This window comes from Eleutherodactylus coqui, chromosome 1 (genome assembly GCF_035609145.1).
Source record: "Eleutherodactylus coqui strain aEleCoq1 chromosome 1, aEleCoq1.hap1, whole genome shotgun sequence".
Lineage (NCBI taxonomy): Eukaryota > Metazoa > Chordata > Amphibia > Anura > Eleutherodactylidae > Eleutherodactylus > Eleutherodactylus coqui.
Window position 1 is genome coordinate 356,143,197 of NC_089837.1, and position 72,089 is coordinate 356,215,285.

The 72,089-nt window shown below is 45.3% G+C and overlaps 1 protein-coding gene across 1 annotated transcript; it reads left to right on the plus strand.

Annotated features, from left to right (window-relative positions):
• The first annotated feature begins 15,562 nt into the window (after positions 1-15,562).
• Positions 15,563-38,183, plus strand: XK (X-linked Kx blood group antigen, Kell and VPS13A binding protein). The gene is made up of 3 exons (XM_066577313.1): positions 15,563-15,852; positions 33,792-34,054; positions 36,928-38,183. Exons 1-3 carry the CDS (start codon positions 15,608-15,610, stop codon positions 37,749-37,751), a joined length of 1,332 nt encoding a protein of 443 aa, XP_066433410.1. The 5' UTR covers positions 15,563-15,607; the 3' UTR covers positions 37,752-38,183.
• Positions 38,184-72,089: the final 33,906 nt, after the last annotated feature.

Here is a 72,089-nt window from a genome sequence, read left to right on the forward strand (position 1 = left end):
AAAGAGGCCTACATCTTCTGCCATAGCACTATTCATCATGCAGTATGTAGGTCACACATGTTTTTGTATAAAAGCAGCCTTTTTGCTTCACCCATAAATTTTTCTTTTAATCTTGCACACACTGTGTGGAAATCTGCTGTCTTGAGGTGGTCCCTGCATCGCACTGAGTCACCCTGTCATCCGACAAACTTAGCCTCTCTTCCTGCTTACCACCTTCCTCTGCATCTTGACGTCGTCATTTCTAGCGCTCAAAACTCCCACCTGCATCTGTGCACCCATTCAGACATTATGGGCCCCTGGTGCATATACACTGAAGCCGCCATGCCATTGCCCCTTCCCTCCCCCTTGCAGGCTCAAGTCCTCTCTCCTCCCTTCTGGCTGTCTGCAATGGGAGGGGGTGGGGCGGAGTTAAGCTCCCACCCCTCCCCTTAGCCAGCAATGAGGAGGCGGGACGGCACTTAAACTCTCTCCCACCTCCCTTCTCCATCCGCGGTCATTGACTCCCATAGGAGCCCATGCAGTGGCCAACATATTCCAGCTGAAAAGATAGTTCCAGGACTATCTTTTGGGCCCAACATATAAGTGCCCGGCATTATATTGGCCCGGCCGGGCGCTTTTACGTCGTGGGATTATGGCCTTGTGATCTGATGCATTGGAATCTAATGCATCAGACTGTAGCGTATATCGGCTGATTGTGAAAACTGCGGCCGATATACGCTCATGTGAAAGAGCCATAAATCCATCCTTAAAGTCCAAATAACAGAGTCAGGACTAGAACCACAGGTCCGAAGATGAAATATCAGAAGGATTCAAGCAAATCTCTCTGCAGCTTTATTTTGCCTTCTCTGAGAGGACTACAGGTAATAGTCTACAATATTTATGAGTAGCAAGAAAACCCCGCTTACCCTCCAGCTGCTGATTGACAGCTGTCTGCCTATTACTGTGCATAGAGAGACTGCTGTCAATCAATGGCTGTGGTGGGTGGACCTAACCTGCAGCTCATGACCATCCTGGACTGATTCCTGTAGTTCTTTGTCTGTGCTGCTACTGACAAAATGTAAGTTCTGAAAAATTGATTCCCAGATACATCAGACAGACATCGCTGCAAACAGTGTGCCTGTAACAACCTTATACTCAGAGAGGACTGCAAAAACATGGTAGCAGATTCCTTTTAAGCAAGTGCATGGTCAGGAGCAAGCAGAAGTCAGAATCCAGGAGAACAACAGGTAATAGCAGACAAATCCGAGGAGCAAGGTAAGAAGCAGAGCGGGGTTCAAAACCAGGTAAGCAGCTGCCCACACAGCAATCAAGAACAAGCAGCACAGCTCACACCAGAGTCCTGATTTTACACCAAATAACTGACACGAACACATACTGAGGATTCGTATAGATTGTCCCGCTGCTCTGACTGGCCAGAGCAGAAGAGTACTCTGATTGGATGGCTGTGTGTTCAGATTTGTCACGGTAGCAATGTAACCTGTTACGGTGTTATTGTATCGACGCCACCGGAAGCTAGGGGTTTGACAGGAGTAACACCCCTAACTCCCGCTAGGATCAAGGCTGGAAGGTCCTAGCAGCACAGTGTGCCACCACTGCAGCCTTAGGCCTCATGTCCACGGGCAAAATATGATTTAGGATCCGCAGCGGATCTCCCGCGTGCGGATCCGCATCCCATAGGGATGCATTGACCACCCGCGGGTAGATAAATACCCGCGGATCGTCAATAAAAGGGATTTTAAAAAAAATGGAGCATGGAAAAATCCGGACCATGCTCCATTTTCGTGCGGGTCTCCCGCGGGGACGGCTCCCGCGGGCTTCTATTGAAGCCTATGGAAGCCGTCCGGATCCGCGGGAGACCTAAAATAGGAATTTAAAGTATTTACCATCCGGCGCGGGCGGGGAAGGTCAGCTGTTCCTCACGGCCGCATCTTCCTTGCTTCGGCTCGGCGGATGTGCCCGGCGCATGCGCGCGGCACGTCGGCGACGTGCCGGCGACGTGCCGCCGGCGTCAGGAATTCATCCGCCGGCCGAAGATGAAGATCCGGCCGTGAGGAACAGCTGATGTTCTCCGCCCGCGCCGGATGGTAAATACTTTTAAATTCTTATTTTCGGCGCTCATGTCCGCGGGGCAGGAGGGACCCGCTGCAGATTCTACATGTAGAATCTGTAGCGGATCTGATTTTCCCCGTGGACATGAGGCCTTAGGCTCCCTGCAGACGGGCGGAAATTCCGCGACGGGATTTCCCGCAGAATTTCCTTCAATGCCCGGTGCCATAGGATTGTATTAGATAATGCAATCCTAAGCAGATGGCCGCAATTTGTCTGCGTAAAAACATGCGCGAAAAACAAATCGCGGCATGTGCTATTTCTGTGCGGGTCTCTCAGAGGCAAGCACAGGAATGTCACTGGTGATGGGCCGGCTCCGCTCTGCGCATGCGCTGGCTGGGCAGCAGTCGGCACATAGTGCAGAGAGAAGACGCTGGAAGCGGGTGAGCCGCAGGGCTGTGCAGGGGTACGGGTCCGCATCATTCTTTGTCTCAGCAGTTGAGGAGGGGGGGGGGGAAGGCTGGGGAGACGGCCAAGATAGATATACTTTCAGTCTTACTGTATAGCAATGTAATTTAACCGTAGAGAGGCTGCACTGGAACTTTACATTGGGCTAATGTTATAGCACACATCTTTCACCATGCCATTGTCCAGCAATTACCATAATGAAATTATGCGACCATTAGCCTCTACAGAGTTAAATCACTACAGCTGCATAATACATCTAGTTTATACAAATCAATAGACATTTTATGCTAATTAATCATCATTTCTACTACAATACCTGTTACAAGTTTGTGTTTACATGATGCTGCTCACATTAATGCTGCAAGCAGTGGTCCCCAACCAGTGGCTCAGGAGACCCATGTGGCTCACCATAAAAGTGTGAACTTTTAGCCCTTTAGTACAGTCCCTTTAAAAATGGCTATAAAGGGAGGGGCTGAAAAGCAGCTGTGTTCTGTTCTCCATACAGAACAATGCATATGGATGAAAAGCAGGGCAGTGCTTTTCTATCCAGTGTAAAAGACCAAAAAGGTCTACATCTCATATAATCTTGACTATGGTGCTGTGCAGGTTCTGTCCCCATGCAGTTTTTTTGCATGCAGGACAGAACCAGCGTTGGCTTTCAAAATCTATGCAAAAAGAGACCTATGTGTTCACACATAGCTGCGGACTTTGGTGAAGATCTCCAGCAGATCTCACCTATTAAATTTGAATTCAGTTGAAAGGGTGTAGATCTGCTGCAGATCCACACCAAACTCTGAGACAAAATCTGCATCAAATCAGCTACGTGTGAATGCACCCTGACCGTTTGTTTACATGTGGCAGAAAACCCCCCACAGCAAATCCGCAATATTTCGTATGGATTTTGATGCGCATCTGCAGCAGATCTTAGCCCTTCAACTGAAGGGGTTAAATTTACTGCTGATACACAGCTAAATCCACACAAAATGGTGCAGATTTGTGTAGATTTTTTTCTGCTGCAGAAGATTCGCAGCACATCTGCCACGTATGAACATACTCTAAGGGCTCCTAGCCACTTGCATTTTTTTAACGCTTGCGATATCGCTGTATTTTTTTAATGCGATTGTCAATGGGACTTTCAAATGTTAAAAACGCATCGCACAAAAATCACAAACCACAAACTTGTGATGCGTTATTAACATTAGAAAGTCCCATTGACAATTGCGTTAAAAAAACACAGCAATATCGCAGCGTTAAAAAAACGCAAGTGGGTAGGAGCCCTAAGGCTAACTTTCCACGGGTTAGTGTGATATCAGGCTGTGATTCACGGCCCGATATCGTGATTGCCAGCATGTGAGTTCCCTACGGATGCAAGCTATTTTTATGTCTAAACAGCCTCTCATCACTTCAGGGATGTACAGATCCCTCCCTGCAGCTTCAGCCGCAGCGGGGGATCACATAGTTTCTCCCATTGTTTTCAATGGGAGAACTTGCATCGTGTGCACTTTGCATGTGGTGTGATGCTACCACCGAGCCCATTGAAAACAATGGGCGCTGTGATGCGAGAGCATGCACAAGATAGAACATGCAGCGATTTGTTTCCTGCATCGCATCACAGTGCCATGCAGGAAAACATCGCTCGTTTATGTCCCCATTCAAAAAATAGGGCTCATATTCTTGCGAGATTTGTGTCTCTCACCACACACAAATCTCGCATGATTTTCTTAACCGTATGAAGGCAACCTAAGGCTAGTCTCACACGGGCGATCGCGATTTTGAAAGTTAATGGTACTTTCTAACGTTAAAATCACATCGCAATATATGTTTGTTGCATCACGATGCGATAAAACACAGGCTCACTAGGGATACATAGGAGATCAAAAGAAATAAAAATCGCACATCAAAGAAAGATAGAGCATGCTGCGTTCTTTTTATCTCTCAACATCACATCAGTGAAAACATCGCAGGTAGGAAGGAAACCATTGTAAATCACTGGTTTAATAATCAGCTTCTTAACGCAACAGGTGAAAATTGCACAATTTTGTCACTCGTGTGAAACCACCCTAAGGATTCTGCAAAGATCCTTTTATCCTCCTGTACTATTAATTAATGCAAAATTTAAGTGACAGTGACCATTTAACCCCTTCCCGCTCCATGACGCACCGGTACGTCATGTAGTGGCGGGGTATGTATGAAGAGAGGTTGCGTGGCAAGACTATGGTTATAATAATATTATAGAGGATAGATATTTTCTTAAAGAGTTCACCTGTCACACTTTCTAGGCTACATTCACATTCCCGATATCCCGCTTGTCAAACGGCGTTTTACCCGCGGATGTGAGGCATTTTTCATGCAAAAACTCCTTGCATCACTTGAGTTAAAACTGTGTTCTTCCGCATGCGATGCATTTGACTGGCCCATTGAAAACAATGGACGATGTGTTACAAAAAAGAGGACATGCAGCGATATTCTTTTTTTACCTTGCAGCATCGCTCTGAGGGGGGAAAAAACCGCTGCATGTGTGATTCCATTCAAAAGAATGGTGTTCATATTCACATGACTTTTCTGCGTCTCCTAATGCACAAATCTTGCTCATGTGAATGTAAGTTCAGTCTGAGATTGAATAGCATATGAAATATTAAAATGTATCTGTCTCACGCAACAAAACCAGCGCCAAGTTATTTTGTCTATTGGAGCAATTTATATGACAGGCAAGCATGTCTTCCATCTGTGTGCTTCACCCTCCGTGCTGGCACACTGGATGCATCGTGCGATAAATAAGTTATCTGCGCTGCCTTGATAAATGAAATTGAAGTTGAATCTAAGAATTGTCTCAAAAGGCACTTGTCTGATGTGTTCAGTGAGAAGGCAGAAACATGCCACTTAGCATTGCTGCTGTCCGTATCGCGGTGTTCAGCGGTTCCTTAAATACAACACTGTTCCAAATTATTATGCACATGCCATTTTTGTTTGTTTTTTCTATCCTCCACAGTTATATTAGGTCTTATGCACACGGCCGTGATGGGGTCCGCAAGCGGAATACCGCAGTGGAGTCAGTCATGGCGCCCCCCAAAAAGAGCCCATACTTATTTCCGCATCCGCTGCACGAAGTCCCACATGATGCTCCGGCGCGCATGCGCAGTACAGCACATGACGCACCGGCAGTGTCATATGACGCAGTAGGCGGGGCGCGTATTCACGCTTTACTTCCGCTGTGCTACAGCGGAAGTTTAGCGTGACGGGCGGCTTCCATTGACTACAATGGAAGCCATCCGCGTGTATACCTGCGGCAAATAGGACATGCTGCGGGTAATTTAATGCTGCGGAATTCTACAGCATGTACATTAAGCTATTAGGTTCAATAGAATCAAATCCGGCCGTTGGCATTAGGCCTTATAATGTGGATGTTATTACAGGTGGAAGTACTGATAACGGCAATGGCTTTATTTATATTTTAAAATAAACACAAAATATGTTGTTCCAAATTAGGGTGACTACCCACTAGCGCACAGGTGTCAAACACAAGGCCCGTGGGCCGAATACGGCTCGCTGCCTCGTGTTATGTTCTCCGCTGGTAATCACGCTGTTACCGCTGATCCCGGCACACACTGACATCAGTATGCAGCCAGGATCCTCCTCCCCTGAGTGCCCTGCTCATCAGTTCTGCAGGAGAGAACTCGAGAGGAAGTGTGCCGGGCTACACACTGACGTCAGTGTGCATCGGGCTCAGCATGCGCAGAGGGGGAGCAGCGCTGACAGGAAGGAAGAGGTAAGTATATAGGTTGGGGGGGTCTTATTACTGGGGGAGGGGGCTTACTACTGAGGGGGGCTAATATTGTTACTGAGGGGAGGCTTATTACTGAGGGGGCTTATTATTACTGGGGGGGCTGCTTATTACTGAGGGGTGGGGGCTGCTTATTACTGAGGGGGGCTGCTTATTACTGGGGACTTCTTATTACTGGGGGGCTGCTTATTACTGAGGGGTGGGGGCTGCTTATTACTGAGGGAAGGGGCTGCTTATTACTGGGCGGGGGAGGCTGCTTATTACTGAGGCGGGGCTGCTTATTACTGAGGGGTGGGGGCTGCTTATTACTGGGGGGAGCTGCTTATTACTGGGTGGGGGGCGCTTATTACTGGGGGGAGGGGCTGCTTATAACTGGGGGGGGGAGGGGCTGCTTATTACTAGGGGTGGGGTATTATTGGGTGGGGGGCTGCTTATTACTTGGGGGGTGGCTGCTTATTACTAGGGGGTGGGGCTGCTTATTACTGGGGGGTGTTGCTTATTACTGGGGGGGCTGCTTATTATTATTACTGAGGTGGGGGCTTATTATTATTACTGAGATAGGGGCTTATTACTGAGGGGGCTTATTATTATTCCTGAGGGGGGCTTATTACTGAGGGGGCTTATTTTTATTACTGAGGGGGGAGCTTATCACTGGGGGGTGGGCTTATAATTATAACGTTGCTATAGGGGTTAATGTTACTAATTGGGCCACTGTGAGGTCGTTATTTTTACTGGGGCCACTATCAGGGTCACTATTAGGGCTCATTCACACGGGTGTAATTGTATTTCGGTCACACAAATATGCTGCGTATTTGCGCAATCGAAAATCGCTTATGCCTGTATATTTGCGTACTTAAATAGGAACGCAGGTGGGCCCATTGAAATGGTGCACAAATATGCAGTGAATACATAGGTTTCCTGTGCATTTACTACAGATTGGCACGGCCCATTCACTTCAATGGCCTATCGTGGTGCGCAGTACGCAACAAAATAGGTCATGCTGTGTGAAAATATACATCGTGATTAAACTCACTGAAATCAATGGCTTCTATTCACTGCATATTATGTACGCAAATACGCTTGTGTGAACAAGCCCTTACTATACAGTCTTAAGCCCCCTGCACACGGGCGGAAATTCCGTGGCGGGATTTCCCACAGAATTTCCGCCTGTGGAAGCTGCCATAGAATTGCGTTAGAAAACGCAATCCTATGCAGATGGCTGCAATTTGTCTGCGCAAAATCTCGCACGGAGAACAAATCGCGGCATGCTCTATTACTGTGCGGGGCAGCCGGCACATCACAGAGCCGGAGCCGCGGGAGAGGTGAGTGCCGCGCTGGTTCCTGCAGGGGCTCGGGTTGGGTCCCGCTGCGAGAATTCTCACAGCGGGATCCAACCCGGCCTTACAATCGTCCCTTTGAAGTTCACCATAAGCCTGATGTGGCCCTTGGTGAAAATGAGTTTGACACCCCTGCACTAGCGTTTGCAAATTTGCTGCGTTTTTTTTTCCAGGTGTCTATGGGACTTTCTAATATTAAAAACGCATCGCGGCAAAATCGCAATTTACTGCGAAATCGCGATTTTGCGCGATGCGATTTTTAACATTAACCCTTTCCAATCCACTGTCTGACCTCTGAAGACATTATGATTTATGGCTGCACAGCTCCGATGTTGGAAGCCGTCCGTCGGGGTTCTCTTACTGTATATTGCCAGGCTCTCTGCTGTCGGAGCCTATCCAACGTGTCACCTCATGCAGTACTGGCTTTAGCCAGCATATAGCGCCATTGTATAACGGCAGAAAAAGAGTAAGCCCACCTAGGAAAACCAGGATACAAATTACATTGGAAAGGGTTAACAAGTCCCATAGACCCCTGGAGAAAAAAGCCGCTACGAATTTTGCTGTGAAAAAGAACTGTAGTGGGTAGTCACCCTTATTATACTGAATCCAGTTTTTGAACACGTAATGACATTCATATAATTTCCAACATAAATCGGTTATTTGCTACATAAATCCAAAAGTTCATATTTCCAGTGCCTATTATTGATATATGAGCCTGTCTTTGATATGACTTGAACAACTCTCTTATCCATTAGACCTATACGGCTGCTTTGACATCTGCAATGTTGGTTCTGTTTTCCTGCTCCATTATGAAAGCAGGAAAGGGGAATCCCCTGGCTGAACGGACCCTTCTTATGACGGAACCGAATAGCACCGAACGGACGCCGTTGACTATAATGGGGTCTGTTTAGTTTACACTCAGCTGCCCGGCCTTTTTGCCAGTCGAAACAGGATTTTTTTTCTTCCAGTATTTTGTGCCAGATCTGCGGCAGAACCTCTGAACGGAGATTCCAGCGCAGTTGTGAAAGCAGCCCAAGGGTGACTACCCACTAGCGGCTTTTTCCGCTGTCTAAGGGGCTTTCTAATGTTAAAATCGCAACGCACCAAAAACGCAAAAACAACAACTTGCGTTTTTGGTGTGTTGCAATTTTATTATTAAGCCCCATAGACATCTGGAGAAAAAAAACGCAGCGAATTCGCAGCAAAAAAAATGCTTAGGGCTCCTTCACACCGACTATCACGATTTTGGCATGAGAAAATCGTGGCAAAATCACAATTGTGTTCATGCAATTTTTGAGTGTCGTTGATGCTTTTTCTTGAAAAAAATTGCACATCCCTACCGTCCACGATCAAATTGCATGATTTTTTTGTGCGAAAGTCAAACGCATTGCATCGCACGAAAATCGCAAATGTGTGTTGCAATGCGATACAAAGGAGGCTCCATAGGGAAACATGGGTGATTTTAAAAAAAAGACCGCAAAATGCAGAAAGATAGAGCATGATGCTATTTTTTTCAATTGCAATATCGCATGAGTGAAAACATCAAAAATGGGAATGAAACCATTGAAAATCATTGGTTGCATAATTTTGCGTTTTCACTCGCTCTCGCACCGCGCAAAAATCATGCAATTTTATCGCAAGTGTGAAGGCAGCCTTATATATCTTTTTTTTAAATACCGTTTCACACGGGCAGAAAAGATCCGCGGGCAGCAGCGGAATGTGCGCTTTAGAATTCTGCATCAAATTCCGCACGTCTAATGGATTGTAGTGCACAATTGCAAGCTAATTTATGACATTTTCCTTCCTGCATCAAAATCCACATGGAGCATGCAGATTCTAATATGGAATTATTCACGGATTACGGTGCAAAATGTGGAAAACTAAACCCATGTGAAAGGTCCCTGGAGATGCTCCACAGGTTCTCAATAGGATTAAGGCCAAGCGATGGGTGGTCGAACTACAGCTTCATGCACAACTGCCAGGCTCTGTGGGATCCTAAACTGAGAGGTTCCTGAAACTCCAGAGACACCAACAATAAAGTTGAGCGAACGTACTCTGCCGAGCTTGATGCTCGTTCGAGCATTTGCGTACTCAATGGTGCTGGTTACTCGAGCGAGCATCACGCCGTGTTTGACCCCGCCCCAGTTTTTGGCTCCTCCCCACTGTGACATGCCTATTTTGGCCCCTCCCTGCCGCAGCACGCGTCAATGGCACGAACCCAGGGGAAAAAAAAAAAAGCTCAGGACCCGGCATCCCACATACAAAAATGCTCGAGTCTCCCATTGTAGTCAATGGGGTTTGTTACTCGAGTAGAGCTCTCGAATTTTACGAAAAGCTTGACTCGAATAACGCGGACCCGAGCATTTGGGTGCTCATCTCTAACCAGCACCATGAAATACCTGTTTGCTGCTCATCTATACAGCTGTCCTTTTAATAGGATTAATTTGTAGGCAGAAACTGTCCTTATTTAGCCTTTAACAGGTCATATTTGCCTGTGCTGTAAATTACTCACATCTCTTCACAATCTGATGTTCTCTCTTCGGTTTTTGTGAAATATTAATTGTTTTCATGCCTTTTGCAAAACATTGGACTATTTCACACTTGTCAACTTCAGAAAGGTCTTTTTTCCTTCCTATAATGCATGAGAGCTGTGACTTGCTTAATAAATGGAGAAAGAAATAAAAAGGTGCTCCATAGTGTAGAACGGCATCAAATAAAGTAGAATTGTAGTAGAAAAATGGTATCTGGGAACACATAATCATGGCGGCATTGCAGGGTCCAAGAGTAGCAAACTGCCCCTGAAACATGTGGCCGATGTACCACTGACTCTCCAGGTCTCCTTCGCTCATCATACACCCAAGATTTTCCCTTATCTATACTGCTTAAAAATGTGGAACATTCTCTCTGGGACCTTTCACAAAGGATGGAATCAGTACGCGTGGACATTTCTGCTGTAAAATGTTATCCCTATGGGGTTTGAATTCCACACCTGTTAACCCTTTCCAATCCATTTATTTTTTCTCATCCATTCTCCCCAGCTCCAAATAAATTGGAGCTGGGGAGAATGGATGAGAAAAAATAAATTTTCCCTTCACCCTTCTGATCTGACAGAGTTCAGGAGGGTGCAGGTGCTCACTACACCGTGGGGGGAATGCGGAAGTATTACTTCCGCATTCTCCCTTCAGCTTCCCAGTTCGGCGTTCATGTGACAGCTGGGGGTCAAGTGACACCGGCGGTCACATGATCGCCGTCCGGAATCTCTGTACATTACATAGCGCTAATTGAGCGCTATGTAATGTGTAAAGGAGAAGGCAGAAAGGGTTAAAAACCCTTTCTGCCTTCTCCTCGGGGGTCCTTGATGAGGATCAGTGCAGGAGTGTATCTGTACCCCATGTGTCTGATGATCGGGCGCAGATGCACTCCTGCACTGCAGTGTCGGGCCTGTGGAGGGAAATGATGATGTCGGGGCAGGCCCGACATTGGATTGGAAAGGGTTAAAATCCACGTATCTACTTCAAAACCACAGGATTAAATTCCACATCAGAAAAGCTTAATATTTAGAACATCTTGCAGATTTGTTGTTGCGGATTTCTTCCTTACAGAAGATGTAATTCTGCAATTAAAAAAAATGCAAAAAAACAAGCTCCTTCACACTGGTGAGTGCGATGTCGGGCCGTGAGTCGCATCCTGATATTGCACTTGCTACCATGTGAAAGCCCCATGGATGCAAGGCATTTTCATGTGAAAACCGCCTCACATCACTGCAGGGATGAAGGGAATCCCCGCCGTGGCTGTCACAGCAGTGGCAGAGGATCGCGGAGTCCTCCCATTCCATTGGGACCAGTGCTGCTGCCCTCGGCCCTGTTCCAGACCATGAGCAATATCAATTTGTTTCCTTCTTAATTGACAAAATCCGCATTTGTGCTGTGTCCTGTGGACAAGTCCGTCTCATGTGAAAGGTCCCTTTAAGTAATGTTGCCCTTAAACAAGATCACCTGGCAATCTAACAAACCTTTCTACACTGACAACACACATCTAAAAGGAGATGAGAAATAAACACTTTATTTTAAACAAAAGCCTAAATGTTCATTATACTGAAACCCTATTAATATTTAAAGGGGTTTTCCAGGGAGAATACTATTGATGACCTACCCTTAGGATAGGTCATCAATAGTTGATCGGCTGGGTTCCGTCGCTCGGGACCCCAACCAATCAGCTGATTGTGCGCCCGCTGACAGTGCCTCAATCACACAGTGGTCAGAGCGGAAGTCTCTGCTCCGGCTCTGTGAAGTGGCCGGCACTTGTAACAGCAGGCACGGCTCCCATCGATTTGAATGAGCGCTGCACTTGTCAGTGCCCAAACTAACCTGGATTCATCGCTAAAGACAGCCCGGTTCCACTCCGTAGCACTCCAGTTTCATCATTCACAACACAACTGCAAATGAAGCCGATGATGGGTGTCAAAGACAGTATACGTAATGGACGCCGCATGACCAAATGTCCTAAAGCCAAATGCCTGGTAATGGTTCCATCAGACACAGGGGGTCTACAATGATGTGCCACCTGTCTCTGGACGGTAAACAATAAAACAGTTGGAGTTGCTCATGCTTGTTGGTTTATCAGAAGGTCCTCTCTACTGGTGGTCTGTTGAGGGCGTCCTAAGCCCGGTCACCTTGTTTGTGCCTTCATAATTCGTCTATATGACTACAGATAGTCCCCAACTTGCGAACATTCGACTTACGAATTTTGCTAGATGCGAACTATCTGTTCGGCACAGTATGATGTAATGCTATGGCATTACATCATACTGTGCAGGGACCGGGCAGGCTTCTATCAAGGCTGATAGAAGCCTGTCCGGTCAGATCGCGGGACACTGCGGTTGCTAGGCAGCCGGGGGCCTTCTGAAAGGCCCTAGGGCAGTCTATGCAGAGCGCCTATCAAGCCGTGCGCTTGATGGGCACTCTGCATAGGCAGCCCTGGGGCCTTTCAGGAGGTCCCCGGCTGCCTAGCAACCGCACAGCGTCCCGCGATCTTATCGTGACACGCTGTACTCGCCCCCTGAACGTCGGGTGCCGGCTGTTTCTTACAGCGGGCACCCGGCGGCAGCAGTTCCGACGAGCCGCGCCGCGAGTCAGAACTGTTAACACTCTAAATACCGCTGTCAGAGCGGTATTTAAAGTGTTAACAGTTCTGACAAGCGGCGCGGCTCGTCGGAACTGCTGCCGCCGGGTGCCCGCTGTAAGAAACAGCCTGCACCCGACGTTGTATGGAGCGGGATCCACCCGCGATCCCCTCCATACTACCATTTGTTCGGACTTGCGAACAAAATGGACTTGCGAACGGGCTCCCGGAACGGAACCTGTTCGCAAGTCGGGGACTACCTGCATCCAGCTTTTCGCATTCCAGTAATTCGCCCCCTCTCGTACTCTGTTAACTCAGTGAAATCTCTTCGAATGCATAACAGAGACATGTCTAGAGGTCAACAAGCTCTATACAAGCAGAAAAAGAGGTCATTACACACAAGGAGCTTCTGAGAGCCTTTTTATAGGCCAAGGGTAGAACCTCTTTTAGGGCGTCCGGTGGTAAGACTGTTCATCTACCGTGTTTCCCTGATAATAAGCCCTGCCCTGATTTTGGTGTGTGTATGTGTGTGTGACGGGCTGGGGGTTGAGAGGGGGAAGTTGAAATATACGCCCTCCCCCCAAAATAAGCCCTAGATACACTACATAAAAAAAAACCAATACTCACCTAGTAGCCGGCGTTCAGGTCTCTCGCACTGGGCTGCAGCGCTGCGGCAGACTTCCGTGTACTCCTTGGCGGTGACACAGCATTTCTTGCTGGTAGCGGAGCTTGAATACCCCACCTCCAGCAAGTGGTTTTTCTAATTGTTTCATTGAGCGCCGGGTCAGCGCTCGATAAACCAATCATAGACATTCAATGATGTCCTTCAATGAATGGCTGTGATTGGGTAATCGAGCGCTGTCTCTGATTGGCTGACGCGGCGCTCGATGAACCAATCCGAGCAATCACTTACTGCAGGCAGGGTATTCAAGCCCCGCTACCATGAAGAAATGCTCTGTCACCGCCGAAGACTACACGGAAGCCTGCAGCAGTGTCGGAGATCAGCGAGAGGGACCCCAACGCCGGCTACTAGTTGAGTATTACAAGACACTCCCCAAAAATAAGACACTGTGCCTCTTTTGGGGGCAAAAATTAATATAAGACAGTGTCTTATTTTCAGTAATCACATCACAACTCTAATCATTTGCATATCTGCCTGAAATGTAACTGTATGCCGAGTTTTACAGCAAAACTACAACTTTTTCTAGGTGCTGGATTTCTTCTGTATCTATAAAGATGTGTAACAAAGGCTGTAGTGGCTTGATCGTGTGGGATACTTGAATACTGCGAACATACGTCACACGTGGGCCACCTAAAAGAATCTAGCCAATTATATTTGCAGAACGCTCAATATCTGTTTGCTGTCTCTGATGTAACCTGCTGTTCTCTGTATCAGCGGCTGTAAGAGGGAATCTGCCCACTCACATACATTCCCATTTAATGATCTCATTAAATCGATCTGCAGCTGAACCAGCCGGTCACTTATTGTAACCTGTACCCCTACCTTGGAAGCGCGGAGACACTTTTTTTTCCGCATACTTGGATTGCTTCTATCAAGGCCCTGAGAACACAGAGGTGTTGCATACTCCAGGATGCTCCATCAGTACCCTGGACACCGGACAGCAAAGATTATTTCTACAAGCAAACTTGGATACAAGGTGCAGGTGGGCTCCCCAAGCGGGAATCCCCAGTCCGCACCAGGTGAGTGTTCAGCATTTACTCATGCGTTTCTCTAACACTCCCTATGATAGCGGCTGCAGCGCTGTTCGAAATATCTATTATATAGGAAACCGTGGGTTGTTTTAGATGCATCAAAATGATTAGAGATGAGCGAGCATACTCGTTAAGGCGATTTACTCGAGAGAGCATCGCCTTTTTCGAATACCTGCTGGCTCGTCCCTGAAGATTCGGGGGGGGGGGGGGGGGGGGTGGAAGGGGGCTGCGGGGGGCGGCGTGGGGTGGAGAGTGAGAGAGATCTCTCTCTCTCCCTCCAGATCCCCTCCGCAACCCCCGAATCTTCAGGGACGAGCCAGCAGGTATTCGAAAAAGGCGATGCTCTCTCTCGAGTAAATCGCCTTAACGAGTATGCTCACTCATCTCTAAAAACGATGCTTGTGTGAAAGAGGCCTTAGGCCGGCTGCACACGGGCAAATTTGCATTGTGGAGTCCGGAGCGGGCGTCCGGCTCCGGATTCCGCAGTAAATACTGCCCATAGACATGCTATTGAAAATCGCTCTTCCATGTCCATGAGCGGAAATCAATTGCGATTTTCCGCTCGCTGAGGCAAAATCGCAGCATGTTCTATTTCAGCACGTATGGCTTCCTTGTAGTCAACAGAAGCCGTCCGATTGCGGACGGGCTGCGGGATCTGAGTCATCCCCTGGCGACGGCGCGGCATCATCTGTACTGTGCATGTGCGCTGGCGTGATGGCCGGCACATCCGCAGCACAAAGGGAGGGAAATTCAGACAGGTACGCAGGGGTCACCGGTCGGATTCCGCTGCGGGATCTGACCCGCTGTACGCATTCGATGTGTGGACTTCTATACTAGTACATTCCGGTACGTGTGTAAGCCCCACGCCGTCAGCCATCGCCTACAGTCTCCGGTAGACGGATGGTGAAGCTTTGTCTCTTGCAGTGGCAGTGCATTAGTCATGAGTGGAGCAGCCCCCTCCACAGTGAGTGCCGGGGCCGCAGGGACACCGGATAACGTGTGAGGAGCAGCCTGGGACACCCGAGCCGCAGCCTGGCACCAGACGGCTGCTATCCACCTCATGCAGCATCACTGCAGTGTGCGGAGGGACCAGCCACTAGTGGGGGAGGGCACGGCCGGGTGTGTCCGGCAGGCAGGCAGCATGAAGTTCCCGGGCTCCGTGCTGGTGTCCGTCGTCCTGTTTGTGGCCGAGACGGTGACCGCAGTGTACATAAGCAGCACGTACAGCTCGGCCGGGGACCGGACCTGGCACAGCCTCACCCTGCTCTTCTGCCTGCTGCCCTGTGTGCTGGTGCAGCTCAGCCTCATCTTCATCCACAGGGACCTCAGCAAGGACCGGCCGCTGGTGCTGCTGCTGCACCTCCTGCAGCTGGGACCCCTGGTCAGGTGAGGATGGGTGAGGGGGGCTTGTGGCTTGGCACATAACACAGGTGGCCGTGCCCACCCTGCACCTGTCATGGCAGCACCACCACCCTGTAATGGGGGCTGCAGTAACCCCATGTATCTCCAGTGATGCTATGTCACCAATGGGGCTTACAGGTAAGGCCTCTATCACACGGGCGGCAGCGAGAAAATCGCCGCAAAATCCAGTTTTTTTCCTGTGATTTTTTTATCGGCCGCTTGCAATAAAATCGTGCGTTAGATTTTTTAGCGCTAAAGTCAATATGAGAAAACGCAACGCAAGTTCATGCCATGCGATAAACAAGGGGGCTTCATAGGGTAACATGGGCTACAAAAAATCGCGTCAAGATGGAGCATGCCGCGATTTTTTTGTCTTCAAGATAGCATCAGAGAAAACATGGCTAATGTGAAGGAACCCATGGGAAACCATGGGCTTCACATACATGTGATTTCTTGCACTGTCGCATTGCGGCAAAATCGCGTAATTTTGTCACCCGTGTGAAAGCGGCCTATGCCTGTGTTGCATGTCCATATTTGCACACAGAAAAAAATTTGTAAGCGCAATACGCAGAGATTAAAACCCATTGATTTCAGTGAGTTCGTTCATATGCATGTATTCTGCGTGCGCAATTCGGTTGCGCCAAAAAACATGTAGCATGCTCTATTGTCCCGCGCTTTTGTGCAGGGAAAGAATCCATCTGGAACTCATTAAACTAATTGGCCATTTCAATGGTTGGAAGCTTCAGTGCGCATTTTTTTGCTCATGACATGTGTGCGCAAAAGGTGCTGCAAAAAATGTTGAGCCTGCAAATACAAAAATGTCCACTCAGCAAAAATGCAGTGAAATCCGCATACGCTCGTGTGACACCGGCATTTACACCCCATCGAGGGTTGTGTTTCTGCATGCACCTCTTATTGTACTTTTTGCGCGTGCACAAAAAACACCCAACCACGGTCCCAGCCAATGAAATGGCCAGTTAGTGTAATGAACACCGTATGTTCTCTCTGCCTGCACAAATGTGAAGGAAAATAGAACATGATGCATATTTTTTGCGTGACCAAAATGGGTGCGCCAAATACTCGCATGTGAACAAACCCATTAAAATCAATGGGCTCTATTTTCTGCGTCTTGTGCGCTCAAATACGCTCGTGGGCATCAGAAAAATCGTAGGATGACTTATTTTTTGGGCACCCATTATCCTCGCCCATTACTTTGTAGGGGAGCAAAAAAAAAAAAATAGCCAGAGTGATGCGATTTTAAAAAATCACAACAACATGTGATTTTTCACTGTATGAAAAACACGTACAAATGGCGTCTGCAGCGATGGAACGTGTTTTACTTGCAAAACACATTGTAATCGCAGGGACAATCACGGGTTTACAAGTGCGATATCAGTTCGAGAAACTCGCTCGTCCGTGTAAATGCGGCCTCTTCTCAGTCGCCTGGCTCCATCTTTGGAACCAAACAACAGGGAAGAGGGATTTGTATAACGTTCATTCCGCAGTCATTCCATGTATTTACACGTAACTCCCCGTGGCCCCCCTTCTGCCCTCCGGCCCTTACATAGCCCCCTTTTTAACCCATGAAATCAGATTGCGTTAATAAACTTACCACAAACCATCTAACTGTAAGGGAGACCCCAACATGCATATTAGTCCGTCATGGGCACTGTCCAATGATGTAGTGCTAATATTTAAATTAGAAGCATTCATGTATGCACATATAGATGGAACAATGTATCCACTGCACAGTGAACCATAAGGCCACTCACTCACACACACACACCGCTTTTTACCGTCCCGAGTGTCGCACTAACCGCGGTACAACGCTCCTATTGATTTTAATGGGTCTTCTCAGACCTGCGCTCGAACGCAGTGTTTGTAACACTGCAATTTTCTTGCGCTGTCTGTTCTAATTTTTAGCGTTTTCACGTCTTTTAACGCACCCCATCACCCAGCTAGCTGGACCGTGCAAGGAGTGCTCAGCGGGATATCGCTGATACTGATGTTTCAGCTCGTATCCCGCTGGGAGGACATAGCAGGAGTATGCAGAAGACAGTGCTCCTGCTATCTTCTGTATACCCCGCTCAGAGCGCTCAGCTGTTTATCAGCTGAGTGCTCTGTGAACACAGCAGGAGTATGCAGAAGACAGCGCTCCAGCTGTGTTCTGCATACCCCACTCAGAGTGCTCAGTTATATACCAGCTGAGTGTTCCGAGAATACAGCAGGAGTATGCAGAAGACAACTTTCCAGCTGTCTTCTGTTTACCCCGCTCGGAGCGCTCAGCTGTATACCAGTTGAGAGCTCTGAGAAGACAGCAGGAGTATGCAGAAGACAGCTCTCTAGCTGTCTTTTGTATACCCCGCTCGGAGTGCTCAGCGGGAAAGCAGCTGAGCGCTCCGAGAACACAGCAGTTCTTGGAGCGCGTAAATGCACACAACGATTATCGCTCAAAAGATTGCCTTTGAGCGAATTTTGAGCAATAATCATTGTGTCTGAATGGGCCTTACCAGTGCAAACAGTTGGGAGGTATGTTTACACGAAGGTGAATTCTTGAATCACTGAGCTCTGTTATTGGCTGCAGCATGTGCGGCTTCATGTAAACCGAGCGGGACTGCAGCCTGTAAATGAACACAAAAGAGTCTGGGCAGAGTCCGGGGGACACAGCAGGGCAGGGAGAGGGGGGTATATATCTATATAATAGAATTATAGGGAAACACAGAATTTTACTGAAATTTTACTCGGACCACCTCTTTAAGGTCCAGCCTATTATTGGCCTTCGGAACTGAGTGATTTTTATTTACTGCTTTTTCATTGTCAATTGAGTTTTTAACTTTCTGGGGATGTAAGGCTACATGCACACGAGCGCTAAACTCGTGCAAATATGAGCTTCATGCTTTTGAACGTAGTCACACACATAAACAATGTTTTCTCTCACAGCAATGCTGCGAGGTAAAAAATCTGGGCTTTCAATTCCCAGTCATTGTTACAAGGCTTGTATAAAGAGTCTAACATTGACTTGCAGGAATACTGCCTTCCAATAGGTGGCGCCGCAGAGGTATTGTTCCATCTCCCTAAAGATCAATGCAAACGGACAGATTTTTGCTGCGGAAATCGCGGCCAGATACCCACCTCGAATTCCGCAGCAATGTCCGTCCATAGCATGCAATGTAAAATGATTCCGCAGCAATGTCCGTCCATAGCATGCAATGTAAAATGATTATTTCACGCGCACGAGCAGAAATCACTTGCGATTTCCGCTCGCGCAGGAAGAATGGCAGTATGCTCTATTTTTGTGCGAGACTTGCACGGATAGCTTCCATTGTAGTCAATGAAAGCCGTCCATCCCTCAGCAATTCCGAAATGTAAATTTAAAAAACGCAGCAGATCCGCATCATCACTGGCGCGTCATTCTCTGCACTGCGCACGTGCGGCGACGCAGTAGCCGACAAATCAGTGCATCCGAGACAAGTATGCAGGGGTCACTGGCCAGCAAAAGGATGAGTTTCGCTACGATATCTCACAGTCGAAATTCTACTCGCCCGTGGACATGAGGCTGCGGTAGAGAAATGAAGATATCCTCTGCTGCATCTGTCACAGATGTGGCAGATGTAGCAGCAGGGAATTTTTTTTACTAGCGGAGATGAAGGAAAGATCTGCCGCATGCGGCAGATGTGTTCATTCCCCCGGGGACACGGCAGCGGCAGAGGGTAAGTTTATTTTTTATTTCTTTTTTTACATTAAAATTTTTCTTTTTCAGGGAAGGGCTTATATGTAAAACCCTTCCCTGAAAAACAATGCAGGGGTGCCGGCAGAGCATTGTTTTCAATGGGTGAAGCCACCCTAAATGAGAACTGAATGATCGGTGTTTAAACTGATATATTGTCATTCATCATTTAATCATTGGCCATGTTTACACTGAACAATTATTGTTCAAATTCGAAGGATCTAGCAATTTTTGAACAACAGTTGTTCCATGTAAGAGCAGATTAAGTGAATATAGAGGGCTGCACAACAGTGCTGGGGAATGGTGAAGGTGATCAGAACAGACAGCAGAGAAAGCTACTATTACAGAGGGCTGTAATTTACTCTGGGTGTTTTTTCTGCTCTTATCAGCAGTGACGGGGAACGATCAGCAGCAGAGGTGTAACGTGAAGCTCCTGGCTGGTCCCAATGCAAAACCTGTAACAGGGCCCCCAACTATGATTCTTTATTCATAGTACTGGGTTCCCTATATAGAGAAGAGAGGCCTTATGGGTCCCCTAAGGCTCCTGGGCCTGGGTGCAACCGCATCCCCTATAGTTACGCCATTGACCAGCAGATACTCTGAGAGAGGAAGAGAGACAGCTGTGTAGTACTGAATGAGTGTGGTTATGCTACACAGCCTCTGGAAAAGAGAAAGAGGATATGGAGATGAGCTGAGCCCGAAACTTGAATGTAGGAGAGCTTGTACATCAAGTATGAGGCTTTCTAAATACATGAGAAGGAAAACTCAATAAAAAAAAACCAGATAAGTGCATCATTTTTTCAGCAGTACAAAGTTTTCCATAGTCTTAAATTTCTATAAATTTCTGGGGGGAGGAAAATAGAAACAATAAATTCAAACATTGCTTTTTTGTCATATTTTCTGACATTGTAATACTAAACATATGCTGATATAAAATATTTTGTAAATTGAAAGGGGTTATCCAGGCTTTAAAAATCGAGGATAGGGCTCATTGACTTCACTACATGTTAGTACCATTGGGGCAATTCTATAGCACTATATAGATTTATCAGCTACTATTTTTTTTACAGGAAAATAATTTTCAATAAAGACAAGAGTTTATTTGACTTTTCTTGTTTAATTAAACTTTATTTAAAATGATTTAAGTTCTATTAGGTAACTTGAAGCCATGAGCACTTGATCCCATCAGATTAATCTGTCACCGAATGCAATCAATCACCATTGTACAAAGGAAATAACCAGCAGGGAATTGATAATATTGTTTATGTGACATTTTATTTCAAAGCCAGCGAATGGCGACATGTATGAGAAGGTTCAAGAGCATTGCATGACATATCTGTAAGCCTCTGTTCAAACAGTTGTCGTGTTTCCTTCAAGGCTTGTCCTGCTATAGAATGTACCGCTGCACTACTGGCCTCCACATACAAACCGTTGAATAGACTGCCATGTGTTTCAAGCAGGACATGTCAAGTTTACTAGTGCGATATCGGGCCGTGATTTACAGCCCACTATCGCATTCGCCACTGTGAAGTTAGCCTAAGGGCGCTTTCACGTGACAGTTTTTATGTTTTTTGTGAGCCAAAAATACAGAAATCATGCAAATCGATCCATTATACTTTCTCTCCACTCCTGGTTTTGGCTCACAAAAAACATAAAAACTGTTGTATGAAAGCGCCCTTAGGCTGCATTCAGACGACCGTATATCAGCTCGGTTTTCACGCCGAGCCGATATACGTTGGCTCTCTCTGCAGGGGGGGGGGGGATGGGAAAGCCAGGAGCAGGAACTGAGCTCCCGTCCCCTCTCTGCCTCCTCTCCACCCCTCTGCACTATTTGCAATGAGGAGAGGCGGGACGGGGGCGGGGCTAATTCGCGACACTTAGCCCCACCCACCCCGCCTCCTTTCAGTGCAAATAGTGCAGAGGGGCGGAGAGGGGGTGGAGAGGAGGCAGAGAGGGGGCGGGAGCTCAGTTCCTGCTCCTGCCTCTTTTAGGCCCCCCCCCCCTGCAGAGAGAGCCGACGTATATCGGCTCGGCGTGAAAACCGAGCCGATATACGTTCGTGGGAATGCACCCTTAGGCCAGTACTTATGTCTGATGAGCTATAACAGGTGAGATCAGTATTAGCTCCAATAACAAACTTTTAACCTATTACATGTCGCAGTCAATGCAGCAGCTGCATTTAAGATTCTGACAGAGGGAGGGGACGCAATGTGATTGTGGGGTGCCGATGGGTTACTATGGCACCAGAGCCTTGATATTGGCCTGTGGATCTGCCATCTACAGTGGCCTATTAGACTCTGCTAGAGGATCTAATAGGACATTCTAATACATTGCAATACTGAAGTATTGCAATGTGACCTATGATTGGTCACAGCGCTCAGCCAATCAAAGGCAGCACTCAGCCATTCATTGAATTCAATAAAATTTCTTTCTACATCAAGGGATGATTTTTAGGGAAGGGCTTTTATTTAACCCCCTAATGACATGGCCTATTTTGGGCTTAAGAACGCACCGATTTTTGGGGGATTTTCTTCTCCATTTTTCAAAAGTCATAACTTTTTTATTTCTCTGTCGACGCGGCCGTATAAGGGCTTGTTTTTTGCGTGGCGAACTGTCGTTTTCATCAGTGCCACTTTTGGGTACATTTGACTATATTGTAAAACTTTTTTTTTTATGATAGCAGGGAGAGAAAACGCATCAATTCTGCCATAGGTTATTTTTTTTTTTTGCAGCGTTAATCATCCAGCATAAATGACACAATCCATTTTTTCTGCGGGTCGATACGGTTACAGCGATACCAAAATTCTTACAATTTTTTAGGTTTTTCCACTTTTCTGCAATAAATACCTTTTTTTAGGAAATCTCTGCATTCAAAGTCCTGTAACTTTTTTATTTTTTTATGTACGGAGCTCTATGAGGGCTTATTTTTTGCGAGGCGAGCTGTAGTTTTTCTTGGTACCATTTTGGGGTACATACAGTTTTTTTGATCACTTTTATTGCGTTTTTAAGGAGGCAATTTGCCTCAGTTTTTTTAGCGTTTTCTTTAACGCTTTTTTCCGTGCACAGTCAAAAGCATGTGCAACTTATTGTGTGCGTCATTATGGATGCAACAATACCAAATATGTGGGGTTTCAGGTTTTTTTTAACCTTTTTTTATGGTTATATGAGAAAAAGCATAAAAAAGTTTTTTTTACATTTTTTTTACATTTTACTTTTTTATTCATTTTTTTAAATCTTTTTTTTTTTTTTACACAATTTGAGTCCCTCTGAGGGCTTGCAGCACAGCACTGATGATCGCTGTGATAAGGCATGGCAGGGCTACTGCCCTGCCATGCCTTATCACTTATACAGCAATCATAGGCTATGGCACTACAGGACGCCAGTGTCTGGCGTCCTGTTGCCATGGCAACAGACGGGCTCTCTGCGATCATATCGCGAGAGCCCGTCAACTTCACAGAGGGAGCGCACTCCCTCTGTGAACCCTTCCCATGCCGCGATCTACATAAATCGTTGCAACAGCGAGGGGAGCATCTCTGATGACTGACAGCCGGCTCCCGCTGCGGGATAGCGCAAGATCATAAGTGATCTCGCGCTATCCCCAGGACGTAAGTTTACGCCCTGTTGGGGGAAGTACCCCGCTGCCAGGACGTAAACCTACGCCCTGGAGCGGGTAAGGGTTAAAGCCCTTCCCCGAAAATCACTGCGGGGGTTGCCTGCATTCTATTGCTTTCAATGGGACCAGCAGCAGCACTGGCCCATTGAATGCAATAGGCATGGAGCTATGATCCTGCGCATTTTGCTGATGCGTGGAGCGCTTTTATTTTTTGCGCACATAGGTACTTAAGAAAATCGCTCGCCTGACTGAGCCCTTAGTTTGTAAAAAAAATTCTAATAAAAAAAATCGCAAAAATGGTATTGCTGCATTCATAACTACCCATTATAAAAAATTTTGCACAATATTTAACCCGTATAGTGAGCGCTGTGAAAAAAAATATAGAAATGTAGCCTGGTGGAGGCTGATGGCTGTACAGAAGTGCGCTGAGCCATCCTTTATCCCACATGTGTCAAACACAAGGCCCGCGGGCCGAATCCGGCCCGCTGCCTTGTGTTATGTGGCCCGCGGCGTGCCGACGGCCGCTCACCACTGTAGTGATTACCAGCTGGGGTGCCGCAGCTCCCCGCTGGTAATCACACTGACAGCGCTGATCCCTTCTCCCCTGAGTCCCCTGCTCTTCAGTTCCGCAGGAGAGGACTCAGGGAGGAAGCGTGCCGTGCTGCTCACTGATGTCAGTGCACACCCGGACGCATATGAACTTTTCCCACAAGACTTCTGCACTTGTCAGCAATTCCAGCAATCTGATTGGGGAATCAGCCAACCCAGAGAACCAAACAACCAATCAGGTTGCTGGAATTGCTCAATAGTGCAGAAGTCTTGTGGGAAAAGTTCATATGCCACCCGGGCTCAGCACGATCCGAGGAGGAACGGTGCTGACAGCAAGGAGGAGGTAAGCATATGGCTGGGGAAGGGGGAAGTTAATATTGCTGCTGGGGGGTGAGGGTTAATATTGTTGTTGCTGGGAGAAGGTTAATAATGCTGATTGCTGCCGGGGCTGAGGGAGTTAATATTGCTGGTGTGTTGGGGGGGGAGTGGTTTAAATTGTTGCTGGCAGGGGGTTAATATTGCTGCGGGGGTCGGGTGGGGTGGTAATATTGCTGGTGGGGGTTAATATTGCTGCTGGGAGGGGGTTAATATTGTTGCTGGCAGGGGGTTCATATTGCTGCCGGGTTGGGAAGGGGAGGAGGGGGGGGGGGGTGTTAATATTGCTGCTGGGTGGGTGGGGGTTAATACTGTTGCTGGGAGGGGGTTAATATTGGTGTAGGGGGGAGGGGTTAATATTGCTGGTGGGGGTTAATGTTGCTGTGTGGGGGGGTTAATATTGTTGCTGGGAGTGGGTAATATTACTGTAGGGGTCGCTATTACTACTGGGGCCACTGTGGGGATCGCTATTACTAACTGGTCTACTGTGGGGGTCAATATTTTTACTAGAGCAACTATGAGAGTCACTATTATTACTGCGACCACTATAGGGGTCACTATTTTTACTGAGGCCACTATCAGAGTCACTATTACTACTGCGACCACTATGGGGGTCACTATTAGGGCTCGTTCACACGGGCGTAATTGCATTTCGGTCGCACAAATACGCTACGTATTTGCGCAATCGAAAATCGCTTATGCCTGCGTATTTGGGCACGCAGAAAAGAACGCAGATGGGCCCCTGAGATGGTGCGCAAATATGCAGTGAATACATAGGCTTCCTGCGCATTCACCACATATTTGCGCGGCCCATTCACTTCAATCGCCTATTGGGGTGCGTAGTTTGAAACAATATAGGTCATGCTGTGTGAGAATATACATCATGTGAATGAAATCATTGAAATCAATGGCTTCTGTTCTCTGCATATTATGTACGCAAATACGCTGGTGTGAACGAGCCCTTACTGTACTGTCTTACAATCGGCCCTTTGAAGTTCACCAAAAACCTGATGTGGCCCCCGGTGAAAATGAGTTTGACACCCCTGCTTTATCCCTTGATAAAACTTATTATAACAAATATTCTTCCTTTTTTGTATTTTCTTTACATTTATCTTATATCGCCCATTTTCTAATGCTGTTGATTGCAGATGTCATTTCCCCTTCCTTTTTTTCTTTCTGTAACCCTTCCCCTGTTTTTACAAAATGTGTAAGTAAAGAATATAAGAAAAAGTGTCAAAAATTGCTAATTTTGTAGATTTCACCTCACAAAAAAAAGAATTAGGGCTCCTTCCCACAGACAGATTTCCGTCGCGTAATACGCGGCGAAAATCCGCTGCGTTGCCCGCAGCCATTAAGTTCTATTGAACCTAATAGCTCAGGGCTCACGGTGCGGAATTCCACCGCGGAATTCTGCCTCGTGAATCCTCCCTTCCTCACCCGCGGCATGCTCTATTTGCCGCGGGTGTAAGCGCAGACGGCTTCCATTGCAGTCAATGGAAGCCATCTGTCACGCTATCTTCCGCTGTAGCATAGCGGAAGATAGCGTGAAACCGCTTCCCCGCCCACCGCCAGCCGCGGCATGTGACGCGGCCGGCGCGTCACATGACGCTGCGGCGCGTCACACGCTCTATTGCGCATGTGCGCCGAAGCGTCATGCGGGACAGAAGACGCCGGATCCGGAGGTAAGTATTGGGGTCTCTGGGGGGCGCCGTGACAGGCTCCGCCGCGGAATTCCGCAGCGGAGCCCGTCACGGCCGTGGGAAGCCGGCCTTATACGGTGATCAAAAAGTCATGACTTACTAAATGATACCATTAACCCCTTAAGGACATGGCCTATTTTGGCTATGAGAACGGAACGATTCTTGGGTATTTTCATCTCCACTTTTCAAAAGCCATAAATTTTTAAATTTTCTGTCGACATGGTGTGGCAAACTGATGTTTTTTTTTTTTTGCGCAGCTATTCATCTGCTAAAGAAATCGCTTGTCTGACCGAGGTTTGAGGGCTTCATTTTTTTTTTGATGAGCTGTAGTGCCTTATCGTCGCAATAGCCATCATAGGCAACGACAAGCCGGGCCGCCAGTAACAGTCGGCTCCCGCTGCGGTTGGCGTGGGCTCAGCTTCTCATCCTGCGCCATCCACATTACTTACGTTTATGTCCTGTTGCTTTAAGCACCCCACAGCCAGGACGTAAACTTACATCCTCTGGCGTTAGGGGGTTAAAAGGTACAGCTTGTCCTGAAAATAAAGCCCTCACATCTGTACTGTTGACAGAAAAAAAATACAATGATATAAAAAATACGGCCTTATTTTAAAAAGTATGTAAAAGAAGCATAACATAAAAAAATGAATAAATTTAGTACAGATGTAATCATACTGATTCAGAGGATGTTATTTATTCTGCACTACTTTTTTTCTCAATCTCTCTTAGAAAAAAATGGATTAAACTAGTACAATGCATTATATGTACCCCAAAATGATATAATTAAAATATCTAACTTGTCCTGTAAAAAACAAGGATGTTTGGTTGGTCATTAGGATCTAAAATGGTTAAAACGTATGGAGAAAAGCACCAGAAAAAAAATCACAATACCTAGAGCATGCTGCATTATCGAAAGAAAATGCCACAGATGGCTAAAATGGCATAAACCATAACACTTTGGCCAACTGGGTCGGATCCCGCTGCGAGAAGTCTCTCAGCGGGATGCGAGCCGTACCCCTGCAGTGATTCGCGGCTCACCTGCTCCCGGCGTCTCGCTCCACTCTGCTATGTGACAGCTGCTGTCTAGCCAAAGCAGAGGCCGCGCATCACCAGTGAAATTAATAGGACACGCCACTATTTGTTTACCGTGCGAGTTTTCATGCGGGCACATTGCAGCTGTCTGCATAGGATTGCATTATCTAATGCAATCCTATGGCAGCGTGCACGGTCGGAAATTCTGCAGGAAATCCCACCGCTGAATTTCCGCCTATGTGCATTCAGCCTTTATAGGTAGTGCATTCTCTATTTTACTATCGACTTTACAGTAACCTGTGGCCACAGTGTTTGACCAGAACCAAAATCACAGTTAAAAACACCATTAAAATTAGGCAAAAATGATTGCAAAACAGTGTGTGAATCCAGTCTTGCATGAACAAGCACTAGTTACTTTGGTATTCCAAGGAATAACATTCAGGCCACGATCATATAGATTCTCTGGACACTCCGTTCATATGCTGTGAGACACTGCACATTACGTGTCCCATTCTCTTGTGAGAATTGCAAGAAAATAGAGCATGCAGCCATTTTTTAAACTTGTACCATCCGTCCAAGTGAAAAATCACTCATATGAATGAACCATTTCAGATAAATGGGTTAATTTTCTGTGTGAGTTCTGTTCGGGTCGGACCTGGACAGAAGTCGCTCGAGATTATTAACCGCATGAGTTCAGGGAAACATCGCTTGTCTGTATGACTCCGTTCAAAAGGATGGGGTTCATATTCGTCCGATTTGCGCAATTTTCTCGGCCATGTGAAACCGGCCTTACACAATTAACTGAGTGATGGAGACACAACACTAACAGTGCTTCAAGACAACCTATCACTAGCCTCAAACAGCTCAAACCATGGGCAGCATGAAGTCCAGACAGGCACCCACATTACAAAGAGGCGGCGTTTCAAAAAGAAATACACTTTATAGCACAGCTGTAAACAAGTCACAGAAGCTGTTCAGACTGGTTAGATTAACAGGTTTTTCCCTATATACCAATAGAAGGGGACCTAACTAGTCGAACCAGTCAAGGAGAAATTGTTGGGTAGCTGCCCCCGTGACTCTTCTCCCCGTTGCCCACTACACATTAAAGTTGTTTTTTCTGAAACTTCGCAGCATTTCAGAATAAAGCATACCTTTGTGTAATGTGGGTACCAAGGTTTAGGCATGAAGTAACAGGAACTAGCAGTCATGGGAAACTAACATGCTACAGAAGAAGGAACAACCCACATAATGGGTATAGAGTAGGATACATGGCAGAGGAATTATAAAATAGTCAACAGGAGCGATTCACTTACTGACCACAAAAGGCAAATCTCCAGATCCTCTTCCCGGTAGCAAAAATTACAAAATCTCCCTGGGGTTTTGGCACAGCATCAGCTTCCTTGTCATATAGGATATACATAAAAGTCTCCGAAATTAATGGATCTTCTTCCAGTACATCTCAGGGGTGCTTGCTGAGTCAGGAGGCAACTTGTCCCTTGTAATACTGATCTGTACTTAGTGTAAATTGATTCCACTTTCTGGACTCAGCGTCAGCAACATTTAAAGAAATCTCCAGAAATAGAGATAAATGGCTGCCGCCCATACAGCCTGTGACAAAAATGCCCTAGAATGGGTTGAATGCAGCTCTAGAATGGGCAATGGGTGGGGGAAATTAATGTACCACCGTTCCATTAGCCTTAGACTGACAAGAACGAATGGTGTAGCATTAGACTCTGCCTCTTCCCCTCCGGTCAAGAGATGCGTTCAACCTGTCGTAGTTACGCTGTATGATGGGTTTCGCACTGGTTACACAGACAGCTGACATTTTTCAATTGACTACGTGATGAACTTCAGCAACGTTTGTTCTTGTACCCAGTAGCAAATCTGAACACACAAACCTGCGATGTAAAGTATGAGGGAAAGCAGCCTGAGACAATGTCAAGAGGTATAAGTCGGACTACCTAAGACTTCCTTTACAACTTAAGGTGCCCATGCACTTTACCGTAGATGAAAGTCAACCAAACTCTACTGGAACTGGCTGATTTTCTAATGTGTATGGGGGTCTGCTCAGCCTCCCTGACAGCGGATGAGGGGGTTAAGCCACTGCCAGTCAATTGATACACGTCCAAAAATCTTGTGCGAGTTTCGTGCATTACGAGAGGCACAAAACTTGCAAAAACATGAACCCCATTCTTTTGAATGGAGTCATATACATGAGCGATGTAGTGAGGGAAACAATTACAGCGCTACCTATCTTTTCGCATTCCTTGGAATGCATCGCCCATTATTTTCAATGGGAGTGTAAAACGCACACAAGTGTGATGCAAGGTTTGCCATTGAAAACAATGGGGAACACTTGCCAATCCTCTAGAGCACCTGCAAGCCACGTCAGAGGATTGCTACTTAACAGACGTGATGGGAGGCGTTTTTGCCAGAAAAACGCCTTGCATTGATGTGAAAACGCAAGTTGGCAAGCATGATATCAGGCCAAGTTTCTCTGCCCAATATAGCGCTCGGCCATGTGTAGGAAGCCTAAATCAGTTTATCAGTCTGTGTGTCACTATTACGTGCACCTATCACAGAACCAGTGTAGAGGGAAACAGAAGAACCTGCCTAGAAGGGAACACAGATGCTCCTGTCGGTTACAGTTATAATAGAGGAGATCACAGCTCAGCCTCATGACTGTATACGTATATTCTATATCCTATTTAGGCGAACATAGAGGGTAATTTCTGCCTGCTGTCCATCCAGCAGGCAGAAATGGTATAGCTTCTAGGTAATGCTGCGCTAATGCATCGTAGGATTGATGTGAAACTGAAAGTAAAAAATCTCAGTCTCAGGATGGTGCCTGATAAGTATCTAACAGAGGCTGCACTGCATAGAAGTGACTGCAATATACAGAAGAGACCTACATAGTGTGAAAGGCAATCAGGTGAGTGGTGCATGGATGGAAAAATGTGTTTTCAGAGAAGTGGCCCTTTAATATTTTCTTGCATTGCAGTAACTTTTTTCCTTGTGAACAGAAGTAAATATATAGGAGAAATGTATAAATTATAACAAGACAGATTGTATAATATGGATGGGCAAAAACCAGAATTGTTATATTCCCTGTGGCTTTCCTGTCAGCTCCTAAGCATAGTCGGCATAGGTGTAGTCTGCTGACAGATTTGTAGAACCATGAAATTGAATGTTCCAATTCCCTCCAAGCCTGTATCCTATTATCACAAGGCTCCCAATACATTACTAAACATACATTTTGAGTCGAACTACAATGTCATCTGCTGTCCGACTGTGAGGTAAGTTACTGCTCATTTAAGACATATAGCCACTTTCTTATCACCTTCACACCTTCTTTTACCTTTCTGCAAACCACAATGGGATGCATTCAGCACTTTCCTTCCAGTCATTGCTGTTGCTAAGCAATAAGCATACAACCTGTGACTTCTCTGTCTGCCGCACTTCTGATTAACGAGCTTAAAAGAAAACTGCGAGCTTTGAAATGCTAAATTTCAGACAAATAAAAAAGATGAAGAGACCGTATCATGGAAATGTTGGTTAGCTTGTAATTTAAAGGTACCTTTACACGGGATGATTATTGCCCAAATTATCACTGGAAACCGCAAATCCGGGTAATAATTGTCCTGTGTACAAGTGGCCACTGACAACGCTGAGCGACAAATTGCCTACTTGGCAAGCTGTGCAAACAGGCAGTTGTTTAACGATGAAGCACTGCCTGTTTACTGGGAATGGAGGTGGGCGGTTGGAAGAGATCTCCGGGCCGCCCCACTTCCATTTACAGAATAAGGAAAGACAACCATCAGTGAAAAAGTCTTGCACTCCTGGAATAAGTAACAGTGGTGCCAAAGATCAAGTTGGTAGAAGGGTAAAAAAGCGTCACTTACTGTGAAGGACGGGGGTATGAATGACAGAAGCCCCCTCCAGGACGTGTCGACTCCAAAAAGACAAAATGATGATCCAGTCTTTGCCACTAGGGATTAATTCATGAAGATCAAATCAATCCTCCATGCCCGGTGTGCTCCTTCACTGATGGTTGTCTTTCATTTTTCTGTTTGAGGGTGCTTTTCTCTTTAGAAAACGCTTCTGTGTCTCTGCAGCTTTCCCCTTCTTGAGGATGGGATTTGTTTGGTGTGTGACCGCTTGAAGAACTCTAAGACGCTCTCTATACATTTGTTGATCTTATTTCATACACAGAATGACTGTCAGTTGTCGGGCGATAGTCCATAGGATTACTGTTGGTTGCTTATGTATCCGACAGTTGTCTCATGTAAAGGTACCTTAGGGGCTCCTGTCCACGGGTGAATTTTTACTGCGCTCCCCGCTGCGATAATCCGGCTGCGGGGAACGCAGTGAACGGTTTCCATAGCATTGTTATGGAATCCGCAGCCCCCTTGTCCACGAGCGGAGAATCCTAGCGATTCTCAGCTCACGGACGGCAAATCGCAGCATGCTGCGAATTGCCGCGATTCTCCGCAGTGAGCCTATCTGTCAGATAGGATCACCGTGGAGATCCGTCAGCTGGCTCCTGCTCCCTGGCGGCGGCTCCTGTGGCGGAGATCCGCCGTGAGATATTGCAACGCCTGTGGACAGGCAGCCTTGCAAAGGACCTATCACTTAAAAATCCCCAAAATAAATGTTTTACTAATTGAGACTTCTTTATAAATAATTTTTAAAAATGCTCTGTACCAGTCTATAATTCACCTGACTCCCCCGGAGGAGTTGGGCACACACTTCTGGTGTTGGCCGTGTCTACCTGGTATCAGTCTTGGAATGCCAGATCTCACAAGGAATCATGCAAAAATGCCTTGCTTCTGTGAAATTCGGATCCTCATGTGCAATAGAGGATTGCAAGTGTTTCCCATTGAGTGTCATGTGTTGTCTTTAAGGTCCTATTAAACACAAAAATATAGGACATGCAGCAATTTTTTACCTCGCAGCATCACTCTGAAGGAAAAAATCGCTCATGTGTATGACTCGATTCATGGGTATGCTGTTCATATTCGCAAGGGTTTTGTGCGTGTCGCAACGCACAAAACACGCACGAGTTTCACACTTGTGGACTGCATAGACATACAGAACTTGACACTGTTCACACCATATATCCCCTACAGGGCTATCCACACCTAATGTCTGGCCACTTGCCAAACACTGGACACCAGTCACAAAGCAAGCTGCAACAGAGAAGTAACATGACTGCTCACCCTGGACACCAGACAGACACTGAATAGAAGCTGGGTTTATATGTGAGCAAAGACCCGGGGGATTGGCTAGCAGGAGATCACTACACCCAGCTATCACAATCATTCACCACCTGTGGGCTGTGCTGCTAGAAACCCTAGTACTACAGGTCCCAGCAGAAAAACGTAACACTTACCCTCTGAGAAAGAGTTAATAAATGTTAATCAATAAGTTATATGTACCCCAAAATGGTACCATTAAAAAAAACATCCCACAAAAAACCCTCATTGAACTGCATTAGAAAAATATAAATGTTATGACTTTCTGAATGTGGTGACGCCAAACAAAAAAATCCTCTGATCCTTAGAAGCTGGGCCAAAATATGCTTAGTCCTTAAAAGGAACCTGTCACCAGATATGAGCACCATGAACTAAGTTATGGTGCTCACAAGGCAGGTTCACTGGAATCCCGAAGTATGTCTTGTACTTGCCCAGCTCCTCGAACCAGTACTGTCACCGGCAAAAGAATGCTGTGCATGCATCCCCCCATAGTAATCAATGGTTTGCGCTTAGTTTATATCACTCATACATGGTGACAGATTCCCTTTAAGGGGTAATATCTCAGCCTTCCCTTTGTCCTCTATATTCCTAGGGTCTTCTTTCAGAGGGTCGATATTACCAAATTACTTTCAAAAATAGAAAGTAATTTCTGGCTTGGTTCCCTATTCCCAATCATTGTTTAGACTTGTTAGAAAGTCACAATGATTTGAAGGAATGCTGCCATCCAATACGTGACGCTGCAAAGGTATTTATTAGAAATGAGCGAGTATACTCGCTAAGGCTAACCAATCGAGCGAGTAGTGCCTTAGCCGAGTATCCTCCCGCTCGTCTCTAAAGATTTGGGGGGGGGGGGGAGAGGGGGGAGGAACGGAGGGGAGATCTCCCTCTCCCTTTCTCCCCCCCACTCCGCCCTGCTCACCGCCGCAACTCAACTGTCACCTGCATCGGCAGCCGAATCTTTACAGAGGAGCGGGAGGATACTCGGCTAAGGTACTACTCGCTGGAGTAGTTGGCCTTAGCGAGTATACTCGCTCATCTCTAGTATTTATCCATCTTCCTTATTTGACTATATTTTTCTAAGTAAGAGAAACCTAGTAATCTTGCAGATATGATACCTCTTAATAGCTAGCAAAAATACATGATGTTATGCCTGAAGAAGAACCCTAAGTAGGTTTGAAAGCTCACAATAACATCATGTATTTTTGTTAGCCATTAAAAGGTATCATATCTACAAGATTACTTGGTTTCTCTTGCTGAGAACAATTACATTTTTTTATGTAATCCCACACAGACTCAATGATGTTGAGATCAGGGCTCTGCGGGGGTCATATCACTTTCCGGACTCCTTGTTCTTCTTTACGCTGATGATAGTTCATAATGACATTGGCTGTAAGTTGGGAGTCATTCTATTTTTGAACAACAATTCTTACATTGCAGCATTTCTTCCACACCTACCTAAAACGTTTACACAGTAATGTCATTACTAATTTGTTTTTTTTTTCTTGTGGCTCACTTTGCTAGCTTGATTTCATTATCACATTTCCTGTTGACATCCTTGTAAGCCTGGAATGCTTTATTTCTGATCCATCAGACTTCAATGTTTCAAATGTTCTTTTACTGGATAGAAAATGTATCTCACTAAAATAAATGTTATTTTCTTGGTTATTGCGTAGGTGTATTGAGGTCTTCTATATCTATTGTAATGCCGGTAAAGTGGAAGAACCTTATGTTAGCATCACCAGAAAGAGACAGTTGCCCAAAGGAGGCTGTACAGATGAAGTGGAAAAGGAAGTGGGTCAAGCTGAAAGAAAACTCTTCACACACAGGTCTGCTTTCAGCCGGGCGTCAGTTATCCAGGCTTTCCTTGGATCGGCACCTCAACTGACCCTTCAGTTATACATATCTGTATTACAACGAAATGTTTCAGTATCAATGCGTAAGTAACCGGCTCATAGTGAGACCATCCCTTCTAAAATCAATGTTTGTGATCAGATTCAATCCACAATATTGTATCAACAGATTAGGAATAATCTGGAAGCTATGAACATTGCTTTCCTTTTGTGGAGCCTTTTACTCATATTGAGTTTGTTTCTGGCCAAAAGCAGCATTCATATGAATAGAACTGATTTAGGCTAACGTCACACGGACGAGTGCTATATCGGGACGTGAATCATGGCCTGATATCGCGCTCTCTAACATACGATTTCCTTATGGATGCGAGATGTTTTTATATCGAAACAGTCTTGCATCACTTTGGGGGAGTAGAGATCCTCCACCACGGCGGAGGATTGCAGAGTGTCTCCCAGTGTTTTCATTCGGGAGACCTCGAATCGCACTCGCGTGCACCGAGCATGCAGTGTGATGCTGCCATCCACCCTATTGAAAGTAGTGGGCGATGTGAGGGCACGCCCAAAGATAGGACGTACCGCAATTCTTTTCCTGCATTGCGGTGTGATTCGGGAAAAAAATTGCTCATGTGTATGACCCCATTCAAAAGAATGGGGTTCATATTCGTGTAAGATGTGTACATCTCGCCCGGGTGAAGGCGGCCTTATAGTTACACAAATTTTTATAAAATTCTGCTGTATGGGAATATACCCTTATGTCCTAGGCACACAGTAAAGCTACAACCCTAGACAACTCTCTACTCACATGCTGTCTGAGATTGTTAATTGGTATCTGTAATTATTCCTACTTAGTCAAGATTTATATATGTATAGAAAATCAAATAAAAGAAAACAGATGACAAAGAGTATTTTTGTAAGCCAAAGTCTATATTTAGTCAGCTGTCTGGCCACACATTTGTGTGGGCGAAGGGTAATCACAGCTTTCCTTCTTTTAGGCCTTATAATCTTCTGATTGTCCTAGTCATATGAATATGTGTCAAGTAAGTTACAGAAAATGGAGTGAGGAACATGATGGTGTTCAAACAATATGGTTTCTCTCACATGGACATCCAGGTGCACATTCATGGCTTACCTGGAGAAGAGATGGCACCAGGGTACACTGTGGAAAGAATGCAAGCCAACGGAGGCTGTGTGGTGCTCTGGATAATGTTCTGCTGGGAAACCTTAGGTCCTGACATTCATATATTCAAGTTACTTGGGGAACTAGAAGCACTGGATTCCATGCCATTTGGTACTTATTGCTGCTTTAGTGTTCTTCTGTTTAATGCCTCCTTTTTGCCCAATTGTCATTTATTGGCCCTCTAATGCCTTTTTGTTCATTCTTCTTGAGCATTAATGGGGCAATAAATTGCAAACGGGCATTAATCAGGCACTGAATCCTGTGTCCCTATTTTTCATTTATTGCTCTTTTTAGGTTGCTTCAGTGCCCAAGTGTCCCAATTTAATCAATGCCCACAGTCAGTGCTGCTTGTTGGGATTTGTACTTGCTAAAGCAATGCTTAGTTGGGCTGTACAAACTCTCTGCTGTGCTGCTGCCAGAGATTCGCTGAGGAAGAGCAGACCTTCTGCGTAGTTCCCCGCCCCATCATGCATCCTGACTTGCAATACATGCTGCCATGATGACATCATTGCACTGGTCAGTTGCAAGAAAGAAAGCTGTACGAAGGTGCAGAAGACCGCCTTCTCCCTCAGTGAATCCTTGGTGGCCATGGAGCAGCGAGCAGTGCATGTAGTAAGCTGCACTCAACCCACTATTGCGCCCCTTCAATCTGGCAACCGGCTCCTTCATAGCCAAGGCCGACCATGGCCACACATTATGTTCAGCTTCTTTTGGAAAGGGTGCTGCTCATCAATCTATCAATTTCCTTTGAAATCTATGGGAGATTTCACAAACACAAACATACCATAGTGAGTGGGCTAGCTACTTTATATATCCTGTTGCACATAGTAAAGGATAACCATGCATATTTGGCCAACTCTCTCCTATAAACATGATACACAGGATCCCTGTTCTATGCATACAGTATGTGTGGGTCTCATGAATTGAACTCCCACCAATCATCTACAATAATTATGTATAAGAGGAAAACCCCTTTAGAATAACACCACAAAACAATCAGAGCATTAACAAAGTTACTTTCTGCGGGCTGACACAAAGTACAGACTATACACAGACACGGTGGTATTGTGCTGGTATCTGCTACCCTGTCTTACTGTGTACTGTACTCATCTTATAGTACACAGATGGAAGAGGGGAGCTTAGAGAATCAGGAGAAGCAGCCTGACGTAACTTGGTACTAATGGGTTTTAACCCTTTGCAATCCAGTTTTGGATTCAGGGTTTCCTAGGGGGCTTTCTCTTTCTGCCGTTATACAATGGCGCCATCTGCTGGCTAGAGCAAGTACTGCAGTATGTGACATGCCAGAGAGGCCCCCTACAACAGAGCAGTCAGAAATCTACAGTAAGAATACCCTGCTGGATGTCTTCCGACATCGGAGCTGTACAGCCTTCAATCAGAATGTCTTCAGACGTCAGACAGTGGATTGGAAAGGGTTAACAATTAAAGTGGTTTTATCAACTGGGTAACTATCGATGCACAAGAGTCTTATGGAATAGAATAGTAAAATAACAGATGTTTTCAATATATTGTACTTAGTGATTCTCTACTATTCCTGTGCTGCAGCTGGCTACCACAATTGCATGATATGGTATTACATATACTTCCAAACACTAGATGATAAAGGAGACTGATGATGGAGTAAGGGCTGAGAATCAATAAGGTCAAAAAAGGACATTATTTTGCTATTTTATGAATATCTTAAACTAACTGCACAGTCTGCTTTATAAAACTCCCAAACTAAACACTTTATTTTCACCTTAATGACAAATCTTCTAATTGCAGGTATCTTCATGTGCATTTCTTTGCTGTCCATTGTGTATGGGGCAATGCGGTGCAACATCTTGGCCATTAAGATCAAGTATGACGACTATGATATAAGTGTTAGACCGGCTGCCTATCTGTGCATATTCCTGTGGAGGAGCTTTGAGATTGCCACTAGAGTCGTTGTACTGGTCCTCTTCAGCTCGGTGCTACAGATATGGACCCTGCCGGTAGTGCTAGCAAACTTCTTTGTGTTTTTCTTTTATCCATGGATTCTTTTTTGGCGTAGCAAATCTCCTTTTCCTGAAAACATAGAAAAGGCATTGTCAAGGGTTGGCACTACCATAGTTCTCTGTTTCCTCACCTTTCTTTATGCTGGCATCAACATATTTTGTTGGTCTGCTGTTCAACTCCAGCTAAATGACTCGGATTTAATCAACAAATCTCAAAACTGGTACCGCATGGCTGTATACTATATGGTAAGATTTATCGAAAATGCTGCCCTCTTACTGCTGTGGTATATGTACAGAACAGATGTCTACATGTACGTATGTGCACCCTTGCTCGTGCTGCAGCTGCTGATTGTTTACTGTATGGCTGTGCTGTTCATGCTTGTGTTCTACCAGTTTTTCCATCCTTGCAAGAAACTTTTCTCTTCGAGTATTTCACAAGGACTATTATCCTGCTTCAAATTCCTGTGCTACCTCTGCATACCATCCAAAGCTCCGAACAAAGGGGATAAATTCGGGGCCAAGTTATCAAATAGTTCTGACATCAGTGAACACATGAAAGCTGTGGATTCTCAGAACGGCAATACACATTCGGACGTATCTGCCAAAGCATAAGAGTGGACCTTCTTGCGATATACTTCTTATAATCTTGCCTTACTACCGCATATTGGACTATTGTATTTTATCTATCGGCTTCCAAGCATGTAACGTACTTTATGGAGTTAAGCTCATATAATAGGCATCATTTGGCTTTACGGGTGATACATAATATTATGATGAAAATATGCAAAACTAATAATTATGAACTAATAATAATAATGCTTCCGGAGTAAATAAGTGTTTAGAAATTATTTGTATATATTGATGAGTCTTGTCTGTGACTGATTTTCATTTGGTAATAAAATATTTGGTTCAAAGAGTCAAACAGCAACATGAAAAATGAGAATTTAACTTTTTTTGAGGGCTTATTCACATGTCCATATATTGGCCGGGTTTTCACGTCCGGCCGATATACAGTGTCCCTTTCTGCAGGGGGAGGAGGCGGGCCGGGAGCACTGCACTGAGCTCCCACCCCCTCTCCGCCCCTCGCCACTGTTTGCAATGGAGGGATGGGGCGGAGCTAAGTTCCACCTCCTCCCCCTGCAGAAAGGGACACTGTATATCGGCCAGGGCGTGAAAACCTGGCCGATATATAGGGACGTGTGAATAAGCCCTGATGAAGATATGACTTGTTTCTGTATGATAATTAGCTTCCGACATCAGAATGTGATGTTTATACAAATATTACTTGCAGGCATGTCAGATAAAAAAGCTTCTATGGTATTTATTATAAAAAGGTAGCTGATTTTTATATGTGTTGTCTTTGTTTTTCAGGAATAAATTATGATCCTTTATAATTTAATGTATGCTTTACTATCAACTTTACTTTAAAGTCCTAAACATTAGAATGACAGTACAATGCAAGTATTTTTTGAGCATTACACTGGGATGCATAGTCTTGTTAATGGGATTCTATGGGATGAATCAGCTAGTTTATGTGCTGTAAAGCTGCCTTCACACACAGCGTAAATGCAGGATTCTAAATCCGTGGCAGATCTGCAACAAAAACCGCGGCAGATTTTGCAACTGCGGTTTTGTGGCAAACTGCCTGCAGGTCTTCTGCTGCAGAATGCCTCCAGCGAATACGCCAAGTGTGAACGTGGCCTAAGGGCGCTCTCATACAAGTCGTTTTGATGCAACCTTTTAATACAGTTTGTGAAGTCCAAACAGAAGTGGATAGTAGAAAGGAGCGAATTATATAGGAAAGATTTTACTTTTCTATTTTTTAATCCATTTCTAGTTGCCTTCAATAACTGCATCACAACAGCACATTTACAATAGGATCATGATAATACAGTTACACATTTTCCTCAAAAACATCAGAATTGAATGTGTTTTTGACGCAGGGTTTCACAAGCCTCTTCATACATTAGGAATCCTTTACACATAGGCTATAAGGATATCTCTTTTTCGAACATATCATCAAGTTAGTGAAGTTCATGACGTATCCATTAAGCGGATGCTTTTGACGCATACCATACAGAGGCCTCCGTCACTGATAGACTATTATAGTTTCTGTTGAGCGGACATGTTTTTTTTGCAGAATATGTCTGGATGAAATGGTATCCATGATGTATGCTGACCAGAGGCCAAAGGGGCTTCTCTCTAGTGAATGGGGGCCTGTGAATTCAGTTGATATGTCAAATGAATCTAAAAAATGTGTAAAAGTAGCCTTATAAAGGAGAGTTGCAGAGTCTATTTTTATCTTTTACTTTCTTAGTTCACTTGCTTGTCATTTAACCCCTTGACTGGCACGCCCGGAAATTTTCCGGGACGAGCTCCATTGCTCATAGCGATATAGCCCGGAAGATTTCCGGGCTATGTATCACTATGGGAGCTGCAGAGCACAATGCCACAAGATGTGGCATTGTGCTCTGCCTGCACAGACCCACAGAGAACAAAGCAGGACATTGAGAAGCAGGAAGATATTGCCGATATGCCAGCAATCTCCTGCTTCTAATGTCCTGCTTTGTTTACAGGTTGCTATAGAGACCATCGGCTTGTCAGAAGCAAGCCGATGGTCTCTGTTGCAGAGAGAGCTGGTGCTTAGCTGTCAGAGGACAGCTAGGTACCAGCTCTTACAGCAGACATCAGAGAAAACCTCTGATCTCCTCTGCTGTGTTAACGCTTTACATGCTGCAGTCTATGTGACTGCAGCATGTAAAGGGCTGTCACCATCGGACCCCCGGAATGTGATCAGGGAGTTCTGATGGGTCTCTGTGGAAGTCCCCTAAAGGGACAAAAATTTTAAAAAAGTTTAAAAAAAAGTTAAAAAATTATTGAAAAAAAATAAATAAATAAAATTAAAAACACTTGTCTCCCTTTACTTTGGGAAAAATTAAAAATAAAATTACACATGTGGTATCCCTGCGTAATAATGACCCAGAGAAGGAAGTTAGTACATTATTTAACCCCTTAATGACACGGTCCCTTTTTTTCTTCTTTCCCCATTTCTTTTTTTCCTCCCCGTTTAAAAAATCATAACTCCTTTATTTATCCATCAACGTCACTGTATGTAGGCTTGTTTTTTGCGGAATGAGTTATATTTTTCAATGGTGCCATTTAAAGTACCATATAATGTACTGAAAAACTTTTACAAAAATCTAAGTGGAGTAAAATGAAAGAAAAATGACATTCCACCATCCTTCAGTGCGTTTTCTTTCTACGGCGCACAAACGGCAACAAAAATGACCTGATAACTTTATTCTATCGGTCAGTATGATTACTACGATACCAAATGTGTATCCTTTTTTTGCTATAGTACTTGTATTTTTTTTCAAAGACATTTAATTTTTTAAAATTATTTTCTGCTGCATCTTCTGCGCAATAACTTTTTAATTTTTCCATCGATGTACTTGAGCAAGGGCTCATTTTTTGCGGGACGTCCTGTAGTTAACATTGGTATCATTTTGGAATACATATGACTTTTTGATCGCTTTTTATTGCATTTTTTCTGGGAGACAGGGTGACTGAAAAAGTGCATTTCTGCCGTTCTTTATTTTTTTTTCGGACTACGTTTACCGTGGAGGGTAAATAATGCACTATTTTGATAGATCAGACATTTACGGACGCGGCGATACCAAATATGTATTTTTCTTTTATGATTTAGATTTTTTTATTATAGATATGGCAAAAGGAGGGTGATTTAAACTTTTATTACTTTTTTTTCCCTAATCTCCCTACAAATTTTTTCACAAAAGTTATGCAATACATTATATATACCCAAAAATGATGCCATCAAAAAGTACAACTTCTCCAGCAAAGAACAAGCCCTCGTATGGCCGTGTCAATGGAAAAATGAAAAAGTTATGGTTCTTGGAACGCGACTGCAAAATTAGTTGAAATTAAATGATTGGCCCATTTAAAAAACCTGCCCTGATGGGCACGACAGGGGGGTAAGAAACCCACCACTCAAGGGGTTAAAGGGCCACTGTAGTGATTTTTTATGTTCATTAATTATGTAGCTATTCTCCCAGTATATATAATTGAGCTAGTGTTAGGGCGCCCACCCACTGGCGATTTTTTCCCCTGCGAAATTCGCAGCATTTTTTTCTCTGCAGGGGTCTATGGGACTTGTAATGTTAAAATCGCAATCGCGCAAAATCGCGATTTCGCGGTAAATTGCGATTTTGCGCGATCGCGATTTTAACATTACAAGTCCCATAGACCCCTGCAGAGAAAAAAATGCTGCGAATTTCGCAGGGAAAAAAATCGCCAGTGGGTGGGCGCCCTTAAGCCCGATTTACATGCAAAGACAGTCTTTCAAACAATTGAAAGAGTGACAGTTTTAGCGATCGTTTTACATAAAGTGTTGATGGACACTAATGTCCATTAACTCTTTATTAACTTCATTTGCGTGTAAATGAGCCTGCACAGGATCAGGTACACAACATTGGAGGTGGAACATGTGAATGTCCCTGGGATCTTATGGTCCTGCTGTGTGTTGGAGATTTGTATCCTGTCCGTGGTCAGTACATGTGAGCAGGTCTTACAGCTCCTTACCTTACAGAGATAAGTTCCTTTTTGTGTGTCAAAGGGTAATGCACTCCTGATTATAAAGCTCATCACATTTGGAAGTTGCCTGTAACACAAAAGGGGATGGGGGCGGGGGGGGGGGGGGGGTCCGGGAATATGATTTTCAGACGGTCATCCTTCTGTAGGGTATGATGGGGTTTCCTTGCAGTTTTCCTTAGTACATCTAGCTGTGAATTGTAGGTCACTACATGATAGTTTCCTTCCTTCTCTGTGTATCGGAGTAGTTGATTCCTGGGTATCCTGGTGGCTCTGGTGATTTGTTCATCAATTGTGGTGGGATGGTAGCATTGGTTTAAAAATGTCCTTTTAGGCCGCCTGCAGACGAGCGGGTCGGATCCGGCAGCGAGAAATCTCGCCGCGCGATCCGACCCCAGAGCCTGCAGGGACGAGCGCGTACTCACCCGCGCCTGGCGGCCCCGGCTCTTTGATGTGCCGGCTGCCGCGCAGCCGGCGCATGCGCAGACCGGAGCCGGCGGCCAGGTGAGTGCGTGCCCCGCAGAAAATTAGAACATGCCGCGGTTTGTTTGCCGCGCGAGATTTCGCGTGGCCAAACCGCGGCCGTCTGCATAGGAGTGCGTATTGTAATGCACTCCTATGCAGACTTTCAGCGGCGGAAATCCCGCGGGAAATTCCGCGGCGGGATTTCCGCTCGTCTGCAGGCGGCCTTAAGATGGTATAAATGTTCCTCCCTGTCTGTTGGGTTGGAGCAGATCTGGTTGTATCTGATGGCCTGGCTGTAGCCGATGAACGTTTTCATGTGTTTAGGATGGGAACTGTCCCATCTGAGGTATGTGGGCTGATCAATAAGTTTTCGGTACAGGGATGTTTGTATTGAGTTTGACATTTCTATGGTGGTGTGCAAAAAGTTGATTTCAGTATATGAGTAGCTTAATGTGAGCTTTATGGTGGGGTGAAATGCATTAACCCCTTTAGTGGCAGGCCTGGAAAATTTCCAGGGCTTGCTGCACTGAAATGTGGTGAAGACTACCTAAACCTGCCACTGAAGGGGTTAAATCTCTCCTCCAACACTGGAAAATGATGACATCATAATCATCTGGACCAACAATGAAAAAGAACTGAAATCAACTTTTTGGACACCACCATAATAATTTCAAAGAACTCAATACAGATATTCCTGTAGTAGTGATAAACAATCCACAGCTAGAGGTACTAAGGAAAACCACAAAGAAACTCCATTACACCGTACACATGGATGACCATCTGAAAACCATATTCCCAGACCCTCCCCTTCTGTGTTACAGGCATCCTTCAAATTTGAAGAACTTTATAGTCAGGGGGACATTGCCCTCTGACACACTAAAAGGAACTTATGCCTGTAATGTAAGAAGCTGCAAGATCTGCTCACATGTACTGACCGCGGACAGGATATAAATCCCCAACATGCAGCATCCCTGGGACATTCACATATTCCATAACCAATAGTGTGTACTTGATGCTGTGCAGTAAATGTCCAATTTAGAAACCATAAAGCTTTCAAATCCTTATCAGTGGACTCCTCTGTTTAACCAGTTCTAGTATTGTTTGTAAATGCAAATTAATCACACCCTGTCTGTGCCTTTTCACATGTATGTGTGTGTGTATATATATATATATATATAATTTCTTCGGATATATTCCATTACGCCTGAAGAAGAACCCTAAGTAGGTTAGAAAGCTCGCTGTAACATCATGTATTTTTGTTAGTCATTAAAAGGTATCCTATCTACAAGATTATGTGGTTTCTCTCACTGAGAACAATCACATTTTGTGTCATGCTATTACATGGATCTACCACTGCAGCTGCTTGCAGGGGGCATAGTCATTCCTGTCACAGTTACTGATGATAATCATTAGAGATGAGCGAGCACCAAAATGCTCGGGTGCTCGTTACTCGGGATGAACTTTTCGCGATGCTCGAGGGTTCGTTTCAAGTAACGAACCCCATTGAAGTCAATGGGCGACCCGAGCATTTTTGTATTTCGCCGATGCTCGCTAAGGTTTCCTTGTGTGAAAATCTGGGCAATTCAAGAAAGTGATGGGAACGACACAGCAACGGATAGGGCAGGCGAGGGGCTACATGTTGGGCTGCATCTCAAGTTTACAGGTCCCACTATTAAGCCACAATAGCGGCAAGAGTGGGCCCCCCCCCTCCCAAAAACTTTTACTTCTGAAAAGCCCTCATTAGCATGGCATACCTTTGCTAAGCACCACACTACCTCCAACAAAGCACAATCACTGCCTGCATGACACTCCGCTGCCACTTCTCCTGGGTTACATGCTGATGGGGAGCCATAAAGCTGGCCAGGCCCTTAAAGACTGTTGCACTGCCTGGGCTGTACATGCTGCTCGATCTACGCACCTCCCCTGCTACCTGGCCCTCGGAACTGCGCCTTCTGCCACTAGCGCTGTCGGATGGGAATTTTACCATCAGCTTGTCCGCCAGGGTCCTGTGGTATAGCAACACTCTCGAACCCCTTTCCTCTTCGGGAATGAGAGTGGGAAGGTTCTCCTTATAGCGTGGGTCGTGCAGTGTGTACACCCAGTAATCCGTAGTGGCCAGAATGCGTTGAATGCGAGGGTCACGAGAAAGGCATCCTAACATGAAGTCAGCCATGTGTGCCAGGGTACCTGTACGCAACACATGGCTGTCCGCACTAGGAAGATCACTTTCAGGATCCTCCTCCTCCTCCTCCTCAGGCCATACACGCTGAAATGATGACAGGCAAGCAGCATGGGTACCGTCAGCAGTGGGCCAAGCTGTCTCTTCCCCCTCCTCCTCATCCTCCTCATGCTCCTCCTCCTCCTCCTGAACGCGCTGAGATATAGACAGGAGGGTGCTCTGACTATCCAGCGACATACTGTCTTCCCCCGGCTCGGTTTCCGAGCGCAAAGCGGCTGCCTTTATGGTTTGCAGGGAACTTCTCAAGATGCATAGCAGAGGAATGGTGACGCTAATGATTGCAGCATCGCCGCTCACCACCTGGGTAGACTGCTCAAAGTTTCGAAGGACCTGGCAGATGTCTGCCAACCAGGCCCACTCTTCTGAAAAGAATTGAGGAGGCTGACTCCCACTGCGCCGCCCATGTTGGAGTTGGTATTCCACTATAGCTCTACGCTGCTCATAGAGCCTAGCCAACATGTGGAGCGTAGAGTTCCACCGTGTGGGCACGTCGCACAGCAGTCGGTGCACTGGCAGATTAAACCGATGTTGCAGGGTGCGCAGGGTGGCAGCGTCCGTGTGGGACTTGCGGAAATGTGCGCAGAGCTGGCGCACCTTTACGAGCAGGTCTGACAAGCGTGGGTAGCTTTTCAGAAAGCGCTGAACCACCAAATTAAAGACGTGGGCCAGGCATGGCACGTGCGTGAGGCTGCCGAGCTGCAGAGCCGCCACCAGGTTACGGCCGTTGTCACACACGACCATGCCCGGTTGGAGGCTCAGCGGCGCAAGCCAACGGTCGGTCTGCTCTGTCAGACCCTGCAGCAGTTCGTGGGCCGTGTGCCTCCTATCTCCTAAGCTGAGTAGTTTCGGCCTGCTGACGCTTGCCCACCGCTGTGCTGCCACGCCGCGCGACACCGACTGCTGGCGACGTCCTGCTGCTGCTGACACATCTAGATTGCGAGACAGAGGTTGAGGAGGAGGAGCAGGAGGGTGCTTTAGTGGAAGAAGTATACACCGCCGAACATACCACCACCGAGCTGGGGCCCGCAATTCTGGGGGTGGGTAGGACGTGAGCGGTCCCAGGCTCTGACTCTGTCCCAGCCTCCACTAAATTCACCCAATGTGCCGTCAGGGAGATGTAGTGGCCCTGCCCGCCTGTGCTTGTCCACGTGTCCGTAGTTAAGTGGACCTTGCCACTAACCGCATTGGTGAGGGCGCGTACAATGTTGCGGGAGACGTGGTCGTGCAGGGCTGGGACGGCACATCGAGAAAAGTAGTGGCGACTGGGAACTGAGTAGCGCGGGGCCGCCGCCGCCATCATAGCTTTGAAGGACTCCGTTTCCACAACCCTATACGGCAGCATATCAAGGCTGATAAATTTGGCTATGTGGACGGTTAACGATTGAGCGTGCGGGTGCGTGGCGGCGTACTTGCGCTTGCGCTCCAACAGTTGCGCTAGCGACGGCTGGACTGTGCGGTGCGAGACATTGGTGGATGGGGTCGAGGACAGCGGAGGTGAGGGTGTGGGTGCAGGCCATGAGACGGTCGTGCCTGTGTCCTGAGAGCGGGGTTGGATCTCAGTGGCAGGTTGGGGCACAGGGGGAGAGGCAGCGGTGCAAACCGGAGGCGGTGAACGGCCTTCGTCCCACCTTGTGGGGTGCTTGGCCATCATATGTCTGCGCATGCTGGTGGTGGTTAGGCTGTTGGTGGTGGCTCCCCGGCTGATCTTGGCGCGACAAAGGTTGCACACCACTGTTCGTCGGTCGTCAGGCGTCTCGGTGAAAAACTGCCAGACCTTAGAGCACCTCGGCCTCTGCAGGGTGGCATGGCGCGAGGGGGCGCTTTGGGAAACAGTTGGTGGATTATTCGGTCTGGCCCTGCCTCTACCCCTGGCCACCGCACTGCCTCTTACAACCTGCCCTGCTGCTGCCCGTGCCTCCCCCTCTGAAGACCTGTCCTGTGTAGGCGTTGCACACCAGGTGGGGTCAGTCACCTCATCGTCCTGCTGCTCTTCCTCCGAATCCTCTTCGGACTTACTGCCCTTACTACTACCTCACTGCAAGACAACTGTGTCTCATCGTCGTCGTCCTCCTCACCCACTGAAAGGTCTTGAGACAGTTGCCGGAAGTCCCCAGCCTCATCCCCCGGACCCCGGGAACTTTCCAATGGTTGGGCATCAGTGACGATAAACTCCTCTGGTGGTAGAGGAACCACTGCTGCCCAATCTGAGCAGGGGCCCGAGAAAAGTTCCTGGGAGTGTTTAATAACTGTGGTGTGGCCCTGAAAAAGTGTCACACAACTTTAGTGTAGCAGAGTTATTAACTCTGGCAGAGCAGGTATTTGCCAGTCAGGAAAGAAAATGGCGCAAGCCTGCAGTAAACCGTAGCTGGTTGCGTCTGATTTTTGTACGTTCTCCACGCAGCACACACGTACACGGAGACCTTAGGACTGACACAGGCAGGCCAAATATAATTTTTTCGCTTTTTTGCAAAGGGAAGGCCCCACTGCGTATATTCAATGAACAATAACTGTGTTGTGGCCCTGCCTGCACAATTCTGTCCCTGTAGTATCAATGGAGGGTGCAATGCTCTGCACAGACGATTTTTAGAAAAAAAAAAATGCAACACTGCTAACAGCAGCCAGCACAGTACTGCACACGGTTAAATTTGGCCCTAGAAAGGACCGTTGAGGTTCTTGAAGGCTACACTCACTCCTAACACTCTCCCTGCCTATGCACCACTTCTGTCCCTAATGCCGGGTGCAATGCTCTGCACTGCCGATTTTGAGGAAAAAAAAAAAAACACTGCTAGCAGCAGCCTGCACACAGGTAGATGTGGCCCTAAGAAGGACCTTTGGGGTTCTTGAAGCCTACACTAACTCCTAACGCTCTCCCTACAGCAGCTCCAGCACGATAGTACTTTCCCTCAGCTAAGTCACAAGGCATGTGTGGCGAACCGCGGGAGGGGCCGACTTTTATACTCGGGTGACATCTGATCTTCCCAGCCACTCACTGCAGGGGGGTGGTATAGGGCTTGAACGTTACAGGGGGAAGTTGTAATGCCTTCCCGGTCATTCAATTGGCCAGAAAAGCGCGCTAACATCTCAGAGAGGAAACTGAAAGTAACCAGACCACCGCGTGGTACTCGTTAAGAGTAACGAGCATCCCGAACACCCTAATATTCGCACGAATATCAAGCTCGGACGAGTACATTCGCTCATCTCTAATAATCATACAATTCCTGTCACAAAGGTTAAAAAGAGGAGATCACAGCTCCTGACTGTGGCTTATTTGGGTAAATATAGAAGGTAGTGATAATTAAACTGTCCACTGCTGCAGTCAAAAATGGTATAGCCTTAACTAAGTTCGGGTTGATGCATCATGGGATTGATTGAAAGTTAAAGTAAAAAATTTGACCATCAGGATGGTGCCTGACAGGGAGCTGCACTGCATGGAAGTGACTGAAATACACAGATACAAGTGATAGATCTATGAGAGTTAATGAGCTGTTAATGTTTAAAATGGTATAACATGATTAAAGCGTTAGTCCTGCAGGCATGCATGCTTTATCATCCATGAGTACCTCATTGTTTAGCCTGCACCATACAAATGACTCAATAAAGTCATCTGTAAGCTCACATGGAAATATCAAATGTAATTACATTTCAATGATGCACATGGATTTCATTTTGAAAATATTAAATTAGAAATACACATAACCAGAGTCAGTATGATCTGAGACTAGCTAGCACTTTCAAACAGACAAGTGCAAACATTGACATTTTCTGCTGCATATGATATGTCGGAAACCTGTCACTTGGATAGAACCCTTTCACTTGGAACATCTACCATAGCGGATGCTTCTGCCCTCCCATTTGGGGCAATCCAAGAACATGCTTTTCTAAGCACCTGAGTATCTCACTCTGTCTGGTCATGTAGGACCACGTGGCTGAATATTTGACTCCTCCGTGATTGACTGAGTGCTACCACATGGCTGCACATGCTAGAGTGCTGCTATATGATCCTTCTCAGCCAGTTAACCAAGGACAATTTTTGATATGCATAGAGAGAGCGCTTTCTTGTGAAAAAATCCCTTTTATCTGACATGGTTTTATTAGAAGGTAAGCGAATCAGTACAAGCTAATCAGTCAGTAAATTCCCCCGCAGGAGGTACATTAGTGTATGGTGTCCTGCACACTGGCGAGAGCGATATCGGGCCCTGATTCATGGACTGATCTCGGCCTCACAATGCTTCTTAAAAGCCCTGGATGCAAGGCATTTTCACAAGGAAACAGCCTTGCATCACAGCAGGGCTGAAGGAATCTCCTGCCATGGCTGTCACAGCTGCGGCAGGAGATAGGAATCTTCTCCCGTTGATTTCAAGGGGCCAGCGCTGCTGCAGGAGAAATCATAGAAGATGATGGGGAAGGGGGGGGGGGGGTGAATCTATTAAGTAGTTTCTTCTCAAGTATATTCAGGAGAGAAAAAGAAATATCACATGAGATGCAAGGGGATAAAATTAACCCACCCCCACTAAATATCACCTGCCTAACACAGGAAGAAGAGCAGAGACGGCTAAAAAAGTTTAGAATCGACAAATTGCCAAGCCCAAATGGAATACACCCAAGGGTTCTAGGGGAATTCAGTGATGTGATAGACAGACCGCTATTTCATATATTTAGAGACTCTATTGAGATCGAGGTTGTACCACTGGATTGGCACATTACCAATGTGGTTCCAATATACAAAAAGGTCTAGAATGGAGCCTGGTAACTACAGGCCGGTAAGTTTTACTTCAATAATTGGAAAAATATTCAGGGGGTTTCTGAGAGATGCCATCCTGAAATAAGTCAAGGAAAACAATGGTATAAAGGTGAACACCCACTTGCGTTTTTCTTGCGTGTTTTTTTTCATGTCATATCACTGCGTTTTTTTAATGCGACTGTCAATGGGACTTTCTAATGTTAAAAACGCATCGCACAAAAATTGCAAAGCACAAAATTGCAATGCCTTTTTAACATTAGAAAGTCCCATTGACAGTCGCATTAAAAAACGCAGTGATATGACATGAAAAAAAGACCTGGACATACTAGTTGACTGTAGACTTAACTGGAGCAACCAATGCCAGTCAGCTGCGGAGTGCATTAAAAGGGGTATAGGGGCGAGGGACGAGAACATTACTCTTCCACTATATGAGGCACATGTCAGACCTCATATGGAATACTGGACACCAGTACTCAGGTAAGACATTGCAGTTCTTCAGGGGCTTCAAAGACAGGCAACTAAATTAATAAGCGGAATGGGAGGACTGGAATACCCAGTGAGGCTATAAAAATTGGGATTATTCACCCTAGAAAAAAGATGGTTAAGGCGTGACAAAATAATTATTTATAAATACATTAGAGGATAATACAAGGATCTCTCCCATGATCTGTTTATACCCAGGACTGTGACGTAACAAGAGAGTATCCTTTACGTTTAGAGGAAAGAAGGTTTCATCACCTATATAGAAGGGGGTTCTATACTCTCTGCCTGAGGATGTGGTGATGGCAAAATTGATTGAGTATTTAAGAGGGAACTAGACGTCTTTCTAGAGCACTACACTATTACAGGATATAGACATTAAATAACCAGAAGGGTTGTTGATCCAGGTATTACTCAGACTGCCAATATGGAGTCAGGAAGGAATTTCCCCCCCAAAATGGGGTAAATTGGCTTCTGCCTCATTGGTTTGGTTTTTCTCTGGATCAACAAATGGGGTGGGGGTTGAAAACTGGCTGAACTGGATGGATATTTGTGTTTTTTCAGCCTGGCACACTATGGTCTGGGATGGAGTATTTATAAATAAATTGTTGTGGTCTGAGGAGTCTGTAATGTGGCATGAACTAATAAATAAAGTTAGACCTCTATTTTGCTACCAGAGGAAGCAATTTTTTTGGAATTTAATGTAAAGGCTTGATTGGGGATAACGGTAAGTAGATAAGGGTAGTAGAGGGGGAATATTTGACATTAACCCCTTAGTGACCAAGCCTGTTTGCGCCATAATGACCAGGCCAAATTTTGCAAATCTGACATGTGTCACTTTAACATGGAAAAACACCAGACAGGTTTTGCATATCCAAGCGATTCTGACATTGTTTTTTCGCCACATGTTGTACTTCATTTAGGCGGAAAAAATAGACCGATAGAATTTGTGTTTATTTATTAAAAGCGCCAAAATTGGGAAAATTTTGAAAAAATCGTCATTTTTTTCACATTTCCAACTGCAATATCTTAAATATGTGCCAACATAATATAGAAATTTTTGCTAAGATATATATTTCCACCCGTTTACTTTATTTTGGGCGCACATTGGAAAAACGTTTGTTTTTTTTAACCATTTAGGAGACGTACAAATTTAACATTACTTTTTAGCATTTTGAGGAACACTTTGTTTTCCTACACCAAGCCAAGATTGGAAAGGCTCATGAGTGTCAGAATAATAGATACCCCCACAAATGACCCCATTTTAAAAACTACACCCCTAATGTATTCACTGAGGGGTGTCATGAGTATTTTGACCACACAGATTTTTCAGGAATTAATTCAATTTAGAGGAGAAAAAGTAAAATTTCATATTTTTGCAAATATGTCATTTTAAAGACATATTTTTTTCCTATAGTTTACATGAAAATGAGGATTTACACCCCAAAATGGTTTCTCCCGTGTTCAAAAATATACCCATTGTGGCCCTAATGTTATATCTGAGTCCACAACGGGGCCCAAAATGAAAGGAGTAGTCAGTGTCTTTCAAAACAGAAATTTAGCTTGAAGTCCTTTTAGGCCCCATAGCATGTAGAGTTCTTGAGCGCTCAAAACCATAGAAAACCCCCACAAATGACCCCAATTTGAAAACTAGACCCCTTAAGGAATTTATCTAGGGGTGTACTGCATATTTTGACCCCACAGTATTTGAATGAATCTAAGCAAAGCAGAAGGAAAAAGTAACGATTTTCAATTTTTTGGCAATTTTTAAAATTTAAAAACAGTTTTTTTGTACAGGGTACATAGGAATGAAGACATTCACCCCCAAATGGATACCCCATTGTGGCCCTAATTTACTTACAGAACCCATGGCAAGGCCTATAAAGGAGGGAACACCCGTTGGATTGCGGGCACAACTGAATAAATTCCAGGCCCCATTGCTTATTTGTACGGAATAAAAATTGACTCCCTAAAAATTCCCCCCTGCCCACACACACACACACTCCACGTCCTTTTCGGCGTTCGCAAATCTTAGATAAAAGTAATAATATGAACTGTGTGGTATTTCCGAAGACGGGTAATTACGGAGGCTGGTTGGAATGGGCCCATGGGGCCATAAAACCGGGTATCCCCCCTCCTCTCATGCTTTTTGGGATCATTTCTTGACCTCAGTGGCTGGTTTGGGGTGTAAAAAGTGGCGTTCCGTGAGTCTTCGTAAGCTTGCGGAGGTGCGGCAGTCTCACACAGAAGGCGCTCAACAAGCTGCTCCTGGAACTGCATGAAGGCGAGCGTTCCCGGGGCTTCTTGTAAAATACGTATTACAGGTAGCGGTCTGAATAACGCCGGGCACACGCAGCCGTAGGCGTAATCCGCTTGCGGAGGCCCACAGCGGATCCCAGCTGTGAGCACGGCTGTGACCCTGCGTACGGCCACGTAATGTACTGCGCATAACTGCGTACTTACACGGGCGGTCATGCGCAGTACACCTTTTTTTTGTTTGTATTTCCCGCACCGTCACTTAGCGATGACGCGGGTACCCGCAGCCCGTATACAATGTAGTTGCGTATGGGCAGCGGGTATATCCGCGACCATGGAGCACAATGGGTTCTATGTTGCGGATATCCGCAGTAAAATAGAACCTGCTGCGTTCTCTTTTCTGCGAGTGGATTACACAATTCCAACCCACTAATGTGAGCGGAATTGTGTAATCCAATGCGCTTGATCTGCGTATTACCGCGGATCAGACGCATGTGGAATCTAATTCCTATCCGGTCATGTGAGACCGTCCTATGTTAGAGCGCTACTTTTTCATTACGTGACCGGAGACCGCTCAACGAGGCCACCTGTCACTGCTCCAGGCTCTCAGCGACCGTTGATCGCCGAGAGCAAAGGGATTTTAAGTTTCCTGGGCTCCCGACTCCTGCGCATGTGTCCGGCTTTTTGCCGGCAATCGCATGTGCAGAATTCGGGAAGGTTCACGAAGGAGGATTGCGTCGGGGTTCAAATACGGAGGCCTCTAGTAAAAAGTTTCATCTCCTCTCACCGATCGCATCGGTGAGGGGAGATGAAACTTCATTTTTTTTTTTAACTTTTACGTGACCGCCATTATTGGATAACACATGACCAGGAACCGCTCACCGCGGCTCTCCGTGAAATCTCCAGGCTCTTGACTATGTTTTGTAGCCAGGAGCAGGGAGAATTTTAATTATCCTGTCAATCCACAGCTTTTGCGCATGCGTCCACCATTTTTGCAACGGACGTGTGCGCAGAAGCTGGGGTAAGGTCCGCGGATAAATCCGGGGGCCTTATGTACGTACTTTCATCCTCCCTCATGGATATGGTCCGTGAGGGGAGATGAAACGTAAGCTTTTTAACTTTTTAAAACTTTTTTTTACTTTTTTACACTTTTTTTTACTTTACATGATCACTGTTATCCATTGGATAACAGTGATCACATGCTGGGTGACATCCCTCTGCTCCTGGCTACACATGGCAGCCAGGAGCAGAGGGATTTTGAATTTCCCGGGGCTGGAGCCCCTCTGTGCACGCGCCCGATGATTGGCGTGCGCAGAAGGGGACATCAGGTCCCGGGACATCGGGGAGGACCGAGGTGAGTATTTTCACCTCCCCTCATGGATCCGATCCATGAGGGGAGGTGAAACTTTGCTTTTTTAAAACTTTTTTTCACTTTTCCGTGATCGCCGTTATCCATTAGATAACGGCGATCGCGGTACCGGGGACCGCTCGCCGCGGTCCCCGCTGATATCTCCTGCCTCCTGGCTGCCTACAGGAGCCAGGAGATTTTTAATCTTCCGCGGCTCCGGGCCTTCTGCGCATGCGGCTGACGTAATGCCGCTGGAACGCATGCGCAGAAGGCTGGTTTCGGGTCCCGGAGCATCAGGAGAGTGGGAAGCAGTGCGGTGGACGGGGGTGAGTAATTTCAGCTGCCCTGATGGATCCGATCCACTTGGCTCTGAGAGGTAGCCCATTTAAGTTGGACTCAAAAAGAACTTTGTAAAGGGGATGAACCAGGGTGGAGAAGCTTTTCCACAGCTCAGTGATGCTAAAGTTAAAGAAGGCATCTTCATTGGCCTGCAGATTCGTAATATTCTTAAAGATAAAAACTTTGAGCAAGTTCTTTAGGGTCATGAGAAAGCAGCATTGGAAGCATGGCTTCCTGGGAAATCGAAGAGTTGACAATGATATTGAGATTGTGAATAAACTTCTAGAAAAATACCATCGATTAGATTGCAACATGTCACTCAAAATCCATTTCCTGCATTCTCACCTGGACTTCTTCCCTGACAACTGCGGTGCCGAGAGTGATGAACATGGAGAGCGATTCCATCAGAATGTATTGAAAATGAAACGAAGGAATCAGGAGAAATGGAACGCTTCTCTGCTTGCGGACTACTGTTGGACAGTGACACGAGACGCCCCAGAAAAGGAGTACAAGCTACTAGCATAGTGAATCTGTTCACGTGATTTGGCCCTTTTCTTTGAAGTTAGAGTATCTAACACCAGAGTTAGGCCTACTAAACAAAATATAATGTCACAATATACAGGCCAGGGGTTCCATTGTGAAGGCAAAAAGAGCTTGGGATAGGGGGCATCCCTGTCTTGTACCTCTACATGTAAGTATTGTCTTAGATTAGGAGCAAGGACGTTTTAATTGTGCAGAGGAATTAGAGTATAAGGAGTGTAGTGCTGTAATATAAGCTCCATGGATACCAGCCTTCTCTAGAACCGCAAAAAGATAGTCAGTCCCAGGAGACAGTATCAAAAGCTTTTTCGATATCCAGAGCCAAGACTAATAGAAGTTTTTTTGTAATTGCAACATGTGGATGAGATTGAGGATTTTTCTTACGTTGTCTGGGGATTGTCGCTCTGGGATAAAGCTGACTTGATCTCTATGTATCAGAGAGCGAAGAAAGCAATTTAGACGGGTGGTCAGTATACTTGTAAGGATTTTACAGTCCAGATTTAGTAGTGAAATTGGGCAATAGTTTTTAGGAGATTTCTGGTCTATATTTGGTTTAGGGATAACTGTTATGTGGGCACATAGAATTTCCTCAAGTATATATTTTCCAGATAATATGTCATTATAGAAGCGTGTTAGCAAATGGGAAAGGGAGGTGATACATTTTTTAAATTAGAGGGTTGTCAGTCCATCTGAGCCAGGAGCTTTGGCTAATTTAAGGTCTTTAATAGTTTCCTCTACTGATCGGTTGGTTAAGTTGTATGTTTTGTATGGTCAGTTTCAGGAGGGAGATAGTTTTAAGGAATGCTAATGAGGCAGGAGGAGTTTTTTGAGGCTCATATTTATAAAATATTTTGTAAAAATCATAGAATATTTGGGCAAAAATGGTGTAAGAATCATTTTCAGATCTGATGGAGTGCACTGTATAGATTCTACAGGGTGCCTTGTAAAATGATAAGTGTGCCGTGTGGATCTATCTCAGTTTTATTTTGATGAGGGCTTCTAACTGATGTCCAGGTTTGGGTTGGTCGAAAGAATCCCTTTTAAATGGGTTGCACAGGATTCCTTTTTTTTTTCTTTTTGCCTTGGACGTAGGTGATACTATCACTAGAAATAATATATATTTGTAATTATTTTAAATTATTTCCTTCAGTATTTCTTACATCCCCCAGGCTGACTGTGGCTACATCTAAACATTGTGGCAATGGGTCAGACTGTTTATGGATGGGTCAGACTGTATGGGATGAGGCTACAACCTCAGTGGGTCAGACTGTATGGGATGTGGTTACAACCTCATCCCATATAGCATTCCATAAAGTGTTCATATAACAGTGTCATGTGATCACTTCATCCAACTGCACTAAATCTATTGGATTAAAACTGGCTATACATTAGGTATTTTAAACAGCCATTTATTGAACAACTTTAGTTCATGGTTGGTCTGTTTGGATAACAAAACCATACATTAAAACAACAAATCACCAATCAATCTCTAACAAAATCTGTGGCCTAGTCTGAGCTTCAATTGATGGGATGCAGATCTCTTCTTTCTCATGAATGACTTTCCAACTAAAGCCCCTAGCAATCACTCAGAAAATCCAGCACAACAAATCACCTTTTCTACAGCTATCTGCCTATGCACAGGAATAGGGAGGAAGCTGTCAATTAGTAGTAGGAGGAGCATGCATATCCTGAATACATCAGGCTATTCCTGCTCAGCTCTGCCAGCATGCTGCAAGGATTAAGAAGTGAGTTTATGCAAACCACGCAATAGTCATACATAAAAGACACCGTTTAAATCAATCTGCCTATCACTACTTCATGCTGCTCTCAGAGAGGACAGAATAAAGTACTGTAGCTGACAGGAATACTGCTATGTGGACAACGTTGTGTGTAGATTTCAATGCACACAGCTCATCCAGTCTTAATTTATTAGCATGTTTACTACGACCCTCCAGGATTCCTCTTAGGCCATCGGCACATGATTTGCATTGCGTAATCCGGTATTGGCATCTGCACTGCAGATCTGCAGCAAATACCTTCCATAGCATGCTATGGGAAATTGCTTCTTCCTGCACACTTGCAAAATTGCGGTTTCCACGAGCGGAGGGAAAATTGCAGCATGCTCTATTTACGTGAGGTGTCCGCACGGATGGCAGCTATCTGGCCTGCGGCCCAGGTTGCGGATTCCGTATCATCGCCATCTGTGATCTGTACAACTTTGAAGGGCGACTCCTGGGATTTTTTTAAAATGTATTTATTATGTAGTTATCCCCCAGTATATATATGTGAGCTAGTGTTACCTTGATTACTTATTCCTTTCTTTTTGAACCTCCTGGCCTCTTTCTTCTCAGATGGTCATGTGTTCTCAGTTCTGACCAGCTCGGACCTACTTGGGGTTATGGATTAATTTTCTAGTCAGATTTTCAATTTATGTGATGCTGTTACATAGATCTATTACTGCCACTGCTAAAGGAGGAAACAGACACGCCTATCACAGCTATTGATGAATACAAAGCTCCTGGTAAACAGCTATAATAGAGGAAATCACAGCTCATCCTCCTGACTGTATACTTATGGTCTGTAGCTTATATAGGTGAACATAAAAAGTAATGATAATTAAACTGTCCACCAAGCAGGCAGAAATGGTATAGCCTCAGCTAATATTGTGTGTCCGCGAGCGGAAAATTGCAATTGATTTCCACTTGTGGACAGGAAAAAAGTGATTTTCTCTAGCATGTCCATTGGCAGTATTTGCTGCGAAATCCAGAGGCGGACACCCACTCCGGATTCTGCAATGCAGAAGAAAATGTGAAGAAAATCTTAGTGTGTTTTGCTTGGCTCACATATTGTTATTTTTTTCAAATATTATCAGAAAAACTGTTTAAAATGCATGTGTAAGGCCGACTGCACACGAATGGGTTGGATTCTGCATGCGGGAGCTCGCAGCGGAATCCAGCTCTGTGCGCAGCTGGCGACCACGTGTACCTTTCTTCTTTATCTGTACTGCGAATGGACCTGGTGGCTCACTGTCGGACATGCGCACTATAGATTTTTTTTTTTTCAAATCTTTTTTTTTACTTGTGCCATCGCTAGGCAATGACATGGAATCCGCAACCTGTCGCAATTGGTTTCCACCAGTGGGCAGGAAGAAGCGATTTTTCCATAGCATGCTATGAACGATATTTGCTGCGGAATCACAGTTCGTGTGCAGGCAGCCTAAGATTGTACTGTATTATAATATACTGCATGACTTTGCTGTCTGGAGACTTTTAATGCAAGATGTACACTGACATATACAGTATATACTATGTATAATGGCCCCACAACATACAATAGTGATTGTTTCAGATAGCTCATACAGATAAAGCAAGTCCTGTAGATGTAACTCACTTTCTGTGTAGAGGACAGGAGCTTCTTTAGATCCTATACAGTACACAGAGTACCAGAAAAACGAATTGGAGACACCCTGACCTGGTGACCAAACAATCAGCTACTCCTGACACAGGTAAAGAGGATTACAGGACATGCAGTACTGTACTGTACTGAAGAGAGGCGCTACTAGACAGCCAACAATTAAATGCACTTCAGTAAAGGCCCTTTTAGACACAACGATTTTCGCTCAAAAATCGCTCAAAGCCATCTTTTGAGCGATAAACATTGTGTCTAACTGAACTGACATCTTGCAGTTTTCATTAAGCAGTCACTGATCTTTCAGTATGCGGAAAGATCAGCGATCAGTTATCAGGAATTCACAGCAGGATACAGCTGATACTATTGTTTCAGCTGTATCCCGCTCCCTGATGACAGGCTGAAGAACAGAGCGGTCCAGCTCTGTTACCCAAACCCCACTCTGAGCGCTCGGCTGTATAAGAGCTGGATGCAGAAGACAAGCGGGGACACCCCGCTTGTCTTCTGCATCCTCTGCTCGGAGCGCATGGTGATCACTCAACGTTTGCGCAATCACCTTGCGCTGTAAAAAGAACACAACTATTATCGCTCGAAAATCGCTCAGAAGATTTTTTGAGTGATTATCGTTGTGTCTAAACCAGCCTTAACACAGGGGTTTTATCAGGGAAATGATACCATGTCCAGAAATTCACCAGACTGTTGTACAGCAAGGCTTCTTCTACATGGAGCGATCAATCAAGCGAACAGAGTTCGCTCATGCAGCCTGTTTATACGGCCAGAGAAATTGTTTGCAAACAGTTTAATTTGGAATTGCATTGACCAATTGTTCAGTCATTCACATTCCCTGTACTAGTGAATGGCAACAAATCATTCTGTGTAAAAGGGCCCTAAAGGGGTTCTGTAATCAGAAAAAAAAACGTACCTATTTCTCCCCCGTCAGTCATTTTACTGCATCTTCTCCTCACCGATCTTCTGGCTGCCCTAGTCACCCGGGTCACCTCACCTCCAGCCGGCCAGATCCTCTTCTTGCAGTTATGTAGCGTTCATTCTAGGCATTCTGCTTCCTGCAGGTCAGTGTATGCTACGTCACTATTGGCATAGCGCTCAATGCCTAACAGGGAATACCAAATTCTATGGCGGGCTATTGCCAGGACTGCGAATGCGCTGTGTCTCGCAGAAATAGTATATGTACACTCATGGTGAGAGAGCGTGCATGCGCAATCTTGGCAAGAGCCTGGCATAGTATTCAGCATTCCCTGCTAGGCTGTGAATGCTACGTCCTTAGTGACCGGGGACCTGCAGGAAGGAGACTGCCGAGAATGTTCGTAACGTCACAGAAGAAGAGGAACTGGGCGGCTAGCGGTGACAGGACCCAGGGGGACTGGAGGAGTCAGGAGAAGATAGGTGAGTACAAAATGCGGTAAGAAGACTGACGGGGGAGGAATACGTAAGTATATTTGTTTTTTTTCTAATGACAGAACCCCTTTAAGCCTCCTCGTTCATCATTAGTTTGATAATGGTAAGTGAATGTACTCACCAATTCTTACCTTTGAGGTGAGGTACCTGACAGTCATCTTTGTTAATTATTTGCCCCCTGATGTGATGTCCTGTTAGTCAATTTTTATTGTATTTCTCTTTTAAACTCAAGCATTTGCATTTTATCTATTTTATTGCTATGTTTGAGAAATAAAAATGACTGTACTTGATGCATGGTATATGTAGTGGCCTGGAAAAAGGCACTACATGGCGCTATTTAGCTGTGGGGACTGGTAATATAATAACCAGCCCTAGGGGTTAATCTGAGTCATTTTACACAGCTGATGCAGGTAACCTAGCAACCAGTTAGTCATTTTAATCCAGCTGCACAAGATAGAAAGCATGCCCAGAGACTCAGATGATGCAGGTAGCCTAGCAACCAAATAGGCTGTGATTGGCTGCAGACAGATTGGTCAGGTGACAGAGATGATAAAAAGCCGGACACCGGTCGCTAGAAGGAGAAGTGCCAGGGAGGAGAAGGGAAGCGCCAGACAAGAGAGAGAGCAGCAGTGACAGAGAGAGAAGAAAAAATAAGAGAAAGAGAGAGACGAAAGAGAGAAACCGTGAGTAACAGAGAAGGAGAGTCAGCTTTGACAATGAGTAGAGGAACAATAAAAGAGGTGTAAATATGAAGAGAGGGAGATAAAGACATAAAGAGATGTAAATACAAAGAAGGATAGAGAGAAGAAATCCAGAATATGCTCCCAGTACATAAATGTGTTAGACACAGGTGTCTACATTGTTGTAAATTGGGTATCATTTCTTTTTCACTGAGTGTGTTGAAGAAAATTGCCTCATCTCCCTGCTTCATTTAATAACAATACCGTGTTTACAACAAGTTAAGCAAAATATCTGACTCTGTGTGTTATTCAGTACCTCACCACTCACGACTACAAATTGTGCTTAAGGCATTGGCATCCAAGCTAAAACAAAAAGAGAAAGCAAATCACAATTAATCGCCCACAAATAAATATAGCGCTCACCATATATAGACCAATGTCCCCTCCTCTCAGTGTAGTTCACCTTGTAATGTGTATAAGGGCTCAGTCACACAACCATATTTTCATTGCATATTATGTGCTCAGTTTTTGCATGCGTACTACACAGTATTTATATCCTGTAGAATGTAAACGTACTGCTCACACAAAGCGCACAACATAAATGGGCAAAAAAAAAAAAAGGCATACCCTATTCTGGTGCGTATTGCACACAAATGCAAAAAACAAAACTGAGAAACAGCAACATATTCTGAATAGAAATAATAATGTGTAGCAATTCAAAGAAAACACTTCAATGCTATTTACCATCAAGAACCACAAGATGGGGCTAAAACACCCAGAAATAAAACAAGACATGGCTTTGTGATCTTCTGAGAATCTTCTTCTCCATGTAATAGTATCAATATACTTAATTAGGGTTTTGTGAGACAAGCACTTTAGATGGCCACTTCGGTGACATTTTTCCCCCCATTCATTATGTAACTAGCCGCCCAGTATATATAGGTGAGCTAATGTTACCTTGGATACTTAGTCCTTTCTATCTGAAACTGTTGGCCTCTTTCTCCTCAGGTGGTCATATGATTTATTTCTGACTAGCTCAGATCTACTTGAGTTTATATGTTTAGATTCTAGTGAATTTTTCAGTCTGTGTAAAGTTATTACATGGAGTGTACCATAGAAACTGCCTACAGGGGGAAACAGACACTCATATCACAATTACTGAAAAGGATCACAAAGCCCCTGTCACACAGTTATAATAAGGGAGATCACAGCTCATCCTCCTGAGTGTATTTTTATGGGCTGTAAATTATTTAGGTGAATATAGAAGCTTAGGATAATTAAACACTTCCCCCTGCAGGCAAAAATGGTATAGCCTTATCAAATACAGTACACAGAGCCCACCTCCAGAATGTGACAGGCAATCAGCTGAGAGGGGCAGGGATAGAAAAATGTGTTTAAGGGGATAAAGTAACTAGCTTCTTCTATAAGATGTAAAATTACAGTCTGACAGCCTGTAAAAGGCAGGAAATGGGATTTGTGGCAAACAAATGTGGCATTTTGAATTAGTGCTTTTACCTCACCGACGCTCGCCATCACCCTTAGGATTAGGGCTCCCACCAATCAGCAGAATCAAGGGCTCTTCAATGCATATCCATATACACTGACATGCCTGTACAGGTGGCTGTATGTGGTACTGCAGCTCAGCTCCAGTCATACCGCTAACCAGAGAGAATCACAGAGGTTAGACCCCACAGAACACACATTGATGGCTTATCCGAAAGGATCCTCTATCAATAGACATTCCTAGAAGCCCATTTATAAAGGAGCTTGTATACTGATGTACTGCATAATTAGAAGAGGATGCTGCGAGAAACTTACTATAAATAAGATGGCAGTACACAGCAAGACACACCTTTCACATCCACTTTTCTATTTACTTGAGCCCATAACTTACTTCTAAGAAAATATTGAGTCATACAGCAACTATGTATTTTGAAATAGCCAGTTAAGCCTTAACTACTAGCTATTTTTGTTTTGTTTTGAATTCCATTTTTTCACCCCCAGGTCCCAAGAGCTATAACTGTTTTATTTTAGCATCAACATAGCCATGTGAGTTATATTTTTTATTGGTTATCATTTAGGCCGCCTGCACTCGATCGGGTTGGACCCCGCATGCGGGAACCCGCAGCTGAGTTTGACCCGGTGCCCGGCCGGTGACCCCCGTGTACCTGTCCCGGGTCTTTCCTGTGCATGTGCCGGCTGGTGCACATGTGCAGTACAGATAACGCAGCACCATTGTTAGGCAATGACACGGATCCGGCGACCTTTCCGCAATGGTGATTGCAGAATGGCCGCGAGATGGACGGCTTCCAGTGACTTCAATGGAAGCTGTCTTTGCGGAGCCCACACAAAGGCGGGCATGTTGCGATTTTTTTTTCTTTGCGAGCAGAAAATTGCAATTAATTTCCACTCGTGGACATGAAATCACATAGTGCCATAGCATGCTGTGGAATCCGAAGGCGGACACTCGCTCCGGATTTCGTAATGCAAATCCGCCCGTGTGCAGATAGCCTTAATATATATAATGTACTGGAAAACTGTAAAAAAAATTTAAGTGGGGTTAAGTGGAAGAAAACTATGTTTACAGATTAAATTTTTTTTTTACTATTTTAATCCCTTAGCCCACCCCTCCCCGAACATATATTACATAATAGGAGCCAATCCCACTCCATACACGCCATTCCAGACAAAAATATAGAACGCAATGCCAAACTTGCATTTTTTTGGTCACTCTGTCTCCAAGAAGAAAATGTATAAAAAGTGATCATAAAGTCATATGTACTCCAAAATGTTACCAATAGAAACTACAAGACATCCAGTACAACTATATCAATGGCAAAATTAAAAAGTTATGGCTGTCAGAAAATCATTACAGCAAATAAAAACTATATAAATTTGGCATAGTTGTGATCATACTGACACACAGAATAAAGTTATTATGTAATTTTTGCCGCAGTGCATTAGCAGGGCTCAAAAGGTGTTAAAGGGGTTGTCAGATTACTAGATTACTCCTTCTCAGTAGGACCCCCCAGTGTAAAATAACAAACAGAGATTTCCCTCCCTCGCACAAATGCCGAAATCCAGTGCTGTAGCCGTCCCAGAGATTCCTGTGACATGATTTCACAGGAAATCAGGTGACCGCTGAAGCCAATGCGTGCCTACAGAATTACTGCCGTTCTCCTGGCATCGGCGCTCACATCCTGAGCACCATGATATCGGGTTCAAGAACTCTCATGGGCTGCAGCGGTCTTGTGATTTCCTGTTACATCATCTGTCACAACCGTAGCGTCCGAGGAGCGGTCCCTAGCCTAGGACAGCGGGGTATAGTTGTAGGCCTTGTCACGGTCGCACTACCATCTCCCACCTGGAGGGTAACCAGGGACACATCCAACAGACTGAGGGCAGGCTATTAAGATGAAGGGTAACCAGGAGACAGGTTTACCTTAGTCCTCTTTTGTCACGGGTGACGCCACTGTTCCTTCCTCCGCGGTGATCTCTCGGTGAAAGAAATAAGAGTCCACACAGGGGGGAAGTTTAAAGGCCAAACTGGGAACGGGCAGTGAAGCCGATTACTTAGAATAACTTGTAACAACTCCAAATACAGTTCACTTTTACATTCATCGGAAGGACAGGCAGTGCAGAAGAACAAGTGATGTGACAGGGAGGAAAACAAGCGTGAACAGAGTGACTTACACAGGCCAAGTTATCTGTGGTTCTCTGGTTCCGGATACCTTCTTATGAACACCCTTGACAACTCTCTACCGGTCCACCCTCACGGAATTGTAGATTTGTACTCCACACTGCTTGGTGGGAAACTCGCACAACTTGCGGCTTGTCACGCTTTACACGCTCCACATGGGGAAGAAGAAGAATGGGGTTCACGGCACCAATAGTCTATCCGTTCAGCCTCCTACATCACCTCTACGCTCAGACCAAAGGTGTCTGCGTGTAGGCCAACGACAGTCTTTTGCTATCCTCACAGCATCCAAAAACTCCAAACACAACCACCACTTATGCGCCTTTCATACACATATTTATAACAAGGTCACATGACAAATAGATACATTTCCAGACATGACCCAGACGGTAACCCATTTAGTCCTGCAGCTATGCAATACACCTCAAATTAATTCACATGGAACACATTGACAGTACACATAAGCACAAGACTACATAGACCATTCAGAAATATCCAGAAGCTTCCACACGGTAACTTCTGTACACTACACAAAAAATTCTGCACCAGGCTGCAGCCCTGGATCCAGGTGTCTGCAGACTGGTAAGTATATCCCTGTTTATTATTTTAGCCCACGGGGTGCTACTGAAATGTAATAGTAACCAGACAATCCCTTTAAATATATGGCAGACCTGGGAGCTTCAATTTCAGTTTTAGACCCGCAAGCACTTCTGAACCCAGCACTCCATGTTGTTGAGAGTGAACTGCAACATGCCCACATTGATCGTGTCAATTTCATGTCTGTTATTCAGTGATGGTGCAGTTTATTGGTGGACACTTTACTCTTTAAGTGGCCCCTCAGGAAAAGGTCCGGTGATCTCCGTGGCCACAGACCTTTAAGATAATCTTTTCCCTCAGATAAGAACAAATTTGCCATGGAAAACAAGGAGAGTCTTACTATTTACAGTTTTGATAAATGAGCCCCACCTTTTCGTAAATGTGAATTTGCAGAAAGCATGACATGAGTCTTCGATAAACACTAGACTCTTGAAGATGAATACAACTATATACAAATTAAGAGCCAAAATAAGGGTTACACAACAAGTTACTATATTTTATTTCACAAGCGATGTATCTTTTTGAGCATTTCTTTTTAGCAGTACGATTTGTGGTTTTCACTGGGAATATTTTGGGGTACATAAGACGCATTCAATTTTCATATTTTTTTTGGTAGAGGATGAACAAAATTAGTAAAAATTCTGTTATTGATTTTTTTATACATCATTCACTGTGTGAGATAAATAATGTGTATATCTTGAGTACCCGTTATTGATGCTTCAAAGCCAACAATGTATCGTTTTTATTTATTTTTCTATAAAACATTTGGCAAGGAGATTTTTTTACTTTGGATTTTTTTTTTAATTAACACTTTGTTTTACTTTTTACTTACCATGGGACTCTTGCGCTCTGGTGCGGAGTTTAAATAGCCAGCGAGAAAGAAGGAATCTCCCAATGGCAGTGTATTTAAGCCCTAACAATGCAGGGCATCATCCTGCACAGTCCTCCACACAACCTTCAGTATTCTCCACAGTCTTCCAAGCAATCTCTCATTGTCCTTTACAGACTTCCAAACAACCCATATTATTCTCCACAGTCCTCCAAACACACCCCACCACTGTCAGACCATATGGACTCTAGACTAGAGTCATTACCTGCTTCTGTATCTAAGCCTGGACACAGAAACCTGTTAAGGCTAACATGCAGTTTGCTGCCACGGGCCCGTTTCTGACACCAAGGGAGGAATAAACAGCGTCGGCTGGCCAAGATGAGACCACCGGCTCTCGTCCTCACCTTGATGCTGGACAGAAGTGGTTAGGACTCAAGAGGACAGGAAGGAGAATCACTGTTGCATGCTGGACCTGGAGGGATTGAGTGAGTCAGATAGTCACAGAGCTGTAAGTGCCATCCACTGCCTTGTCATCTGCGTGAGCCCATCTGTGAATGGAAGCTGCCTGGTACTACCTGTAGCCTCGCTTCCTCCCGATTCGCCCTGTGCACGCCACATTCATATCCATCATTGGCCGCATTTGGCCTGCAGGTTGAAGATTCTTGCCTTAATAGGCTTCCAACAGCCATGGCAACCCATTCACACCTTGTGATCATGTTGCAGAGGCACCAATGGTGTGACTGATGGGGCCCCCTACCTCCGCCTAAGCGCTTAAATGCTGCAATTGCTATTGACTGTGGCATGTGAAAGGGTTAAAGTCACAATTTGGAGTTATGTCTCATTCTGACCCTTGCAGCAGAGTATCAACTGCAATACGGAAATGAAACCCACGCTAATGGCCTGGGCACAGCTCCTGTGCTTGCAAAATCCAGGCACTATATGTTTGCAGCACTGTGTGGAACGCCCCACTAAAGGAAGTTAAAAGAGATGTCCTGAAATGGCAGAGGGAGAGACAGCAATCCTGCTAGAAGCCTCTCATACAAATTTCTTATTAGAATTTATAATTAATAGATGCTTTGTAGGTAAGGCTAGCAATGTGACACAGTGGCCTTGGCAATAATAACAGGGTACCCATGCATGAGCCTTAGGCCTCCTGCCCAGTACATATTTGGGGCTGTGTGGTAATCTATGGACTACACATAGCCCCATTATATGCCTATAAGGACATGCACATTGATGTTTTTTCACAAGGACCAATGATCTGAGTGAAAAAGCTCGTGGCATCTCCTATTAATGTCCATTTCACAAGAAATAGGACATGCCATTGCATGTCAACATGCTGTGCCCGTGTAATTCAGACAGTACACGGACTGGTGTCCATATGTTGTCTGATGCCAGTTGTGCCCAAACATCTTCGATGCATCTCTTACTTATGGCAAACGTGCTGGAGGCCTTACAACAAAAAAAATAATCAAGTGTACAGTTCCACCATTGTCTTGGTGAAATTATGATCCATCCCATCACTTCTTACTTTAAGGGTATTTTCACGCTGTGGAATCAGATGCAGAATTTTTAGCACTTTTTCCGCCTCTCCCCAGGTAACCCGTGTGCTTCTGCCACATATTTTGCTGCAGATTCGCTTGTAGATTTAGCTCTATTGACGTGCAAAATCTGCATGCGGAATTTCCAACACAGATTCACTTCTCCATATGGATCCGCATGGAAACACGTCAGAAATTCTGCACATGGATTTTCCTTGTTGACTCAAGCCTCATGTCCACGGGGAAAATCACATCCGCTGCGGATTTGTGACGCGGATTTGGGCTGCGGATGCAGTGCGGATGCACGGTGATTGTCTTTTATTTTTCATTCGGGAGATCAATTCAGCTATGTGCTCTATGAGCTCCCGCACGCGTGATCCGCACTAAAATGGAGCATGTCCATTTTTTTTCATGCTCCAGAAATTTTTTAATTACCATCCGCGGGTATTTATCTACCCACGGGTGGTCAATGCATTCCTATGGGGCGCGGATCTGCGTGCGGGAAAAACGCTGCGGATTTTAATTCTTATTTTCCCCGTGGACATGAGGCCTTATTCCAGCTGCTCGGAGAGTCCTTATTTTAGAGTTAGGGCTTATCCACACAGGCGTATTTGCACTGTAATACACAGTAGGTAAAACCCAGCATGTTCTATTTTTGTGTGTGTTGTGCACGAAAATAGCACATATTAAACTTAATTGCCCATTGAAAGCAATGGTAGCATGCTTTTGTGTTTTTTCGGCGCACAAATATGTAGGGAATGTGCATGCAAAAAATACAATAAAAGGTGCACATGCGTGCAAAAATGCACCACCAATCAGGCAAATGCGCACATAAACACACTTATGCCCATATGAAGCCAACCTGAAGCATCTAGAGTCTGAAATAAAGTGACCCTCCGGGCCTGGAGAAACAAACATGGCCGCACCAGCTTCTCTGATGCACACTGTATAAGATGGTACAGCTGCTTTGATTACCAGTGCCATGCTCATGAGCCGTGCTGGCCAGGCAATGCAGCATGAAGTGTCTTTAACTATCAATTCGAACTAATACATGTGTGTATCAGGTAGTCAGATAAGCAGTTCGGCCATCTTGTTTCTCTAGGCCCAGGGGGTTGCTTTAAAGGGGTTGTCCCGTGAAATCAAGTGGGGTTATACACTTCTGTATGGCCATATTAATGCACTTTGTAATATACATCGTGCATTAAATATGAGCCATACAGAAGTTATTCACTTACCCACTCCGTTGCTGGCGTCCCCGTCTCCATGGCTCCGACTAATTTCTGCAGCTTCTGGCTTCTTTAGACGCGCTTGCGCAGTCTGGTCTTCTGCTGTGTGCTCGCGCCGGAGAGCTGGTCTTCTCCGCGTCATCGTAGCTCAGCCTCTGTCACGTGGTGCCGATCAGCCAATTAGGTGGCTGTAATCGGCAGTGGAACGCAAGACATCCACGGTGCACCACGGGAGAAGACCCGCGGTGCACCATGGGAGAAAACCGCGGTGCATCATTGGGAAAGGACCGGCGGCCATCTTTAAAAGAAGAAAAGAAGAAACTGCCCGAACGGGGATGCAGGTAAGCGATTTAAAAAAAAATAAATAAATAACAAAGGGGTTGTTTTTAACGGGGCACAATGTGGGGGTAGGTAGAAAAAAAAATTTTTTGATTTCGCCGAGGGACAACCCCTTTAAGAACCCATTTAAACTTAAAGATAATCACTAGAGATGAGCGAGCATGCTCGGTCAAGAAAATTAGTCAAGCGAACATCTGCATTTTCGAGTAACTGCCTGCTCGTCCAAAAAGATTCGGGGGGCGGCGGGGGTGAGCATAAGCAAACAGATGTATTCTTCTCAGCAGGACACAGGCACAGAGAATCTTATCAGTGCAGCTGGCCGATAACAGCCTGCTCTACTGATAACAGCTGATCGCTCAATTCTAGCAAGCTAGAATTCAGCGATCAGTGGCTCGTGCACGAAAACTGCACAATGTCTCTGCATTTAGACAGAACGAGAATCGCTCAAAAGACGGCTTTGAGCGATTTTTTGAGCGATTCTCATTGTGTCTAAATGGGCCTTAAGACTGTCATTGTGACTGCTTTTTCTAAAGGAATTCGAGGGATTTGTACCATTACCACGGATAGCTAAAGAGGTTGCATTCATTCACTTCAAAGGAGCTGAGTTGCAGTACCAGACACAACCAATGAACAAGTGTGATGCTTCTTTTGGGAGAAAGCAGCTATAGTTTTCTAATCCTGGAATACCCCTTTAAAGGACCACTCCGGTCATTTTTTTTATCTTTCATTATGTAGTTATCCCCCAGTATTTATAAGTGAGCTAATGCTACTTTGGTTAGTTATTTCTTTCTTTCTGAGACTTTTAGCTTCTTTTTCCACAGATCGAAATATATCATATGATCTCAGTTCTGACCCGCTCAGATCTACTTGACATTATGGATTCATTTTCTAGTACAAATTCTCAGTTTGTGTGGTGCTATGAGGGCTCAGTCACACGGGCGTTTATTGCCGCGATTTGCGCATGCGCATGCGTCCGGCGATTTTTTAAAACCATTGCTTTGCAATGGTATCGGACACATGAGCGCTTTTTATGCGCTCGTCCGATAAATTAGAGAACAGAAATCGCAGATCGCACCTATCTGCGATCTGCGATTCCTGTTCTCTTCTCTATATGCGCTCAATGGGGCCGGCGGCAGCAGCGCCGACCCCATTGAGAACATATAGAAGACAAATCATTCTTCTCTGCCACAGCTGGAACAGCTGTGGCAGAGAAGAACGATGTTTGCCCATTGAATTCAATGGAGCGGCAATACAGCCGCTCCATTGAAAGCAATGGGCTGCCGGCGTGCGCGGGGTTAATTGTCGGGAAGGGGTTAAATATATAACCCCTTTCCTGCAATGCATCCTGAAAAGTGAAAAAATAAAAAAAAAGGATGTACTCACCTGCTCCTGGCAGCCTGAGATCCCGGCGGCCGGCCTGCAGTGGGTGTGAAGGGGGTGTGACTCAGGCTTGCCCCTGATTGGCTCAGCCTGAGCCAATCAGAGGCTGATCTCAGTCACACCCATTCATGAATTCATGAATGGGTGTGACTGAGACTTGCTTCTGATTGGCTCAGCGCTGAGCCAATCAGGGGCAAGCCTGAGTCACACCCCCTTCACACCCACTGCAGGCCGGCAGCCGGGATCTCCAGCAGGTAAGTACATACATTTTTTTTATTTTTTCACTTTTCAGGATGCATTGCAGGAAAGGGGTTATATATTTAACCCCTTCCCGACAATTCATCCCACACTCGCCCGCAGCGCTTGCATTCAATGGAGCCGCTGTATTGCCGTCTCCATTGAATGCAATGCGCTGGACAGCTCCGGCCCGTTTCTAATGAAACGCGGCTAGGAGCAGATTTTCGGGCGATTTTTGGGCCGATTTTTCGGCGCCGGTCACGCGATTTGCGCATGCGCATCCGTCATGCGATGCGCAAATCGCGTGAAAAAACGCCCGTGTGACTAAGGCCTAAGGGTGACTACCCACTACAGTTTTTTTCACAGCGAAATTCGCAGCGTTTTTTTCCCCCCTGCAGTCGTCTATGGGCTATGGGCCTTGTAAAGTTAAAATCGTGATTTTGCGCGATTTTAACATTACAAATCCCATACACTCCTGCAGAGAAAAAAAACGCTGCGAATTTCTCAGTAAAAAAAAACTGTAGTGGGTAGTCACCCTTACATGGACTTTCCCACAGGAACTGTGATGAGGGGGTCACAGATACAGATGATGATCACACAGGTCCTGTCACACAGTTATAATAGAGGAGATCATAGCTCATCATCCTGATCGCATACGTATGCTCTGTAGTTTATTTAGGTGAATACAGAAGGTAATGATAATTTAACTGACTTCTCAGCAGGCAAAAGGTGTAGCCTCAGCTAATGTTGTGCTGATGCATCATGGGATAGATATGAAACTGAAAGTAAAAAAAAATCTCAAGATGGTGCCTGATAAATATCACTCAATTCCGCAGGGGGCTGCACTGCATGAAAGTGAGTAGAATATACAGAGGAGACCTCCAACATGTGACAGGCAAATAGTTGAAGGGGCAGGGATGGAAAAGTGTGTTTTCGTCAGAGAAGTCATGGAAGCTTTAGAACACACAAGTAATTCATATTTTGTACTTCTTCGTTCACATTTGTGTTTTTAGACTTCCTTCAGGAGTTTACTTATTTGGATGGCAAGAATACAGCAGTCTGCATCACTATTTTGCCAGCAAAAATATTGGGACCATAATAGAAATCTGATGCACACCATTAGAAGTCAATGGTGTCAATATAGATCGACTTAAAAACGGACCCAGAATGAGGCTACCATCACATGGGTGAGCGCAATATCAGCCCGATATCATGCTTGCCATTGTGTGTTTTTCGCGCCAAACTTTTTATCCAAAGAGACCTCGTATTACTTCTGTGAAATTGTGATTCTCAGGCAATTATTTTCCATTGATTTCATTAGGAATAGAGATGAGCGAGCATACTCGCTAAGGGCAATTACGCGATCGAGCATTGCCCTTAGCGAGTACCTGCCCACTCGGAAGAAAAGATTCGGCTGCCGGCGGCGGGCAGGGAGTGGCGGGGGAAAGCGGGGAGGAACGGAGGGGAGATCTCTCTCTCCTTCTCTCCCCCCCCCCGATCCCCCCTGCTCACTGCCGCAACTCACCTCTCACCTGTGTCGGCAGCCGAACTTTTTCTTCCGAGCGGGGAGATACTAGCTAAGGACAATGCTCGATCGAGTAATTGTCCTTAGCGAGTATGCTCGCTCATCTCTAATTAGGAAACATCACATTGCTCTTGCATGCACATCGCATGGCATATAAGTGCCATGAGGTGTCTTTTAAGGTCCTGTTGAAAACGATGAACACCCAAACATAGAACATGTGAATAAATCTATACAAGAGAATGCATTTAATATTTGCACGAGTTTTCTGCACATCGCTCTTATGAATAAGTTGCTTCCTGTTACTATTTTTCATTCAGTATCAACTGCAGTTTATAGCGCTACGAAATTGCCATTATCGCACATTGTCATCATAAGTAAAGCTGTACTGAATTATGCCATTAATAACAATTCCATATTATAATATTGCCAGAAAAGTTTCCTTCAACAACAGGTATGTTCCAGTAAGGCCTCATTCAGACGAGCGTGCTTATGTGCGTACATAGGTGCTCACAAAACCACGCATCTTTTTTGAACCCTGTGTTTTTCTATGATGTGTTCACATGTCCATATTTTACAGGCGTGCAAACGCGGGCACCTGCAAAACATAGGACATGAGTGCACCGTATAGCTCTGTGGTGCGTGTAAATAATTCCTGCGGGGAGTCCCCTTGTCACTGAACACTGTGATAGCACAGTTAGTGTTCAGTTACAAGGGGATTCCCCGCGGGGAGTAAAGAATCCCCTGCCAAAGCTGTCACAGCTGTGGCAGAGGATCGTAATGTTCTCCCATTGCTCTTAATGGGGCCGCTGCTGCTGCCGGTGGCCCCATTGAAAGCCATGCACTGCCAGGCAAAGCCTGCAGTAATTTTCAGGGAAGGGCTTTAAATATAAGCCCTTCCCTGAAAATTGAAAATCATCCTTAGCAGGTGTAAAAAAAAAAAAAATTATTGAATTCAACGAATGGCTGAGCGTTGCCTGTTATTGGCTGAGCGCTGTGACCAATCACAGGCAACGCTCAGCTGTCATTCAATGAATGGCTGAGCGCTGCCTGTAATTGGCT

What these genes read in the sequence shown, in the direction of transcription:
- XK (XM_066577313.1), top strand. Translation starts at nt 15,608, where the DNA reads ATGAAGTTCCCGGGCTCCGTGCTGGTGTCCGTCGTCCTGTTTGTGGCC. An exon ending in CAGCTGGGACCCCTGGTCAG is followed by an intron (nt 15,853 to 33,791) that starts GTGAGGATGGGT and finishes GTTATTGCGTAG; the next exon opens with GTGTATTGAGGTCTTCTATA. An exon ending in AAATGTTTCAGTATCAATGC is followed by an intron (nt 34,055 to 36,927) that starts GTAAGTAACCGG and finishes TTCTAATTGCAG; the next exon opens with GTATCTTCATGTGCATTTCT.